Below are 72,089 nucleotides of genomic sequence, written 5' to 3' on the forward strand. Positions count from 1 at the left end.
ATACTGGACGCACATCTAATACCAGCATAGCTGTTATGGCATCAGTAATCCGCTGTGCAAGTGGGTGTTTGCCGTCAAACTTTTTCACCAAATCAAAGGATTGTGTGACAGTCAATTGTTTGGTTAAACTTTTTGAACTACTAAAAGTAGTCTTCTTCCTGGTCCCCTTCTAGGATGAAGATCCACTCATAGCAACAGCAGCAGCAGCGGCAGGCATAACACTCAAGGATCCTTCTGAGGAATAACTGATAGGAGAGAACTCAGTACTTATGATATTGTTGCAGGACTACTTCTGATCACGAATAAGGATGTTGATGATGATGCAGGTGTTGGTGGTGGATATTGCAGGCACTTGGATCCAGATAGAAGGGAGCAGCTTGGTGACACTGGACTGATTTTTGTTTGTTTTTTTGTCCCCAAAGTTTCAATACCCTTTCCAATTTGATGAATGCACTGCAAATGATGTAACAGGGAAGAGTTTCCAAGATGGTTAAGGTCCTTACCACTACTCACTGTTACATGGCAATGGTTACAAATGGCTTGGCAAAGGGTGTCCGCATTTGGGTGGAAATTATTCCACACATGAGATGGGGATTTTTGGTCCTTTGCCCAGGCAGGCCAACAATGGGATTTTTCCCACCATGTGCAACAACTGTTGCCTGATTGTGATTTACAGTTTTTGCACAAACATCCTTGGAATCAACATCCTCATCATCCTTGTTGTTGTTATTGCCAACTATATACATAAATATCCTCCTCATCCTCCTGATGCAATTCCATAGAAGCATCCTCAATTTCTACATCAGCATGTTGACTGGTGCTGCTCATCCCCACATTTGCAAAGGGCACAAAAGTGATTGAAGGAGAATTCTCTTCAAGTACAGTATTAGAAAGGTCAGGCTCACACATGGCAAACATGGATACACTTGTACTCTCCTCAGGGATCTGTGACTTTTTGGAGCACACAGTTGGTTCCGGTGTCTTACTCGTCTTAACAATTTAAAAAAAAATTTGTACCTCTCCTTATCCTTTCCTTGCCACTTTGTGTAGTGAATGACATATTGCCAATTTTTTTGTTTCACTAAAGCTAACTTAGCTTTAGATTTTTTTTTCTTTAACAGGGTAAAATACATTTTTTTTTTACATGGCCTGACTTTAGCCCTGGTGTATCGGCATTCATAGATGACGTTGATGGCCTTGCATCATCATCACTGTTGCCGACAGCTACAACACTGGTATGTGGATCCTGCTCTCCTGTCATGTGACTGTTTTTTAAAAAAATGTCACACTGGGGAGGGAACCACTTCTGAACGAGGCAACAGCTCCTTGATAAATGAGACACAGGTAGCACTGCACCCCTGCGTTTAACGATAATCGCTTAACGATAATTATTTGAAAAAATCGTTCACTTTCTGAGTCAAATGATGAACGATTATCGTTCATGCGCGTTCATGTTTGTAGTTTGTAGTTCAGTCAGACTTGTCAACTCAACGATTTTCAGTAAGGGTATATGCAAAAATCGTTTGTAGTTCTAAAAAATCGTTCATTACACTTTTAAAAATCTGACAGAAAATCGTTCATAAAAATCGTTGATAACAAAATCGTTGTGTGTGTATGCAGCTTTATGGTGCGTACACACTACACGATATGCTCCCTCAGTGATATCGTGTAGTGTGTCCCCGGCAGGCTGTGCTCAATGTCGTTCATGACATTGAGCACAGCCGCTGAACGATATCATTAATGATATCGTTCAGCGCCGGGCTCTCTCCCCCATTCCCCAACATGCAGCAACCTGACAATATCGTCAGGTCGGCCTGCATGTTAACCCGATGAACGATGATGACGAACGACCCACGGGAACGCGTGTCGTCATTATCGTTCATCGTTTTGGGGTTAAAAATGGACAATAAAGTGGACGACTGAACAATAACGATATCGTTATCGTTCAGTCGTCCACTTTAATCACCTAGTGTGTACCCACCATTAGTGTTAAACATATGCCTAATAAGTTGATTGACTTAATTGGCTGAATCCTAGTATCACAGTATATGCTGTAGCTGTAGTGTTGTCTTAATCCTAGCGACACAGTATAAACTGTAAAAGTACACGTGCAGTGCAAATTTAAGTGATTGTTCTCATGTACAAGCGTCCTTTTCCTGGAGCCACTAATCTATGTGTAATGTTAGATCACCTTGTCTCACGTATGTTCACTACTAGTTGTTAGAGTCTGTGTTTGTTGTGGACCCTGGGTGGTAACATGAGGAAACACCTGAACAGGTTTAAACTGAAAAGTAGATTGTTTAATGTGAAAGTTGGTAGACATGAACAATAAGATAACTAAAGTCCAGTAATAACAAACTAATAACTGTAGCAGGAAGAAACTGTAGTGAGTCGGAATAAACAAATGTCCAGCTCGGTGACAGAGATGAATAAGGTGAATCCAGATAGACTGTAAAGGTGAAATGGATATCCGGGTATGCAGAGAAATGGCTGAGAGGGATATCCAGAAATTCTGTGATGATGGCTGAAGGGAGAATCCGGAAATGCTGTGATGATGGCTTAAGGGAAAATCCTGAAATGCTGTGATGATGGCTGAAAGGAAACTCCTGTAATGCTGTGATGATGGCTAAGAGAAGAATCAAGTAATGCTGTGATGATAGCTGTACAGGAATGGGTTAACTGTGGAGACAGGTTCAGGCAGGAGTGGGTCTGGTGGAAGGTGCAGGGCGATCTCCAGCAGAGTGCAAGGCAAGGCAGAGCGGTGCAAGCTGCAGGTAGCCAAAGGCAGGTAAGGAGCTAGGGCAAGCACCAGAGCACAGGTCTCAGGTTAAGGAGAGCAGGAACTCTCCCTCACAGCTGACGCTGTAAAGCACATTGCACTGGCAACTACAGGCCATTCCAAACACCCTTAAGTACCCAGAAACAGAATGTGATAGGCCAGAGAGAGCAATGCCAATCTCCACACACCAGCTCCCCTGCCAGAAGGAACACGCCACAGCGCCCTCACCGGTAAGGACCGCAATCCCTCCATGCCCCAAAACGTGGGTTGTGACAGCACACCCCTCCTTTTGGGTGGCTTCAAGACACTTTCTAGTCTTTTCAGGATGATCCAAGTGAAATTTGCTGATGAGTTTGGGACGTCCTCAGCTCTAGTCCAACAGCACTCCTCTGAATCCAGAATCTGAGACACCTTAAATTCCACTCCCTTCTCAGTTTGGATCCTGTGGGGAACAGAGAGAACACTGAGGAATTTATTAAGAAGTAGTGGCTTGAGCAAATATATATGGAAGGAATTGGGAATATTTAAATAAAATGGGAGCTGAAGATAAGAGACTGGATTGATTGCCTCTGTAATGGAGTATGGACCAATAAACTGGGAAACGAACTTCATGGACCCTGAGGCGAAGATTGCGGGTAGAAAGCCATACTTGATCCCCGACCCGCATCTGAGGAACTTTTCTTTGCTTCCTATCTACCTGATCTTTGTACCTCAGGGAGGTTTTAACAAGAGCAGCCCGCACTTGAGACCAAAGTGAAGCAAAGTTCCATACAGTGACATCCACAGCTGGCACATAGACGGTGGGCAAACTACGGAACTCAGGGACCCTAGGATGAAGTAGAAAGGAGTTTGGTTAGTAGATGAATGAAAATATGTGTTGTGTGCAAATTCGGCTTAGGGAAGGGACTCAGGGCCTCATTCAGACCTGCTCGCAAGTGGGTCAATGTTGAGGCCCTGCGCATGCGCGAGAACAGGCCAGCTATGTGTGCTCCATCGCTACAGGTCTCACACCAAAGGGGGCGAGCTGTTGATGGTGATTGACAGCTCGCCCCGTTTCGTAGGCGGGCAGGGGGGGTGGCTGGCCAAACGGAGGCATTCCGGAAGGAACACCTGCCATTTGGGGGCGGCCCCACTGACATCACGAGTGATGTCAGTGGTGAGCTTCCGGCTCTATTAGAGCCAAAAGCTCACTGGGGCTTGCGGTAGATGAGACCCTAGCACAAGGGTCTCATCGCAAGCCCTGATGGTCGCGATGGTCTTGACCATCGTGACCATCAACCTGGCCGCTCGCTAAAGCTGTGGGTGTAGGAGGCCGTCTTTAAAAAAAAAAGGGATGCCGTGATTCAGAGCGAGTGCTCTGAAAGAGCGTCCGGCTCTGAATCAGGCCCTCAGACCAGCTGTCCTGGGATGAAGAAATAAAGATTCTCATAAAGGTCTCGAGATCCTGATTCAGCCTCTTGGTGGACCCATTACTTTGAAGGTGATAGGCCGTGGAGAAGTTAAGTTGCACTTGTAGAACAGAACAGAGAGCTCTCCAGAATTTTGCCATGAAATGGACACCCCAGTCTGAGACGATTTCTGAAGGAAGTCCATGAAGTCGGTGAACAAACAGATGAGCCAAATCAGGTGCCAAAGGTAACTTCTTTAACAGAATGTAGTGGACCATCTTAGAGAAATGGTCTACCACCACCCAGATGGTGGTATATCCATTAGAATTTGGCATGTCCGTCACAAAATCCATGGACAGATGTGTCCACAGACAAGATGGCACAGGAAGAGGCATCAATTCACCTGCTGGAGACTGTCATGGATATTTATTCTGAGCACACAGGGTACAGGACAAGATAAACTCGGTTATCTCAGTTTTCATCAATGGCCACCAATAGGATCTTTTCAGGAACTCCAAGGTCTTGTGAATTCCTGAGTGCCCGGGAAAACTAGATGAGTGTGCACATGTCAGCAACTATTTTCTCAACTCCGGGGCCACAAATGTCTTTCCAACAGGTTGTATAGTGGCAAAAACCTTTGACTCCAGCACAGGAGTACTCCGCAGTGTTTCTGGACCACTCTCCATGGACAGTGACCATGACAAAGCATTGGCCTTCAGGTTGAGAGCCCTAGAACGATACGTCAGGGTAAAATGAAAGTGAGCAAAAAATATTGCCCATCAAGCCAGACAAGCACTTACACTTTGGCTATTTTTTAGAAAAAGAAGACTCCTGTGGTCTGTGAAAACAGTGAAAGGGAACTTAGCACCTTCTAGGAGGTACCACCATTCCTCTAAAGCCAACTTGACAGCTATAAGCTCCTGTTTGCCTATGGCATAGTTTCTTTCAGCAGGGGAGAACTTCTTTGAAAAGAAACCACATGGATGAATCCGGTTATCTTCGAAGTGCTGAGACACGGACAGCTCCCACTGCTTCAGACGACGCATCCACCTCCAATAGAAATGGCCTATTGACATCTGGTTGTATCAAAACGGGAGCTGTGATAAAGGCTTGCTTGTGCTGTCTCCACCTCAGGGGGCCATAGAGCAGGATTGGCACCTTTACAAGTTAAGGCCGTGATGGGAGCCACCAAGGAGGAGAATCCCTTAATAAAACATTGATAATAATTGGAGAAACTGAGAAGTCTCTGGATGGCTTTCAAAGGCATGGGATGGGACTAATCCAAGATTGCTTGGACTTTCTTGGGGTCCATTTCCAACCTGATCCGGAAATTATATATCCAAGAAATGGGATACTTGGTACCCCGAACACACATTTCTCTAACTTGCAATACAGTTGGTACTTCCTCAGATGACACAAGACTTCTTTGACATGATTGTGGTGTTCCTCAGGAGAAGAAGAAAAAAATTAAAATGTCATCTAAATAGACAACAACTGAGACATACAGGAGATCCCTAAAAATCGAATTAACAAAACTTCGAAAAACAGCAGGAGCATTACACAGCCCGAATGGCATGACCACATTTTCAAAATGACCATCCCTTGTGTTGAAAGCTGTTTCCACTCATCACCAGCTTGCATACGGATGAGATTGTCTGCACCTCGGAGATCTAATTTATAGAATATAGTGGATCCCTTAACCCTGTCAAATAATTTGGTGATTAATGGTAATGGGTTATCTGTTCTTCACCATGATATCATTCAGACCTCTATAATCTACACACGGTCTCATGCCTCCATCCTTTTTCAAAACAAAGAAGAATCCTGCTCCAGCAGGTGAAGTAGATGGTCAGAGAAATCCCTTTTTTAAATTCTCTTGGATGTATACCAACATGGCGTTGGTTTCTGGTAAGGACAACAGATAGGTCCAAACACGGGGAGGCATCTTCCAAGGTAACAAGTCGATGAACAATCCCATTCCCTATGTGATGTTAAGATGTTAGCTTGTTTCTCGCAGAAAACATGGGTGAAAGATTGATATTCTTTAGGTATAGAAGGAATCTCTAACACCTGAATCTCTCTCACAGGTCGGATCTTCGAGAGGCAAGACCCTTGGCATTTGTCACTCCATGACTGAACCTGCATATTACCCCAATCAAATTGGGGGTTGTGCTTATGCAGCCAGGGTGTCCAAGTATAATCTCAGGGGAAGCCCTGGATATGATTAAGAATCTTATATGTTCAATATGAAGGACTCCAATACGACTACAACAGGTTGAATTCTTTTAGACACAGTCCCATTTGAAATATGTCTACCATCAATAGAGGTCAAGGAGATAGCATGATCCAAGGTGATGCAAGGGATTTGTAATCTATGTGCCAAATGAATTGACATAAAATTTTCTCCTGCCCCAGAATCCAGGAGGGCAGATATGAATACAGGACTAGACTTAATATCCAGAGCTATGGACAAGACAGAATCATTCTGCTTTGGGGATGGAAGTAATACGCCTGAGTGCCCCCGGGACTTGTTAGGAATGGGCGTTTCCCAGCTTGCGGGTACAGGAAGCCACCAGGTGACTCGTATCTCCTTAGTATAGACAAAGGTCCTTTTGAATGCATCTCTGCCGTTCTTCTTTAGAAAGACGGGTATGATTAACCTGCATGGTTCTTCATCTGTAAAGGAGGGTGGAGAAAGGGTAGGAGCAGGTAGAGGATGAGGCCTTAAAATGATCAGCTCTCTGCTTCTCAGCTTGGCGCTCTCTAAAGCGTGTATCCACTTTGTTGCAGAGAGAAATGAGATCATTAATTAATTATACAATCTGATAGTCCATGCCAGAAGGCCATTGTTAGGGCTTCTTCGTTCCATCTGAGCTCTGATGCCAACGTCTGGAACTGAATGATGTACTGACTGACAGGATGGATACCTTGTTTCAGATTCATAATACTAGAAGAAGCAGAAGTGGTTCTTCCGGGCTCATCAAAAATTCTCCTAAATGATGTTAAAAATTCTGGGTAATTATTCAGTAGCAGATCTGATCGCTCCCAGAGCAGAGAAACCCAATCTAAGGCTGAGCCAGACAATAAAGACACAATATAGGCCACTTTGGTTTTATCAGTAGGAATATTGGAGGGCTGTAATGTAAAATGTACATCATACTGGTTGAAAAATCCACAACACAGTTTAGGATTGCCATCAAACTTGCCAGGTGTAGGTAAATAAAAAGAAGGAGGAACTCCAGAGGCAGATACCACATAAGTGAAGGCAGGAGTAACTGCAGGCATACTTGGAGTAGTTAGTGTAGCTGGGAAGGTATTCTGATGGGAGTGCCATTTCTTTCACATACTTTGCTAATTGCTGTTGCATGGTTCCCAATCCTCCCAGGGCGAGAAGCCCTGCCATGAATTAGATCCGAATCCATTTGGCCAGTGCAAACTGTTAGGCCAGTTTCACATTTGCCGGTGGTTGGCCGGCCGGGTTTTTCCAGGCACTGAGTGCCTTTCACAAGCTGCGGCTTTGATTCGCTTTTAATATTTTTGTAAACCATTTCAGCAAGCGCAGCAGCAGCTGCTGCTGCACAAGCCCGGCAAGCACAAGCCCGTGTGTGTGAATGGAAACATTGTTTCCTTTACACCACTGCCATGCAGGGATGGCATGGGCACAGTACGGCAGCCGTCCTGCACAGTGGATACTCCCAGCTCATACACATCAACCGTGCCGTGCCCGTGCTCCCAAACACTGCTACACTTTACACCCAGCAAAAAATGTGAAACTGGCCTTAGAGTCTGTGTTTGTTGTGGACCCGGGGTGGTAATAGGAGTAAACAGCTGAACAGGTTTAAACTGAAAAATAGGTTGTTTAATGTGAATGTTGGTAGACATGAACAATAAGATAACTAAAGTCCAGTAATAACAAACTAATAGCTGTAGCAGGAGGAAACTGTAGTGAGTGGGAATAAACAAATGTCCATCACAGTGACAGAGATGAATAAGGTGAATCCAAATAGACTGTATAGGTGAAATGGATATCCAGTATGCAGAGTAATGGCTGAAAGGGATATCTGGAAATGCTGTGATGATGGCTGAAGGGAGAATAGGGAAATGCTGTGATGATGGCTTAAGGGAAAATCCTGAAATGTTGTGATGATGGCTAAGATGAGAATCAGGTAATGCTGTGATGATGGCTGTACAGGAATGGGTTAACTGTGGAGACAGGTTCAGGCAGGAGTGGGTCTGGTGGAAGGTGCAGGGCGATCTCCAGCAGAGTGCAAGACAAGGCAGAGCGGTGCAAGCTGCCGGGAGCCGAAGGCAGGTAAGGAGCTAGGGCAAGCACCGGAGCACAGGTCTCAGGTTAAGGAGCGCAGGAACTCTCTCTCACAGCTACGTTGTGAAACACATTACACTGGCAACTACAGGGTGCTCCAAACACCCTTAAGTACCCAGCAACAGAACGTGATAGGCCAGAGAGAGCAGGTGACCCACAGACGATTGGCCTGCTATGTCACATGGCCAAAAACAACAAGGTGACGCCCAGACAGCCATGATGTGGAGACGCCACTAGTCTTACCCCTGTCAGGACACCCCAATACTGGAAGATCTCTACGTACACGCAATTCCAATCTCCACACGCCAGCTCCCCTGCCAGAAGGACCATGCCACAGCACCCTTACCGGTAAGGACTGCAAACCTCCACACAGTGAAACCTGGGTCATGACACTAGTGAGTCACTAGTCCCCATTGGACACTGCAGTGTTACTTTGAATCAGTAGTAGCGTGACTGGATTGCAGTATGAGAGTAGATTATTTGTAGGGTAAATTATATGTAAGAATAAATTCAACAACTGTTCACTTGAAAATTGTTGCATTAACTATTTTGTTGCATTGTGATAGCCAGTGTATGAGTAATTCAATGCACCTATGGTGCAAGTTACATCGCCCTTAAGAATGAATATCCTTAATGGTTATCGCTCAATGTTCACACCATCTGGATTCATTTTTTTTTTAATATTTTCTTTTTTATATTTATATTTGTCACCTGACAGAATTGAGAAAAGGAGTGTAATATGTAAACACAACTTTGATAGCCATAAAATATTAAACCATAAGATTGAATGTGTACCTCAATATATTTTCCAGAACCTCTCGCAGTCCTGCCTTTTCTATCTCAAAAATATTTCTAAGATCAGACCCTATCTCACCCAGGATGCCACTAAAGCCCTCATACACTCGCGGGTCATCACCAGATTGGACTACTGTAACATCATCCTATCTGGCCTCCCCAAATCCCATCTCTCTCCTCTCCAGTCTGTCCTCAATGCTGCCGCTCAGCTCACCTTTCTCTCCAAATGCTCTACATCTGCCTCCCCTCTTCTATAAGCCTTCCACTGGCTCCCCATCCCTTTCAGAACCCAATTCAAGGTTCTCATTCTCTCTTTCAAAGCCCTCACCCAATCTTCTCCCATTTACATTTCTGATCTAATCTCCCTTTACTCTCCTGTCCGCCCTTTTCACTCAACTAATGCACTCTGCCTTTCATGCCAACTGATTAGTTCCTCCCACTCCCGCCTAAAAGATTTTACCTGTGCTGCTCCCCACCTATGGAACTCTATCCCTCTTGCCATCAACTCTCCACCTATCTACAATTATTTAAATGGGCTCTCAAGACCCACTAATTCATTAAAGCCTTCCAGCGCTCACTGCAACTTGCTGCTACATGTTCCTTCCTCCCCATCTGCGTCACACCTGTTTGTCTGCCCCCCCTTTTAGAATGTAAGCTCTCATGAGCAGGGCCCTCTACCCTCTTGTGCTTCTCTCTACTTTTCTTTCATCTACTTCTTACTTCCCACTAGGGCACATAACACTTTGTTGCTTAAGCTCTGCTGCTTATGTGGGTGTTATGGTTGGTTATGCAGCAATGGTCACCTATTTGTTTATGTACTTTGTAAGGCACTGTGGAACACTTGTGGAGCCATAAAAATAAATAATAATAATAATAATAATAATAATAATAATAATAATTATTATAATAATAAAACAGTTTGGCTGATGTAGAACCAAATTAGGGATCACTGTACTGTAGATTATAATGGTGTACCTGGAGTCACTGGCATTTTGGATACCTTCTGGAGGTCATCAGCTTGTGTGATAGGCAGCTCACAGGACAACAGCTTATAACACAGCTTGACAGTGGTCAACATAAGCAAGGGTGTAACTAGGTATTTGAAGGCCAATACCAAAAGCTCGGGGCCTCATAGGAACTGCTCCCCTTGCACCTATGCAAGTCTGAATTTCATCTCCAAGTTTAATAAATTGAGTAGCAGCAAGATAGATATTGATAATATGGCAATATAAGAAAAAGGTGCTTGTTTGGGCAATGAAGCAACACCAGTGGACTGCTGAAGACTGGAAGAAAACCTTATGGTTTGATTAATCAAAATGTGAAATCTTTGGTTCATCACATGGGGTAAATTTACTAAGCTCGAAGGAATTCGAATGCAGCAAAATTGGCCGAGAAATGGAATTTACTAAACGCTGAACTCTGCTGTCTCCATTCGATGTGTAAAACTCAGTCGACAAAAACCTGAAATCGGACGATAACATGTGTTTGGACAAATAGACCATCGATCCAACTCAGCATCATTTTTCCATAGACATCAATAGGACCTTCACACGCGTTTCTTCCTATTCATTGGAAGAAACGCGTTAGTCTGGTCTGCACGGGAGTCCATACTTCTAATTACTCCATGAATGGTTACAAAGGATAACCTATAATATAATTACATGTTTGGATACTTTTTATTTGAAGTTTCAAACTTGTCGCTGCCATCCAGGGGAACATTTACTACCATGCCGCCAGATAATTAAGGACTTTTCTTACCTCTTTAAATAAAGATCTAGCACCAGAGGGGTCAAGGTGTGCAACCACATCAGAGCTACATTCAGCAGGATGGAAGCCAGCTCTGCCGGTCCCTATAACATACTACTACAGTGTCTGGATACAAGTGGTGAGTGACTGCATTGGAGTGTACAGTGTGTCGCAAGCTGACTTCATTATCACATTGACTGTTTCATTTACTTCTGCATTTTTATATCTGTGGGGACAAACGTCTTAGGAGGAGCGGTGTAATCACTGGAGCCACAATTACAACCTATATAAAGGCTCAGTCGGTCCCTACTTATATGTGATTATATACAAAGTTACAATAACCTTCTTTTCAACCGGCCACAATCATATTGGCTGACCTGAACATTTTATGTATATATACATTGTATCCTATAACAGTGGGTTTGAATGATAACAACTGTTTTTCTTTGTTAGTAAATTCGGTAAATTCTGTGAATTAGCAGCTCCACCATTTTGTGAGTGACAGCAATCTCACTCTGTGAGACTGCTGAATCTGCAGTTAACCACAAGGTGTGATGGCATACCATATCTGTATTGTGCAAGGAACATGCCCATTAAGGCGTCAGCCTAAATTATAGGAATTTCATTGCTTTTTTCATTGCTTTTTTAAGTTTGAGTGTTAGAAATTCAGTAGGTTTTGTGAAATTTCAGATAATGTCTAATGAATCCTCAATAGGACATGTGAAACCGTAAGGTTTTTTGTCTATGGAATTTCATTGCTTTTTTTAAATTTATTGAACATATCAATCATGTGTGCTTCTATTATAATCCTAATTTACTCTAGTATAAACCACGTAGCTCACTCATGTACCCCAGTATAATCCCATATCATATCAATCATATGTGCCTCAGTTATAATACATAATTTACCACAGTATAGACCTCCTAGCTCACTCATGTATCCCCAGTATAATTCATGTATGAGCAGTCATGATGTTTATTTGATATAATGCTATGCTGGGCGGTGAATGTGGGTAGGAAGGGATTGCTAGGCGTGCATGCAAATTAATGTCTCGCAAAGAGGCTGTGTGGGCCTAATATCAACAGCAATGTATACACACCCAGCAATGTAAAGCTGCTCAATACACACAGAGAGTCTAATATAATGTATATACAATTGTTTTTCCATCCTTCTCCTGTCACCAAGTGTCCAAGAACAACACAGACACAATAAACAAATAAAGCTGAACAAACTCAGTACAGTTGAGTGTGCTGCATGCTAGGTCCTCTGGGAGTTGTAGTTTCTCGCATGCTGTTTAGTAATGGCTTCAACTGAGTAACACGTTCTTCGCGGAACTACATTACACAACTCACCCGAGACACTGACAGTGATAATCATCTCAGCGCCCTCGTCCCATCCTCTGTCGCCGTGCTGCTGGAGGAGGTGACAGGACAGGTATTGGATATATTAGGAGGTGTAGATGACATATACAGTCAGGTGCATAAATATTGGGACATTGACAGAATTTTCATATTTTGGCCTCTATTCACCACCACAATGGCTTTGAAATGAAACAAACAAGATGTGCTTTAACTGCAGACTTTCAGATTTAATTTGAGGGTAATTCCATCCAAATCAGGTGAACGGTGTAGGAATTACAACAGTTTCTATATGTGCCTCCCACTTTTTAAGGGGCCAAAAGTAATGGGACAAACTAAACAATCCTAAATCAAACTTTCACTTTTTAATACTTTGTTGCAAATCCTTTGCAGGCAATTACAGCCTGAAGTCTGGAACGCATAGACATCACCAGACGCTGGGTTTCATCCCTGGTGATGCTCTGCCAGGCCTCTACTGCAAATGTCTTCAGTTCCTGCTTGTTCTTGGGGCATTTTCCCTTCAGTTTTGTCTTCATCAAGCGAAATGCATGCTCAATCGGATTCAGGTCAGGGGATTGACTTGGCCATTGCATAACATTCCACTTTTTAGCCTTAAAAAACTTGTTTGTTTAATTTCAAAGCCATTGTGGTGGTGAATAGAGGCCAAAATATGAAAATTCTGTCTATGTCCCAATATTTATGCACCTGACTGTATATATGAGGTGACAGGACATGTATAGGATATATTAAGAGGTGTATATGACATATATATGAGGTGAGAGGACATGTATAGGATATATTAGGAGGTGTATATTATATGTATATGAGGTGATAGAACATGTATTGAATATATTAGGAGGTGTATATGAGATGTATATTTGGTGATAGAACATGTATTGGATATATTAGGATGTGTGGATGACATTACATGTATATATTAGTAGATGTATATATGACACACATATGTGAAGTGTTAGGACATGTACATGGTATATTATACATATATGACATAGTGGAAGGTGAGGAGGACACATGAGGTTGTCAGACGCCGCCATCTTCCCAGACCCGCCCTGACCATAGTTTCAGTTTTGGTCTGTCTAACACCTGGAGATCAGTCTCTGCCTGAGCTTGGGTGGCACAGCTGCTGTCGGGATAGCCGGGCATTTCCCCCTGCCCTCACAGCCTGTCTGAAACTATTATCTACATAGAACACCATGTTTCCCCTCCCAGTTCTGCAGGCTGCTCTGTACTGAGCTGCATGGTCTCCAGGAAGTGTGGGAAGGTTCCCTGGCTGGTGTACTGTACGGTACACAAGGGGGTCCAGCTGTGTGAAATATCTGGTAGATGGCAACAGAAATGTGCTCCAGGGAGGGAGCGCTAGCTGGCACTCACACACAGCCAGCCGGGAACATGCTCCCCTCAGCACAGTGGCATCACTCCGGGACACCAGCATAGAAGTTGTAAGATATGCAGCTTCCACTTCTGGCTGTCGCCTTATTGCACGCTTTCTGCTATCCCCTGCTGCAGTGTCTCATCGGAGCAGTCCACTGCTCCCAAAGCCCTGGAGGTGTAGTTTCAGTAATTTCCCCCTGCCCTCCGCTGTCATCTGCCCAGAGACACGATCCGGACCGGTCTCTACTTACTGATCCAGTGTGTGCTCTTGTGCAGGGGTAGTCAGTGTGACAGCGCTGGGGGTGTGTGGCCGGCCTGCTGTAGGGCCTTGTACTGTTATATATCACACACACAATATATACTGTATACACACACACACACACACTAATAGGCAGCCATGTTTGTTCACCCAAGTGAAGCCACTGTACAACCCCTGCAGGAGGCCGCCTACTGAGCTTCCCTATCTTTAAAAAGGGGCATATTTTGGCCAATGGTTAAAAAACTGTAGTTTTCTCAATTACTTGAACCACAAAAGGCCCTGCCCTGGAACAAGAGCTACCTAACAACACAAACCTCAGTTCTACCCGTCCATGCCAAATTTCAGCTGGGTACCTCCAATAACTTTTGAGTTGTAGCCCCTTAAACACCATGCCCCCCTCTCAATTTTTTTTAGATTCAGCATTAATATAAGGGCACGACTGGGCCTTTATAATATATATATATACATAATATATATATATACACACACACACACCAGTGGGGAGCTGGTACTAATACCCAGGCTTGTTGAAGCTGCCATGGTCCTCACCCTCCCTGGTACATTTCTTACCTGCTAGCAGCTGCAGCCTTTCTTCCCAGCCCAGTTGCGTGCTGGGCTGTGGGGGGTTCAGCAGGGAGTCTGCTGCCGCTGAATAGTAGCGGTCTGCCTATGCCTGCTGTGTGTATGGGTACACACACACAATTGCACTGATTAACCAAGTGCCCCCTCTCCAATCCACACGCATCTGCCCCTGGCTGAGGGACGCACTGCGGTATGTTTCTTTATTTTTTGTTCAGGACATAGCCACACAACCACAATTTAGCCACACTCTCTCCAGCCCTAGTTTTTTATGTTCTGCATAAGCTTCCTTTGTGTAAACTAGAGATGAGCGGGTTCGGATCTCAGAGATCCGAACCCACCCGAATTTTGAGATCCGGAGCGAGAACCATGCGTTTGGTTCCTCCGGCCCCGGATCTCAAACCAAGCTTCATGACCTTTTGTCTCTATATATAAGGGACCACGCGGTGGCTGCCATTTCACTCCGGCTGTGGAGACTGAACAGGGAGGGTGGGTAGTGTAGGGCTGGGGGGTACTTACCTGTGCTGGTGCTGTGCTGTCGCTGTGCTGTCTGTTGTGTCCTGGGCTGGTGCACTGCTGATCCATCTGGTGCTGTCATTGCTGTGTCCATCTGGCCTGGTGCTGTGCTGTCTGCTGCATCCATCTGGGCTGGTGCTGATCCATCTTGGCTGGTGCTGCGCTGTCTGCTGTCTCTATCTGAGCTGGTGCTGTTGCTGATCCATCTGGGCTGGTGCTGGGCTGGTGCTGATCCATCTGGACTGGTGCTGTGCTGTCTGCTGCATCCATCTGGGCCCAAGTTTTGGACCTGAAAAAAAAATGTAAAAAAATTATTTTTGTGTAACATTGATCTGTGTGTGCATGTTAGGCTTAGCTGCACAAGATACAGCAAGTCAGCAACGCAACCTAGTGCTGCCCGACTCCAGTCATCATCAATCTGTGCTCTGGGCCCAAGTTCTGGACGTGAAAAAAAAAAAAAATCTTTTTTGTCTAATATTTGTCTGTGTGTGTGCATGTTAGGCTTAGCCGCACAAGATACAGCAAGTCAGCAACGCAACCTAGTGGTGCCTGACTCCAGTCATCATCAATCGGTGCGCCGGGCCCAAGTTGTGGACTGGCAAGAAAAATAAAACAGTGTATTTTGTAACCGCACCTTGGCTACACTATTGGTGTTTGTGACACTACTTCAAGACCGCAGAAAATATGGAGGGCTGTCACATGACAGGAGAGTAAGGTCAAGAACCACATGTTGTAGCTGCCACCAGCTTCCACGTCCTTTATGAAGGCCCATGTTCCAGGGCTTAAGTCATGCCATCGATATGGTAAAGCTACTTTTACTGAAGTTACGAAAAAAAATTGAAAGGCAAGTTGCCTGTAGATAAACCAAAAATTGGCAATATACTATTCACTACACGAAGTGGCAAGGAAAGGATAAGGCCTTGGCCTTTATTTATGATGACTGCTTGTTCTGATTCTGATAATCCTTCTGCTTGTAGTAGTAATGGTGGTGGTACCATTAAAACATGAGTAAGCCAGCTCTGGAAAAAGCAACTGTGTGCACTGAGAAATCGAAATCACAAATCCCCGAGGAGAGTGCAAGTGTGTCCGTGGTTGCCATGTGTGAGCCAGACCTAAATACTAGTGTACTGGAGGACCCTCCAAGTTCCAACATTTGTGTGCACTCTGTAAATGTGGGCAAGGGCAGTCAACATCTTGCAGACATGGTCAGTAAGGATGCTTCTGTGGAATTGCACATGGTGGAGGAGGATGATGATATTTTGGTAGTTGAAGGTGCTAAGGATGGTGAGGATATTGATGATGAAGATGTTGGTGATGAGGATGTTGATGATGAAGATGATAGTGATGAGGATGTTGATGCAGATGATGTCCTTTGTGTAAGTAAGGCAACAGCTGTTGCCCATGGATTGAAAAAGCCAAAGCCCATTGTTGTCATGCTGGGGCAAAAGACAAAAAAATCCACTTCTCACGTGTGGAATTATTTCCACCCCAATCTGGACAACAGTTGTCAAGCCATACATTGCCAGGCAAGAGTGAGTAGATGGAGGGACCTAAACCACCTAGGAACCTCCTCCTTGTTATGTCACTTGGAGCACATTCTTCAAATATCAAAGTGTATGTCGCCAAGTTCCAAAACTCAAAATGTAACAAGTCCAGTGTCACCTACCTGCTCCCTGTCCAATCGCATTTAATCTCCAACACCACACCTGCATCATCAACATCCTCATTCGTCATCGGGAGTAGTCCTGCTGCATCCAATGTTGTTATTCGAAGCATTATTGACTCCTCTTCTATACGTGATTCCTCAAAAGGATCCTTGATGACTACGCCTGTTGCTGCTGCTGTTGCTGTGAGTGGATCTTCATCCGAGAAGGGGACCAGGATGAAGACTACTTGTAGTGTATCCTCCAAAAAACAATTAACTGTCAAACAATCATTTGCAAGGGCAAACAGCAATCACCCATTTCCACAGCGGATTACTGAAGCCATAACAGCTATGCTGGTATTAGATGTGTGTCCAGTATCCGCCATTACTGCAGTGGGTTTTTCAACAGTTAATTGAGGTCTTGTGTCCTCGCTTCCAGATCCCTTCTAGATCCCACTTTGCTAGAACAGCAATTCCAAATCTGTACAAGGACATTAAAAAAACCCTTATTAATGTCCTTAGAAATGCTGTTGTACCCACAGTCCACTTGACCACTGATATGTGGACAAGTGGGACAGGGCAAGCTAAGGATTACATGACTGTGACAGCCCACTGGGTAGGTGTATTGCCTACAACAGCAACAGCAGCAGCAGCAACATCTACCAAAAGACAGCTGATAAAGAGGCAGGCTACTCTTTGTATAACTGGTTTCACTAAGAGGCATACAGCTGAGAACCACTTAGAAAAGCTCACAGAAGTCATTGCTAAATGGCTTACCCCACTTGGACTCTCCTCGGCATTTGTGATTATGGACAATGCCACCAACATTGTGAGAGCATTACATGTGGGCGAATTCCAACACGTCCCATGTTTTGCTCACACAATTAATTTGGTGGTGCAATATTTTGAAAAAAATTACAGGGGCGTGCAGGAGATGCTCTCGGTGGCCCGCAAAATATCCGGACATTTTAGACATTCGGCAAACGCTTGTCGAAGATTGCATGACCAGCAGATACTGTTAAATTTACCCTTCCATCAGCTGAAGCAAGAGGTAGTAACTCGGTGGAATTCTACCCTCTATATGCTTCAGCGGATGGAGGAACAGAAAAAGGCCATCCAACAGCCTATGACATAGGCCGTGGAGGGGGAAAGCACCTTACTCAAGTGCAGTGGAGAATAATTTCCGTGTTGTGCAAGGTTCTCAAACCCTTTGAACTTGCCACACGTGAAGTTAGTTCAGACACTGCCAGCTCGAGTCAGGTCATTCTCTTCATCAGACTTTTGCAAAAACAACTGGAGAAACTGAAGGAGGAACTGAAATGGAGCGATTGCGCAAGGTATGTCGGACTGGTGGATCCTAGATTTAAGTCCTACCTTGTGAGTTTTTTTCCAACAGACCGAAATCTGAAACTGTGCAAAGAGCTGTTGGTAAAAAAATTGTCAGCTGCAGCCGAACGTGAAATGCCATAATCTCCTCCTTCAGTTCTGCAGCTGCCAGGAAAAAACTAAATTTTCCTTACAGAATGCCCGCTGGTCATGCAGATCATTCAACAAAAAATTAGATCTGGTCGGGCCTCAGAGAACTGCCTACTAGTGACATGTCTACCGTGACTATGTGTGATATGGTCTCCATTCACAGAATGGCGGAGGACTATTTCAGAGATAACATCTGTGATGTCTTGGGGTTAGTTAGCTCAGCAGAGGGTGAAGGGGTGCAGTGTTTAGGTGCTTAATGAGGGTCCACACACAGCTTTCAGGAGAAAATAAGTGAGGTGATGCTCTACTTCCAGCATAAGAAATCAGGAAACAGAAAATAACAAACAAACCTAGCCCTTGTTTAGGGCACTAGCTCACTTCTTTAACCCTATCTATAAGGGAGCAGGTAGTCTGCCAACATAGTCTCTGAGATGGTGGTCCTTCCTGCCACATGCAGGACTGGACCTGGCCTCCTGGCCTGGTAAAGCTTCCTCAGCTTACAAACACAGTCTCTGTGCCTTCCCTGTATCCCTGTATACAGAGGCCCTGGCTTCCTCAGCCTGCAGCTTAACTGCCTCAATGTCACTCAGTCTGAGAGTTTGTGGTCCCCCCCATTGCCTCCTGCAAGGTCCAGACACCGGCCTCCTTGCCCACAATGGCTCTCTCAGGTTCACTGGGCTCTGTACTGCCACAATCCCACATGGACTATTTCCCACAGCAGCGTGACTGGTCTGCCTTCACATCAGCCCACACCTGAGCTCTATCCACAAGGCAGCAATTAGGAATCTTCCCACAATGCTTTTCTAGTCTGTGTGAGTGGATCTCCACTGCCCCACACAGAATCTGCTGCTCACCAGTGCCACCTCTGGTGATACTGCCACATATCCCCCTCCCCAGCTTGAAACCCCTGGGTTGAGCTACATAGGGTGAGGAATTCATATTGCGAAGTCCCTCTTCACTCTCCTCATGAGGGAAATCCACTGCATCCATGGTCCTACAGACTCTTGCAATCTCTGGGGGTCGCATCCTCCAAGTTCCAAAGGTAATTTTTCTCCTTACTTTTTTCCTAACTTTATGGTACAAATGGTGGTACTTGCTTTCTTTATGCAGTACTTGAGGCTCACCTTTGGGTACTGCAACAGGCATTAAGGACTTGAAGTAACTTTTTCTAAAGTGACATACTTCATCTTTACTCTTGCCACTTAAAACTATTAAAGGCACATCTTTAACCTTCAGCCTTAAAGCCCTGTATTGGCTACTGGCATATTTCACAGATGGCCCCTTGGAAGAAAAGGGTCTAACATTATCCTGAGAGTCACCTGCATCACAACTTCTGGACCTTGGCTTTATGTCAACTGACAACATACTGGCACAGTCACCCTCAGATTTCGGACTCCCGTGTCCACATAGGATACTTGAATATTTACTCCATTGATCCACATAATTTATCTCAAGGCTTTGATGGCTATCTGCCACTTCATTAAGGCATAGATCTCTTGAATTTTCTTGTGCTCCCAATTTTTGAGCGTTTAAAATCTAATGAACAATTTCAACATGTTCCACCAGCACAGGTTGAAGTTCACTCTCCACAGAGGTCTTTATTTTCCAATTCACTTTAGCTGGACTACTTGCTTCAACCTTTATCACGTCAGACCACTCCACTTCCTCATAGACAAATCCAGCAGCATTGCAAAGTCCATCCTGCTTGCATGAAGGCATTGTTTCACATACAGACAGAAAGCCCAGGTGCTGAAGAGTATTATTCTTCACAAGATTCTCAGAATTACCTTTCTCCAAGGTCCTGCTTTGCCCTGCAAAACTGTGTGATTGAGTCACATTCTCATCACTCTGAACACTCGACAACAAGAGAGTCTCATCCTTTGAAGCCATCACTATCTCCATAGACTTCTGTACATCCTCTACCTTTGCTTCACAGGTCATGCGATCACCATCTGTATACGTCAGTTCTTTATTATCAACTTTGGACACAGTTTTGCCACCTGGACCTGTGTCTCTTTGGGAGGACTTCACATGTTCAGTTATTAGTGTAAGCCGAAAGTCACTGCAAGGATTCTCATCCACTTTTCCAAGATGGACCTTTAAGGACTTTCCCAACTCAGATACTTCTGTCCCTTCTTGTACACCAGTAACATTAACGAGGACATCTCTATGATCACATTGCTGCTGAAAGATATAATTCTGGAACATCTTACTTATTTCTCACAATTCACTGTTTGTCCACTGCTCATCACACAAGACACTCGGCACGGTAGCATATCACTCTGCGTGCCAGCCTTTTCAGGATCAACTTGAACCAATTGCTGCTTGTGGTTATGTACTTCTGCCACACTGGGTTCAGCAAAGATGCCATTTTGGTTCCTGAATCCAACTTCAGAATGTTATTTAACTTCTTTTCCTCATCTGATTTTCCCACTACCACGTGGAACTTTTCCTGAGCCATAGACAGCTGCTCTTCCAGCTGGGCAATTTTCGCCATGGCACTTTCCAACTTGCTCTCAGATTGTAGCAGATTGTGCTCCATGACTTCAAACTCAGAAACTCTCAACTTTTGTACAATTATCTCAGACTCTGCCATGTTTAATTCGCATTGCAACTCCATTTCTTTGGTATTCCTCTCCACTTGGAATCTTTGCAACTGGTCCTGTGTACTTAGCAGACACTTCTCAAGGTTCTGACTCTGTTCTTGCAACTTCCAAGCCCTGCCATGGGCAAGGTTAAGCTCTCTCTCCAAATATTCACTTTGCTTGGCGGCTTTATGCAGACTTTCCTCCAGGAACACATTTCTTTCCGTCAGAGATTCTGATACTGCTCTAGCTGCAGCTAAATTTGATTGGAGAGTTTGTACTTGCTCCTTAAAACTGACTTTAAGACGGACCATCTCCATCTCTTTTGTTCACGGTCAGTTTCCCACTGAGTGCGAGTCTGCAGCATCTGGAGATGCTTCTCTTTCACTTCACAAAACTCTAAACCCAAAAGAACTTTTCTCCAATTCACAAGTCTTAAGCTTTACTTGTGTGCACACAATCAAATAGTCGTTCTCCCTCAACAGCAGAGCCAGACCTGCCACTTTCACTTGCGCGCGCTCCGCATCTCATCGATGTTTCTGGACACCTCATTTTAATTCTTCCACTTCCTGCTCTAATACATCATTCTCATGCTTTGTAACACATTGGAACATTTTAGCTTCCTCAAGGTGTTCAGACATAGCTGCGAATTTAAGGGCTGTCTCTTTAAGAACTTCACGTTTTTTTATTTCTTGCTGCTCAAATGCCATTTCCAAAGTGGACAATTCACTCCGTAATTTATTTTCAGCTTGTTAATGTACATTTCTCTCATCAACCAATTGTTCCATTAAGTCATGAACCTTCCCAGCATAATACGAATTGCCTTCATTCAAAGCTTTATACATTCTTTCAAATTTGTCCAGGCTGATATAGCCCTCTTCGGATGGACCTTGCACCATACACTGACCACACACACTGACATCTTTATTCTGCTTTGTAAATGTCTCTTTCAACGGAATAACACTGTTTACCCCATCAGCTTGAAAGGATTCACCACAGAGGATTTCAAACAGCTTTAAATCCCTGTCATGTAACCAACATTCTTCACATTCAGACTGTAAACTCCAGCCCAGGTTTTCCATCTCTCTAGATTGAGAATGAAACTTTTTAGAATATTTATTTTTGTTTCCCATGATTCTTGGCATAAAAAAAACACAGAAACAACTTGTTTTTGTTTTCACTGTATCACACTTTGTCTTCACAAGTATTTTTAACACAGCAAAACATTTTTTTCTTTATGTGGCACTACAATTACCAGCATGTATCAAGCAGTCTCAATAGCCTTTCAATAGGAACTTCTGCTCTCTTTACAGACACTGTATATACTTGCACTTTTCACTTGTACAGCATAATATAACACAGCACATGCTTTCTTTTCTGTGGAACTACAATGTCCAGAAATCAACACAGCACTTGCTCTGTTCTTTGCAAAATAAATGTCCAGACCAGATAATTAGACACACCTTGTCTTAATGAGCTTGAGGATTTCAACAGAACTTTAAACTACACAACTTATTTTAACCCCTCCAATGCTGAGGAAAAGTGCACATTTCATTTAACAGACAATATACATGCAGCAATAGTGCACATTTGCAGACAATTTTTGTTTAAACAAAACTTCACTCACCACCCTGATGAGCTTTGCACAGTTGAGTCCACTATGCAGGTGCAGTGAGCCTCAGTGCAACAAGCATCCATACTTCCAATTGTATTCCACATTTTCTGCATAACAGATCTTTTGCGTAGAATCATTTAGCCCGCATTCTCCACCATATTGTGATGTCTTGGGGTTAATTAGCTCGGTAGAGGGTGAAGGGGTGTAGTGTTTAGGTGCTTAATGAGGGTCCACACACAGCTTTCTGGTGAAAATAAACAAGATGATGCTTTACTTCCAGCCTAACAAATCAGGAAACAGAAAAAAAAAAACAAACCTAGCCCTTGTTTAGGGCACTAGCTCACTTCAACCCTCTCTATAAGGGAGCAGCTAGTCTGCCAACATAGTCTCTGAGATGGTGGTCCTTCCTGCCACATGCAGGACTGGACCTGGCCTGGTATAGCTTCCTCAGCTTACAAACACAGTCTCTGTGCCTTCCCTGTATCCTCCAGGTATACAGAGGCTCTGGCTTCCTCAGCCTGCAGCTTAGCTGCCTCAATGTCACTCAGTCTGAGAGTTTATGGTCCCCCTTGCCTCCTGCAAGGTCCAGACACCAGCCTCCTGGCCCCCAATGGCTCGCTCAGCTTCACTGGGTTCTCTGCCGCCACAATCCCACATGGACTGTTTCCCACAGCAGCCTGACTGGTCTGCCTTCACATCAGCCCACACCTGAGCTCTATCCACAAGGCAGCAATTAGGCATCTTCCCACAATGCTTTTCTAGTCTGTTTGGATCTCCCCTGCCCCACACAGAATCTGCTGCTCATCAGTGCCACCTCTGGTGATACTGCCACACATCCTTATAGGCATATCAGACAGTCCCTTTCAGTACTGGCAGGAAAAAGAGGCAATTTGGAGGCCCATACACAAACTGGCTTTGCATTACTTACATTGCCCACCCTCCAGTATGTACTCCGAAAGAGTTTTCAGTGCAGCTGGCAACCTTGTCAGTGATCGGCGTAGGAGGTTACTTCCTCAAAATGTGGAAAAGACGATGTTCATTAAAATTAATTACAAATTCCACGAGGAAGACCTCTACCAACAATTACATAAAAAAATTACAGAGGCGCCTATGGTGGATTCCAGCGGGGACAAATTAATATTGTGTGAAGAAGAGGATGTACACACTGATGGGAATGATGAGGACGACAACTTGTAATGTAAAGCCAGTTTGTGTATGGGATCATTTTCATTTCCATGTCCAGTGTACATTGGCAGCTTGTTTGATGGGGGTCCAAACAAACCAATCATTTCAGCCACAATTGGCAGTCCTTGTCGCTGAAATGAATGGTTTGTTAAACTGTTATTGTCCTGTTTTGTATACAACATAAGGGTGGGTGGGAGGGCCCAAGGACTATTCCATCTTGCACCTTTTTCCTTTCCATTATTTGCTGGTTGGGGCATTGCTGCCTGACATTTTAAATGAATGTTATGGTTGGTTTAGGAACCAATGATTTGTTTTTAAATTAATGCATTATCAATTTTACAGCCAGGGGCTGCACCAATGAATTTGTGTATATTAATTATTCAGCCAGGGGCTGCACCCAATGAATTATTTTTTACTTTTTTAATTAAATTATAATTAATTATTAATCCCAGGGCTGCACCAATTAATTGTCTTTTCATGTATTTATTATTAATGTTACAGGCAGGGGTTGCACCAATGAATTGTTTTTTAATTAATTTATTATAAATTTTTACAGCCAGGGGCTGCACCAACTATCAACTATCGATACTTTAATCCTCAAGGGTGTCCCAACCATCATCTTTGCACAGTCCTCAACTCTATTAATAATTATATAAATCAGTTTTGAACCAGCAAGCTGGATGCAAACGTTTGGCCCTTTAACTAGATGAAAAAAATAAATATTGTGAGCTGTGAGGTGGTCAAAATTGACTGGAAATGAGTGAAAATACATTTTATTGAGGTTATTAATACTGTAGGAACAAAAAAATGCCAATTTTATATGATTTTAGCAGTTTTTTTTATTTTTTAAGAAAAAATCCAGATCCAAAACCAAAACATGAAAACAAAACACCGAGGTGAGGTTTTGGCAAAACCAATCCTGATCTAAAACCAGGGGAGATCCACATCCAAAACACGGGGGTCGGTGCACATCTCTTTTGTAAACACGTCCGTACTCTGGTCGCAATCACACACCCCTTCCCGCCCCTATCTCCCCTCTCCAGATGCCAGCAGGAAGAAGTGTCAGAGTTGTGTAAGTCTGCATTGGGGCAGGTGTGCACATTATCCCTATTTATGTGCCCATTAAGGACTTTCTCACTTCACACTCATGGAACTGGCCATAAAATTCAACTCATCAAGAAGCCCAAACTTTCTTAGGAGCCAATTTATTATGAAATATTTGCAGCATATATGCCTGAAAACACCCATTTTCGAGAGGAAACCTGCAAATATTTAGTATCCCTCAGATGTATTATGGAGTGATCGCTGCAGATGTTGGAGATATCTGCTGCGGACCCTCCATTTCCGACAGTGGCCACAACCACCATAGGTTTCTATGGGGGATGCGATACTGTCAGATTTATCAAGCTCTGGAATGCGAAGCGAGTGTGGTCGGGGCAGCTTCCGCCATCTGAAGATGCCACTGTGCTGCTGTAGCCTATGGGCTACACCTCATAAATTTTACCAGGAGGAAATGGCAGCCGGGCATACGTGGTCTGAAGGCTGCGTATGCACAGGAGTCCGGACACTGGTTACGCGTAAGGAGATGCAGTCACCATGCTGACACTCAAAATGTTGACAACCGTAATGTCAACACCACAGTGTCAACAGATGTGAATGTCTACATTCTGCTGAATGATGACATTAGGGTTAGGTTGTGAGAGGGGAGGGATAGGCTGAGGTTTAGAAGGATCAACGGACCGCCGGACGGCGAAGACACTGCTGCATGGCCGGAGCCGTTACCAGGTGAGTCATTGCAGTGTCAGGACACAAGGCCCCCATACACCTACGCGATTTCTGGATGATTACACGATTTTCACACAATCATAAGATGGATCTTGTGAAAATCGTGTGTTTTTTTAGTAACTTACGATCCGATGCGCGCTCCCGCTGTTCGTACCATCGTGTCTTCTCATCATATGTGCAGCACATCTTGCCAATCGTATCCGTATGAGGATCGTGCCATTTTTTTTGTTCATGCAATCCATCATGTGGCATTTCAAGTCATTTCAATGACTGTTTCCCTGATGAGCCTGTGAGACAAAGGATCGATCTTACGACTGATCCTGTGCTAGAAAAACCACAAACATGCTGCAGGGACTGCCAGGGAGCTCCGGGAGAATCGTAGGGAAAACTTAAGATTGATCTGATCATATGCTGGTCATGTAGGTGTATTATTATTATTATTAACAGTTTCTTATATAGCGCAGCATATTCCGTTGCGCTTTACAATTGGGAACATTGATAGAACAAAACAGGGTAATAACAGACAGACATAGAGGTAAGAAGGCCCTGCTTGCAAGCTTACAATCTATAGGGAAACAGGCATTGATACACAAGGATAGGTGCTATATATATTGCAATTTGGTCTGGCCAGAATGCAGAGTTTCTTGGTGGGCTGCTTGATCCAGTCACACAGGAATGTCGGCAAAATGTCAGGACTATGTGAAAGAAAGACAATATGTGAGGTAATGTGTGGACTGTGAGAGGGGATGTGATAAGACATGGAAGCTATGAAGGTTATGTGGTCGGTTCTGGAATCTGATAAGCTTGTCTGAAGAGGTGAGTTTTCAGGGAATGCTTGAAGGATTGAAGAGTAGAGGTAAGTCTTATTGTGTGTGGTAAGGCATTCCATAGAGTGGGTGCAGCCTGAAGAAAGTCCTGTAACCGTAAATGGGAGCAAGTAATGCGCGGGGATGAGAGACGCAGTTCTTGCGCTGAGCGGAGAGGTCGGGTTGGGAGATATTTTGAGATGAGTGAAGAGATGTATGTTGGTGTAATTCGGTTAATGGCCTTATGTGTAAGTAACAGTATTTTGTATTGAATACGGTAGAAAACCAGCAACCAATGGAGGGACTGACAGAGCGGGGCAGCAGACGATGAACGTTTGGCAAGGAAGATAAGCCTCGCAGCTGCATTCATAATGGATTGTAATGGCGATAGCCTGTTTTTGGGAAGACCAGTAAGGAGACTATTGCAATAGTCAATGCGGGAAATAATGAGTGCATGGATTACAGTTTTTGCAGTGTCTTGTGTGAGATATGGTCGAATTTTGTATATGTTTTTTAGATGTATGTAACATGATTTTGAGACAGATTGAATGTGGGGAACAAAGGACAATTCAGAATCAAGGATGACACCAAGGCAACGAGCTTGTGGGGTGGGGTGGATTGTTGAGTTATCAACAGTGATAAAGAGATCAGATTGGTAACTGTTATTGGCCGGTGGAAATATAATTAATTCTGTTTTAGAAATATTAAGTTTCAGGTAGCGAGATGACATCCAAGATGCAATGGCAGAAATACATTCAGTGACACGGACCAATACAGATGGTGATAAATCTGGAGAGGATAGGTAGATTTGAGTATCATCCGCATACAGATGGTACTGAAATCCAAAAGAGCGGATTAGTTTGCCAAGAGAGGTGGTATAGATTGAGAATAGCAAAGGACCTAAGACAGAGCCTTGCGGTACTCCAACTGATAGAGGTAGCGAAGAGGAGGCAGAATCAGAAAAACGAACAGAAAAAGAGCAATCAGATAGGTAGGAAGAGAACCAAGAAAGGGCTGTGTCCTTAAGACCTAGGGATTGTAATGTTTGTACGAGAAGAGAGTGGTCAACAGTGTCAAAAGCAGCAGAGAGATCTAGAAGAATTAGAAGTGTATGGACCCTAATACAGTTTTGTCAACATTCTAAACATGTCGACATTTCATCAGTGTCGACAGGGTGAATGTCAAAATGGTCAAAGCAGACATGACAAGCATGCCGACATTACGACTATGTCAACATGATGAGTGTCGACAGAAACATCCCCAACCCCCATGCAAGACATGTATTATATACTACATACAGTATACACTTGACATACATACAGATACACAATGGAAATAAAATCTGTTAAGTATATTTATTTTATTATACTGTATATACAATATGTGCTTTTGCTGTGAATTCTATATATGTGAACATACCCTGACCTGATGATAAAAGTGTTTGTTTCAGTCTGTCACTTTCAGGAAAACAAAACTTAGAAGAACCCCCACCCCCTGATTCAGCCCAACCCAGCCCAGATCCTATGACTACTACACACACAGTCCCTCAGGCACACTCACTGCTAACAGCAGAGACAGAGAGAATATTGTGAAGCATCAGCCCTTGTAAAGGAAACGTGGTAATGACATCAGGTCAGTATTACAGGAGATGATTCTCAGATGCTGGGTGTCTCTCAGTTACATTGTTATCATGTTGTGTTGTTACATTGAGGAGTCGGGCAGTCAGATTAGTACACTACATTAGGCAGCGGTGGGAAGTTGCTCAAAATATCAATGAGGAAGGGATCAAGGCAGCAAAATTGGGAACATTGTGGGCAGAGGCGTATCTATAATGGTTGCAGGGTGTGGGTCCAGGGGGGCCCGCACCGCACACCCTGCACTCATATTATATTTACCTCTCCGGAGTCTCACGTCGGCTCCGGTGTCTGCGCCTGTGAAAAAGGCGGCAACCATTTTCCCGTTGTTTGTGCATGTGCAGTATAGAGAAAATGGGCGCTGCAGCCATTTTCCCGGTGACCTGCGCTATAGACTCTGGGCATACTCTAGTGCCCAGAGTCTATAAGTACGGCACTGGCTGTGCACCGCTTAGTGTACTGCTGACAGCCGGATGGAGAGGAGGGGGCCCATGACAGAGACTGTACACAGAACCCTCCTCTCTAAAAATGGCCCTGATTGTGGAGTCAATCCTATTATGTGCGAAGGGTGTGGGTTGCCATTACAATGCCAGCAATGGACCAGCCCCTCGCTCCCTTCGATACCTACTCCGAGCCCAAATTAACTGAATTTTGCTTGGAACCCTATGGGGCTGTAAGCAAAATTCTGTGAATCCAGGCTGCAGTAAAGTACGGCCATTGCAGCGACTTTCTCGCTGGTGCTAATTGGATTGACCCTCTGTGTGTCTGCATAGCAGGACAGTTATTTACCCACAGGAGGTCATTGTATTGTGCCCCGGTACAGACTAGGAAAACTGCATCACAGAATACTGGTGGCAGATAATGGACAAGTCTCAGCATAAAACATCCTCAGGGGTAAATTTACTAAAGTGACAGTTTTTGGAAGTGGAGATGTTTCCCATAGCAATCATTCAGATTCTACTTAACATTTAACTAGCACCTTCAAGAAGATAAAAGTTCAAATCTGATGGATGCATTGGGTGTATACTAGGGTGGTGTTTCAGGAGGGGTAGGCAGGACTTTCAGGAGGGGTTAAATAGGCAGCAGCATTTATGCTCTGTGGCTAGTTTGGTTAGGTTTATACCTGCTGAATGCTGTTGCATTACTAATTTGCCACAAGGAAAAAGAAAAAGAGGTAGTATATCGGTGCACAAGTCGATTGGTTACAAATTACTTAAAACATAACTTTTATTAGATATGTATTATAATATATATCACCCCTCTAGGGAAATAAAGCAGCAAAGTATTAAAATATATAGAGAAAGAAGAAATTACAATTAAAATTAAACTGAGGGTCTTCTCTTTAATGGGTTTATTAATCAATATCCTCTAGTGAGGAGATCAAATATCTCATCTGTGATCGGATATAGTTTAAATTATACGTCTGTTATTGATCCATATCTTGGATCTCCTATGTGATCTCCCACAGTATATAATTTGTATAATCTATAAAATTTGTAGATTATACTCCAAATGTTGCAGATTCAGCTGCTTCTATAATATCGGCACCTTCATATCAATTAACATTTACAAATTGTATTCAAAACATCGATGTTATGCCGATTAAATCATTGGTCCAATTATCGCTATACTAATGTTTGGGTTGCCTCTATAAATAGGCAAATAGATCCCTGATGTTGCGCAACGCTTGTACGTCGATTAATACCTGCAGATTATATAACTGCAGTAAAAAAAAAAAAAAAAAACACTACAGCCACTTTATCATAAATCTCAATGAATAACAGTATTCAATTTGAATCTCAATATTATAGATTCAGTTGTTGAAATATCAGCAGCTTTGTATCTTATATAGTATCAGCCGTTTACTATCAATTATCATTTGAGAGTTGTATCGCTGGAATCAAAAAATCGATGTTATACCCATTAAATCATTGGTCCAATCATCACTTTATTGGTATTAAGATTACCTTTATGTATAGGCGAATACGTCCCTGATATTTAAATATCTTTATAGAGCTGCTTCTATACTATCTGCAACTTTAACATTTACAGGTTATATTGCCAGATTCAAAACATCGATGTTATACCGAATATATCAATGAACCACTCATCACTATACTGATATTAAGGTTGCCTCTGTATGTAGGCAAATAGATCCCTAAAAATGAGCAACATTGATACATCGATTCATCTCTGCAGATTATGTTGCTGCAGTTAAAAAAAAAAAAAAAAAGACTACAGCCACTTTGTCATAAGTCACGACAATTGGCAGTGTTTGGTTTGGATCCAATTGTAGCAGATTCAGTTGCTTTTAAAGTATCAGCAACTTTGTATCTTCTATAATATCTGCAACTGAAAAAACGATGTTGTGCCCATTAAATCATTAATCCAAATGTTGCTTTGTTGGTATTTAAGTTGTCTTTGTATATAGTTGAATGTGTCTCTGATATTTAGATATCTTTTTAAATAAAGTTTTTACATCGATCAATACCTGCAAATTATCTTGCTGTGGTCAAAAACATCGATGTCACACACCAGGTACTGACAGCAGTCTAATAAGCTATCATGTTAGGTTACCTGCATATTAAAGCAGAAATCCATCAATATGTTACTTCTATGTAGCAATATTGAATTTCCTTTGTGTGTCAATGGAATCAATTATCTTACTGTGGTCAAAAACAATGTCGTCACACCAGGTATTGATAGCAGTCCAATAAGCTATCATTTTAGATTACCTGCACGTTTAAGCGGAAATCCATCAGTATGTTATTTCTATGTAGCGATATTGAGTTGCCTTTATGTCTCAGTGTATATTCATTATTATCTTTATCATATATTAACGCAAACAGACAATACAAGTATTAATGTCCCTTAATGTCTCATACATATGAAATCTCCGATCACAGATGGAGTTAATTGCAGTCACATTCGCTGCTTTAATGCATCTGTTGTACTAACAATGAATGCTATATTGATTGCAATACATAAGCCTACGATCACAGATAGGGTTAATTGCAGTCACATTCGCTGCTTTAATGCATCTGTTGTACTGACAATGAATGCTATATTGATTGCAATACATAGAAAGTCTACGATCACAGATAGGGTTAATTGCAGTCAAATTCGCTGCTATGCATCTGTTGTACTGACAATGAATGCTATATTGTTGCAATACATAGAAAGTATACGATCACAGATGGGGTTAATTGCAGTCACATTCGCTGCTATAATGCATCTGTTGTACTGACATTGAATGCTATATTAATTGCAATACATAGAGAATCTGTGATCACAGATGGAGTTAGTTGCAGTCACATTCACTGCTATAATGCATCTGTTGTACTGACAATGAATGCTATATTGATTGCAATTGTTTGGTTGGTCATTTGTTGAACATATTAAGATATAACCCAGCGTGCATCTAATAGTGAAGCCATAATAGGCATAATATCTTTGCATGCACAGAGAGACCCTCAGAGAGGTCCTATGCGCATTTCACTAGTGGCTTTTTCAAAGGATCAACCCGATGGGTATGTCTCTGGGGTTTAAATACCCTTACCTATTCCTTTCCGGCCAATCGGTGCTCCGCAAAAATGGAGATTGTGAGGCAGGAATAAACATTGCTTGCCAATTCATTCATCAGGCCAAAGCAATAGAGTGTGGAAGTGATGATTCTATTAAGATGAGCCTATGGATTTAATACCGCTCATCCATCCATTGTATGAAATAAGGAATTTATATGATGTTATTATAGAATTAGCAATCCATTATGCCAGACAATATAGTATTAGTGAAGATATTGTTCCCAATATGAACTAATCATATTACACTCATTACCCAAAGAATAACCTCCTACAATTATGCCTAATATTTATTCATTTATTGGTTTGTACTCATAAGTGTGTGTGTATATGTGTAAACATACTTATCTTAGGTGCCTAATGTGTGTTAAGAAAAAAAAAAAAAAACCTGTGAAAGTGCAAAGATTATATTAAGAGAGACAATAAAAGAAATAACGTATGACTCTCATAGTGGTGACAAATGATACATACATATACTAATTAAAAATCATAAAGTGAAACTCCTAATTAAATATATACCAAATAAATTAATGGGTGATTTATTTATCTATACAATTATGAATAAAAAAATAAATAAATAAATAAATAAATAATAATAAAAAAAAAAGAATAAATAGAAAAATACCAATAGGAATAAAAATATTAACCCCTAGTGCATAGTGAGATAGATATAAATGTGATACCCTCATTAGGATAATATTTAATTTGACAAGGCATTACTGATATTGTCACGGGATACCCTTTCTTTTTTAAAACCAAGATTATATATCCAGAGTTGATTATCCAAAATTAATTCACAGGAAGGCAGAATAATTGTTCCTCTCATTCAAACCCCAGGGATGAACACTTCCAATCAAAAATATGAGCCGTGCTTCTCTTTTGAGAAGTTGTTTAGTCATCTCTCCTCCCCTATTGTCAGTTTTAATTTTTTCCATTATAAATGCCTTCAATAGACGAGGATTACTTTGATGGTAAAGTAAAAAATGCTTGGCTACTGTGGTTAATGTTTTAAACTTTTTTTGATCTGCATCTGCATTACGAATATTACCTGCATGTTCTAACAGTCTTTGTTTAAAAGGTCTGCTAGTCATGCCGATATATCGGAGATTACAAGGACACATCAAACAATATATGACGTTCCTTGAGTTACAGTTGAGAAACTCTTTAATTTGCCACATGTGATTATACTTATCTGAAAATTGTTTTGTGTTGACCATATGCTGACATGCCTTACAGTGTCCGCAACTAAAAAAAACCCTTTGTTTTTATTCCAGTGGTTTGTTCTGATCTAAAATGGCTGTGTACCAAAGAGTCTCTCAAATTTCTGGATCTTCTCCAGCAAATTTGTACTCTGTCTCCAATGAAGGTGGCTAGATCAGAATCTGCCTTCAAAACATGCCAATGACGTTGAATAATCTCTCTGATTTGTTGGTTCTCCTGACAAAATGTGCCAATAAATCTTATTGGTTGTTGTTCCTGTTTCCTTGTCCTTGAATTGGACTTAGGATGAATTAACACCTCTCTTTTTTGCGCTTGGGCTAAGTGTAAGGCTTTTTGTGTGGATCTTTTGCTATATCCTCTTGCCCTTAGCCTCTTGTCTAGTTCTTTAGCTCTCAATTTGAAGGTTTCTTCCTCACCACAATTCCTATGAGTTCTTAAGAATTCCTCTTTTGGTATACCCATAATAACTGATCTTGGGTGGGAACTTGTAGCATGTAGGATACTGTTTGTGGCTGTTGGTTTTCTATACATGTCAGTGATAAGATGACCATCTTCTTTGACAGATATGGATAGATCCAAAAAATTCACTGTCCTTTGGCTAATTTCCATCGTCAGTCTTAAATTCAAGGTATTCAAGTTAAGGATGGATATATACTCCTCAAATTTTTCTTTTTCTCCATCCCATATAATGAAGAGGTCATCTATATAGCATAGCCAAAGAAGGACATGCTGGGTATGATGTTCGTTAATTTCCGTGAAGACGTGTTCCATTTCCCACCAACCCATGTATAAATTAGCATAGGTCGGTACGCACGCTGTCCCCATAGCAGTCCCTCTCTCCTAACTTTTTTTGATCTGCATCTGCATTACGAATATTACCTGCATGTTCTAACAGTATTAGGCTCATATTTTTGATGGGAAGTGTTCATCCTTGGGGTTTGAAAGAGAGGAACAATTATTCTGCCTTCCTGTGAATTAATTTTGGATAATCAACTCTGGATCTATAATCTTGGTTTTAAACAAGAAAGGGTATCCCGTGACAATATCAGTAATGCCTTGTCAAATTAAATATTATCCTAATGAGGGTATCACATTTATATCTATCTCACTATGCACTAGGGGTTAATATTTTTATTCCTATTGGTATTTTTCTATTTATTCTTTTTTTTTTTTTTTATTTATCTTTATTCATAATTGTATAGATAAATAAAACACCCATTAATTGATTTGGTATATATTTAATTAGGAGTTTCACTTTATGATTTTTAATTAGTATATTTATGTATCATTTGTCACCACTATGAGTCATACGTTATTTCTTTTATTCTCTCTCTTAATATAATCCTTGCACTTTCACAGGTTTTTTTTTTTTTTTCTTAACACACATTAGGCACCTAAGATAAGTATGTTTACACATATACACACACACTTATGAGTACAAACCAATAAATGAATAAATATTAGGCATTAATTGTAGGAGGTTATTCTTTGGGTAATGAGTGTAATATGATTAGTTCATATTGGGAACAATATCTTCACTAATACTATATTGTCTGGCATAATGGATTGCTAATTCTATAATAACATCATATAAATTCCTTATTTCATACAATGGATGGATGAGCGGTGTTAAATCCATAGGCTCATCTTAATAGAATCATGACTCACACACTCTATTGCTTAGGCCTGATGAATGAATCGGCAAGCAATGTTTATTCCTGCCTCACAATCTCCGTTTTTGCAGAGCGCCGATTGGCCGGAAAGGAATAGGTAAGGGTATTTAAACCCCTGAGACATGCCCATCTCGTTGATCCTTTGAAAAAGCCACTAGCGAAATGCGCATCGGACCTCTCTGAGGGTCTCTCTGTGCGTGCAAAGATATTATGCCTATTATGGCTTCACTATTAGATGCACGCTGGGTTATATCTTAATATGTTCAACAAATGACCAACCAAACAATTGCAATCAATATAGCATTCATTGTCAGTACAACAGATGCATTATAGCAGCGAATGTGACTGCAGCTAATTCCATCTGTGATCGCAGATTCTCTATGTATTGCAATTAATATAGCATTCAATGTCAGTACAACAGATGCATTAAAGCAGCGAATGTGACTGCAATTAACCCCATCTGTGATCGTAGACTTTCTATGTATTGCAATCAATATAGCATTCATTGTCAGTACAACAGATGCATTATAGCAGCGAATGTGACTGCAATTAACTCCATCTGTGATCGGAGATTTCCTATGTATATGAGACATTAAGGGACATTAATACTTGTATTGTCTGTTTGTGTTAATATATGACAAAGATAATAATGAATATACACTGAGACATAAAGGCAACTCAATATCGCTACATAGAAATAACATACTGATGGATTTCCGCTTAAACGTGCAGGTAATCTAAAATGATAGCTTATTGGACTGCTATCAATACCATCAATGTTTTTGACCATGCAAAGATATTATGCCTATTATGGCTTCACTATTAGATGCACGCTGGGTTATATCTTAATATGTTCAACAAATGACCAACCAAACAATTGCAATCAATATAGCATTCATTGTTAGTACAACAGATGCATTATAGCAGTGAATGTGACTGCAACTAACTCCATCTGTGATCACAGATTCTCTATGTATTGCAATTAATATAGCATTCAATGTCAGTACAACAGATGCATTATAGCAGCGAATGTGACTGCAATTAACCCCATCTGTGATCGTATACTTTCTATGTATTGCAACAATATAGCATTCATTGTCAGTACAACAGATGCATAGCAGCGAATTTGACTGCAATTAACCCTATCTGTGATCGTAGACTTTCTATGTATTGCAATCAATATAGCATTCATTGTCAGTACAACAGATGCATTAAAGCAGCGAATGTGACTGCAATTAACCCTATCTGTGATCGTAGGCTTATGTATTGCAATCAATATAGCATTCATTGTTAGTACAACAGATGCATTAAAGCAGCGAATGTGACTGCAATTAACTCCATCTGTGATCGGAGATTTCATATGTATGAGACATTAAGGGACATTAATACTTGTATTGTCTGTTTGTGTTAATATATGATAAAGATAATAATGAATATACACTGAGACATAAAGGCAACTCAATATCGCTACATAGAAATAACATACTGATGGATTTCCGCTTAAACGTGCAGGTAATCTAAAATGATAGCTTATTGGACTGCTATCAATACCTGGTGTGACATCAATGTTTTTGACCACAGTAAGATAATTGATTCCATTGACACACAAAGGAAATTCAATATTGCTACATAGAAGTAACATATTGATGGATTTCTGCTTTAATATGCAGGTAATCTAACATGATAGCTTATTAGACTGCTATCAGTACCTGGTGTGTGACATCGATGTTTTTGACCACAGTAAGATAATTTGCAGGTATTGATCGATGTAAAAACTTTATTTAAAAAGATATCTAAATATCAGAGACACATTCATCTATATACAAAGACAACTTAAATAAAAACAAAGCAACATTTGGATTAATGATTTAATGGGCACAACATCGTTTTCTCAGTTGCGGATATTATAGAAGATACAAAGTTGCTGATACTTTAAAAGCAACTGAATCTGCTACAATTGGATCCAAACCAAACACTGCCAATTGTCGTGACTTATGACAAAGTGGCTGTAGTCTTTTTTTTTTTTTTTTTAACTGCAGCAACATAATCTGCAGAGATGAATCGATGTATCAATGTTGCTCATTTTTAGGGATCTATTTGCCTACATACAGAGGCAACCATAATATCAGTATAGTGATGAGTGGTTCATTGATATATTCGGTATAACATTGATGTTTTGAATCTGGCAATATAACCTGTAAATGTTAAAGTTGCAGATAGTATAGAAGCAGCTCTATAAAGATATTTAAATATCAGGGACGTATTCGCCTATACATAAAGGTAATCTTAATACCAATAAAGTGATGATTGGACCAATGATTTAATGGGTATAACATCGATTTTTTGATTCCAGCGATACAACTCTCAAATGATAATTGATAGTAAACGGCTGATACTATATAAGATACAAAGCTGCTGATATTTCAACAACTGAATCTGTAATATTGAGATTCAAATTGAATACTGTTATTCATCAAAATTTATGATAAAGTGGCTGTAGTGTTTTTTTTTACTGCAGTAATATAATCTGCAGGTATTAATCGACGCACAAGCGTTGCGCAACATCAGGGATCTATTTGCCTATTTATAGAGGCAACCCAAACATTAGTATAGCGATAATTGGACCAATGATTTAATCGGCATAACATCGATGTTTTGAATACAATTTGTAAATGTTAATTGATGTGAAGGTGCCGATATTATAGAAGCAGCTGAATCTGCAACATTTGGAGTATAATCTACAAATTTTATAGATTATACAAATTATATACTGTGGGAGTTAACATAGGAGATCCTAGATATGGATCAATAACAGACGTATAATTTTAAACTATATCCGATCACAGATGAGATATTTGATCTCCTCACTAGAGGATATTGATTAATAAACCCATTAAAGAGAAGACCCTCAGTTTAATTTTAATTCTAATTTCTTCTTTCTCTATATATTTTAATACTTTGCTGCTTTATTTCCCTAGAGGGGTGATATATATTATAATACATATCTAATAAAAGTTATGTTTTAAGTAATTTGTAACCAATCGACTTGTGCACCAATATACTACCTCTTTTTCTTTTTCCTTTTTGTATCTATGTATAACGGTAGTTGGTAGCACACCACCCATATATACATTTCTGGATAATAAATAATGATAGTATGTTTATAGGGTGGTTGTCGAATAGAATTTGTGCGGTGTTCTACATTTTTTATATGTACATTACTAATTTGCTCTGGTTTGTTCTTGGCTTGCCTTAAGTTTCTCTTGTGATAAATCCCTTTCACTATTGAGTGATGCATACAGTATGCTGGAGTTGTGTGATGTTAGCTGATAGGGAGAGGTCCCAGAATCAGAGCAGGGTTCGCTCATGTTGGACAAAGGAGTGGCTGCTGTGGAATGATTCTCTCTCTCTCTTTCACATGCCACTGCTTATGGAGATTAGGGAGAACAAATCGGATAACTACTGGAATTTTTTGCGGATGGGTGACATCACCTTCAGGAATTGGAAGGTGATGCCTTACATCCGGAGGCAGGATACCAATGTCACAACCCTGGCTAGTTTTTACCTTTGCTTTGAGACTTACCTCTGCCAGCTGCTCCATGGATCTGTGTTTGTAATTCACCTGGGAGATCTGCTCTGAATCATGCTGGTGGTAACATTTCTGTGTGTGCAGACTGCTCTCCTTCCCACAGTGATTAGCCACCAGGACTCTCCTCTGTCTGTGAGCATTGCTAGTCTTAATTGGAATCACAGGTTTGGTCCTGATTCTCAAGGGCTGCAGAGATGATTACTCCCTCTGCATGTTATGCCTTCCACCACTCAGAATACTACTGCCAGACCACCTGTCCGTATCCTCCAATTGCTGCCAGACCCAGGGTATATATATCCTCCCCTGATAGCATTCTGAGCCTGAACATCTCATTATGTTCTGTGGTGTACAGCTTATGCTATAGCTGTACCTCTGAGTACAAGAGTATCCCAGGCTTCTGCTGGTTCCTAGACCAGTTCTATCTGAAAACCTGCTGTGTCCAGCAATCCTGCTACCGCCATCTCCATTCGGCTTCCCAAGCCGCAACCAGTAGCTTCCATGCTACCATCTATCAACTACAGCTCCCTAGCCGCAAAAAGTAGCTTCCATGCTACCATCTATCATCCACGGCTCCCAAGCCGCCACCAGTAGCTTCCACGCTACCATCTATCAACTACGGCTCCCAAGCCACAACAAGTAGCTTCCATGCTACCATCTATCATCTACGGCTCCCAAGCTGGAACCAGTAGCTTTCACACTATCATCTATCATCTACGGCTCCCAAGCCACAACAAGTAGCTTCCTTGCTACCACCAACCACCTACAGCTCCTTAGCCACAAAAAGTAGCTGCCTCGCTACCACAATCATCTACGGCTCCCTAGCCACTCCAAGTAGCTACCGAGCTACCATCAGTCTCCTTACGGCTACCCAGCTGCACCTAGTAGCTCCCGTGCTACCACCGTTCACCTCACGGCTCACTAGCCGCACTAAGTAGCTCCTGAGCTACCACCACTCACCTTAAAACTTCCTAGCCATTCCACGTAGCTCCCGTGCTACCATCAGTCTCTACATGGCTTCCCAGCTGCACCAAGTAGCTTCCATGCTACCATCTGTCTGCAAGCCTATCTACTGGTACCCTCTCCAGCTCAGAAAGCCTTCCTGCCGGTCCCAGTCCGGTTCCTCCAAGTTCCTTCTGGTCCCACTCCAACGTTTCAAGTTTCCAGTTCCAGTCATTCATCATCAAAGGCAGTTCTCACTGCTATCCAAATTTTATGTTAAAAGAGCTATTCACATTACCCATGGTTCCAGTCAAGTCGGTCTCCGCTGAATCCGGTTCATCACCAGAGTCAGGTAAATCACAAACACCAATTTTGACAGTATGTTGAGGCCTAACGATGGTGGCGGATCAAGCACCTAATCCTGGATCAAGTACTTTCCATAACCTGATCACTCGCTTGGATTCACAGGAGGCGGTACAGCATCAAGTACTACAGCTTCTGCAAATTCTGACTAACCAGCTAGATGATACCCCAATCTTACCTGAACCCCTAACTATCTTCCATCAACTGCTGGAACAGCTACAGGCTGTACTCAGCAAAATTTGTCAGGTCATTCCTGAATTTCTTAGAGCTACCTCTTTCTTAACTAGAACCTCTGTCTTGGATTCTCTAAGAACCAAAGATTCTTCCATGCCAAGTAAAGTGAGAAATCGAAGCTACCCGCACCCAAAATCTCTGTGGCTGAACACCAGCGGCGTAATGATTTACATCTCTGTCTCTATTGTGGAGCTTCTGACCACTTTATCAAAGACTGTTCCCTTTGCAATTCCAGCAGTAATACCATGTATCAATGTTCTGGTCCCATCCTGGATTCTGCCTGTTCCGGTCCCATCCCAGATTCTGCCTGTTCCGGTCCCAGCCTGGATTCTGCCTGTTCCGGTCCCAGCCCGGATTCTGCCTGTTCCGGTCAAAGCCAGGATTCTGCCTGTTCCGGTCCCAGCCCGGATTCTGCCTGTTCCGGTCCCGTCCCAGATTCTGCATGTTCCGGTCCCGTCCCAGATTCTGCCTGTTCTGGTCCTGTCCCGGATTCTGCCTGTTCCGGTCCCATCCCGGATTCCTGCCTTTTCCAGTCTCAGCCTGGATTCTGTTTGTCCCAGTAGGGGACTCCAGTTGGCATCCCCAGGAGGGGTCTCCAGAGTCTCAACCCCAGGAGGGCCCTCAAGTCTCATAACCCAAGAAGATTCAAAAAAATAAAATTTAAGAGAAGAACAGTAAAAAAAACAAAAAAAACAAAACAGATTGGAATTGCAGGTCTGAAATACAAGAAACGTTAGCACACAATAGATTGTGGAAGACTGTTTGCAAACCCAACCCTAATAAAGTGACCATGTAGCACCCAATGTTTGACCATGTAGCACCCAATGGTTTGAGTCACTCACCCCAGGAGGAAGTCTCTGTCCTCGCATCCCAAAAGGGTGGTTCATGTTCCATACCCCAAAAGGAAAAGTTGAGTCAGCTTCCCCAGAAGGGGATTTTGGGTCCTATAATGCAATATGGAGTGTCAAGTTCTGTACTCCAGGAGAGGGCCTTAAGTCTCTCACCCCAGGAGAGGGTTACAAGAGTTATGCCCCAGGAAGGGGCCTCAAGTCTCATACCCCAGGATGGGGTTTCTAGTGCTATTCCACAGGAGGGGAATTCAAGTGCCTCACTCCAGAAGGGGATCTCAAGTCTTGCACCCCAGCAAGGGGTCTCAAGACTCATGCCCCAGGAGGGGGTTCCAAGTCTCATACCCCAGGAGCGGGTTACAGGTTCCAGTTCCCAGGGAGAAGTGTCATGTACTACTAATCCTGATCATGGCTCCTGTTCAGCATTTCCTGAAAATATCGTTCCAGGGGATGACAGTTTCTGTAGTCTGTTCTCAGCCTCGATTGTTGAAGCTGCTGTCACTGGCTCCTCAGGACTCCTTCCAGTTCCTTTAGTTGGTCCAAGTACCAAACAGCTGTCAACTTCAGTTGTTTTGACTCCTCATCAATCGGAGCATCCTCAAGTCTCTTCCAGCCCTGTACTTGAATGTGCTCCACAATCCTCGAACACACAAACTTCATCGGATACTCCAGGATGCATATATTTTGATGGGGACTTATAGCAATACTTTGCATTACTGGAGCAATGTGCTGCAATCGTGGAAGCAGATCCAGCTTGTGGTATCACTCCTACCAACTTTACTAAGTACCTTTTCTCTTCCTTTAGAGGTAAGGCGTAGGACTGGGCCAATCCTTTCATCGAATCTAAAGATCCTATGCTTCTAAAAATAAAGACTTTCAGTGAAGCTGTTATTAAAGAATTTGGTCTTAAACCTGTCAAACAAAATTCTAGTCTAGTTCTCAGTTCTGAAAATTGGTCCAAGCAGTCTGTTGGTTCTACTAAGGAATCATCCTCTGCTGAGTCCTCCACTTCCCTGAAATCTGAAAAAGGTCAAGTTTTCAAGGGCCAACGTGCTGAATTCGAAGCATCCAAGGAAAGTGGCACTATAGAATTGGCATCTCTGAACATGAGATGTGCGCCCACCTCCTTGTCCTTTTCATACTGCAGTACCTCCCAAAACACCATCAAAATTGGTCATGTTTCGCTTAGTTCCTCCCAGGAGTCCTATCAATGTTCAAGTCCTACTAAACCTTCCATTTTACCTTTAAATACTGACTCGGAGTCTGAACTCGATCCTGCATATGATAATTCTATATTCCCTGAAAACCATCTACCATTTGACCCTGTCCTTTCCAGTCGTGTATTTCCACAGGAGTTACCAGAGATCCCATGTCTGTTGGTTGGCACAAAACATTCTTCCAGCAGAAAGAAGAATTGACGAAGGTCTTGAACCATCTCCTTTGCAGAATTTCCACTCCTGGTATCCCAATAAATGTAAGAATTAAGAAGATGTCTAAAGAGATGTTTCAAGAGTGATTGTGTCCCTATGTTTGAAGCTCCTGCAATGTCATGTTTGGAAGAAAGTTTTTTCAGTTTTCTGGGTGTCTCATTTTTTTCATGTTCTCCTATGTATTTATTTGGGTGTTCAGAGTCCACCCATGAAGAGGGGGGTACTGTCACAACCCTGGCTAGTTTTTACCTTTGCTTTGAGACTTAACTCTGCCAGCTGCTCCATGGATCTGTGTTTGTAATTCACCAGAGAGATCTGCTCTGAATCATGCTGGTTGTAACATTTCTGTGTGTGCAGACTGCTCTCCTTCCCACAATGATTAGCCACCTGGACTCTCCTCTGTCTGTGAGCATTGCTAGTCTTAATTGGAATCACAGGTGTGGTCCTGATTCTCAAGGGCTGCAGAGATGATTACTCCCTGTGCATGTTGTGCCTTCCACCACTCAGAATACTACTGCCAGACCACCTGTCCGTATCCTCCAATTGCTGCCAGACCCAGGGTATATCCTCCCCTGATAGCATTCTGAGCCTGAACATCTCATTACGTTCCATGGTGTACAGCTTATGCTATAGCTGTACCTCTGAGTACAAGTGTATCCCAGGTTCCTGCTGGTTCCTAGACCTGTTCTATCTGAAAACCTGCTGTGTCCAGCAATCCTGCTACTGCCATCTCCATTCAGCTTCCCAAGCCGCAACCAGTAGCTTCCATGCTACCATCTATCAACTACAGCTTCCAAGCCGCAACAAGTAGCTATCACGCTACCACCAACCACCTACGGCTCCCTAGCCGTGACAAGTAGCTTTTTCGCTACCATCAACCATCTATGGCTCCCTAGCCGCACCAAGTAGCTCCCGTGCTACTATCGCTCACCTCACGGCTCACTCGAAACACCTCATAGCTCCCGTGCTACCATCAGTCTCTACACGGCTTCCCTGCCGCACCAAGTAGCTCCCGTGCTACCACCGTTCACCTCACGGCTCACTAGCCACACCAAGTAGCTCCCGAGCTACCACCGCTCACCTTACAACTCCCTAGCCACTCCATGTAGCTCCCGTGCTACCATCAGTCTCTACACGGCTTCTCAGCCGCAACAAGTAGCTTCCATGCTACCATCCATCTGCAAGCCCATCTACTAGTACCCCGTCCAGCTCAGAAAGCCTTCCTGCCGGTCCCTGTCCGGTTCCTCCAAATTCCTTCTGGTCCCACTCCAACGTTTCAAGTTTCCAGTTCCAGTTATTCATCATCAAAGGTAGTTCTCACTGCTATCCAATTCTTATGTTAAAAGAGCTATTCATGTTACCCCTTCTTCCAGTCAAGTCGGTCTCCGCTGAATCCGGTTCATCACCAGAGTCAGGTAAATCACAAACACCAATTGTGACAACCAAGCTGCGGAGGGCCATTCCTCACATGGAGAGGTATTAGAACCATTAGTGTAAAAGTTAAATGTGCAAAGTGGTGCAATAATGCAATGATACAGTACTGTAGGTATAATATGTGCATACAATTACATACAGTACGTACAGTAAATACAATTTAAGGTGCGGAATATTACAGTACTGTGTACAGTATATCAGCCTAAAATATGCCATAATATACTGTATGAATATAAAAAAATTATAATTTCATTCAGAATATACAGTACAGTACAATAGACCTGACCCTCACACATACTGTACTGTGTAGGGCAGTACATAAAAGACAAATAAAAAATGATACCGGTATATTATTTAATATTCCGCACCTTACATTGTATTTACTGTACGTACTGTATACAGTATAATTGTATGCACATACAGTACAGTATTATACTGTACTGTACCTCATTGCATTATTGCACTTCTTTGCATATTTACTTTAACTTTTACACTAATGCTTCTAATGGTATAGTACACACTAAGGGCCTAATTCAGACCCGCTCGCAAGCGCTGAGCGCTTGCAAGCGGGTCGATGTTAACCCAGTGCGCATGCGCACGACGGAGGCGGCTCCGTCATGTGCATGCGCAAGACCCGGGTCTCGCTACAAAGGGGGCGTGCTGTCAATGGTGAGTGACAGCACACCCCCCTTTGGTTTGTGTGCCAGGGGTGTGGCTGGCCAGACGGAGGCTTTCTCATGGGAACGCCTACCGTCTGGGGCCGGCCCCACTGACATCACAAGTGATGTCAGTGGGAGTGCTCTTGGCTCTGATAGAGCCAAAAGCACTCCAGGGCTTGCTGCAGACAAGACCCTACCACAAGGGTCTCATCGCAAGCCTGATCTTTTTCGCCACTCGCTATAGCTGTGGGTGGTCACCCACAGCAATGCGAGCGGCCAGGAGGCCGCTAAAAAAAAACAGGGACGGCCCTGATTCAGAGCGAGCGCTCTGTCAGAGCGTCCGGCTTTGAATCAGGGCCAAAGTTTAAATTTATGTTATACAAATAGCACATTTGGCGCTCTATATCAGTTCCGCATATATACAGTATACAGTACTGTACTTTATATCAGGCATATGGTACTGTCATGACCAGGGCTAAACATACTGTACAGTAACGGCTAAAAAGTATTACACATTAAATTTCCTCACATTTACATCAGCAGATACAGTACTGTAATATGAAATGTGGCCTGCTGATGGAAACTAAGGGGCATATTTTGCAGGCTGTGTTTAATAAATTATAATTTTGAGCTTATTGGTGATATATATTTCCCAATTTTATCTCACATCAAGCTTTGATACATACAGTACAATATGTCCCTTAATACACAAAGATGCGTCTATGAAGGAGACAAACAGGACATTACACACAGCAGTATTACAACTGAAACTAAGATGACTGCTGCGGAAACACAAGATGGCCTCGAGGACAAGGGCTGAAAGGGGCAGTGGGAGACTAGGAAATGATCAGCGGTAAACGGTGTGTGATAGAAACTCGATACGCAAATCAGCATCTACGGGGACGGGGCACACTGAGGCAGCGGGATATTAAACACAGCAATATTGCGACTGAAACTAAGATGGCCGCTGAGCAAAACAAGATGGCGGCGGGGACAGGATGGTCACTCACGGGAGACTAAAAGGGGCAGCGGGCGGCTAGGAATCGATCAAAGGTATACGGTGTAGGGGACAGGGCATACTGAGGCAGCTGGATATTAAACACAGCAATATTGCAACTGAAACTAAGATGGCCGCTGAGCAAAACAAGATGGCAGCGGGGACAGGACAGTCACTCACGGGAGACTAATCCATCGGAGATGGCTGACAGCCACCATATCGCCAACCGTGTAATACAGAGAGCTCTCTCTCATACAGATCACACTACTTACTGGACATGAGAAATCACTATAGTGAGCAAGGTTGGAACAGCATCGACATTGTTGCAAGTTTGCGATGTAACACTATTTTGCACTCAAACGCAGTCAGTCAGTAACACAGAGAGCCTTCTCATAGACAGAGGCCACTCTCAGTTACTGCTCAAAAGACGTCACTATAGTGTGCAAGGCTGACTCCGCATCTACATTGTCGCAAGTTTGCGGTGTAGCGCTATTTTGCTCTTTAAATGCATAGTCAGTTTGTAATACAGAGACCTCTCTCTCATACTGTACAGAGTCCACTCACTACCAGTTTCTGCAGTTATGAAATCACTATTGTGTGGTGCAAAGTTCAACCGCACTGTCAATTTTTAAAATATAGTACAGACACATTCATAGCGGCACACTAGTTATCCTAGCAGATGGGGGATGGTGTCCTTGGCAGTGGTCACTATTCGTAGCCTTTTCAGGACACAAGGGCAGAGCTGACTACTTACAGTAAATGGATTAACAAAGCATCCTTTATTATGGTAATGACAGGCTCTTGTTTGCTTTGGGGGAAGGGACCTGATGCACTGTGTATGACTCTCGGCCCACTGGGCATGCACCAGAAATCCCATCGTAACCCTCCTACTGGGCATGCGCCCACCAGAGATGCCATTTCTAATTCATCGGAGATGGCTGACAGCCACCATAGTGCCAACTGTGTAATACAGAGAGCTCTCTCTCATACAGATCCCACTACTACTTACTGGACATGAGAAATCACTATAGTGAGTAAGGTTGGAACAGCATCGACATTGTCACTAGTTTGCGATGTAATGCAGAGCACTCTCTCATAGACATAGACCACTCAGTTACTGCTCAAGAGACGTCGCTATAGTGTGCAAGGCTGACACCGCATCTACATTGTCGCAAGTTTGCGGCGTAGCACTATTTTGCGCTTTAAATGCACAGTCAGTTTGTAATACAGAAATCACTATTGTGTCCAAGTCTAGGACAGCGTAGAGAGTGGTGCAAAATTCATATTTTAAATGCACAGTCAGTTTGTAATTTAGAGGCTTCCCTCTCAAATGGAGCGCACTACTGTAGCAGTTTCTTAAGTCATGAAATGAATATTGTGTACAAGTCTTGGACAGCGCAGAGTGGCGCAAGGGTGAAAATTCAACAGCATACCGTACAGTACTGTAGTAATTCAGACAACTGCGCAGTGATGATCTTCCATATGCCATGGCATAGCGCTACATGGCATGTGGCTTGGCACCACATATCCCATTGTAACCCCTCCACTGGGCATGCACAAGAAATCCCATTGCAATCTCTTGGAGCTGACAGCCACCACAGCGCAGACATTGACGAAAGTTTTGCACTATTTAAACGCACAATCAGTTTGTAATGTCTTACTTTTAAGCAGCCTTTTAAACAACAACAATACAGTATTACAGTACAACACTACTACAGTAGTTTCACTATAGTGTCCAGAGCAGACAGTGCCAAAAAATAAAAAAATATTGTTTTCCAGGGATCGAACCCGGGACCATAATTCTTCCAAAGTGATCACCTAACCTCTAGCCCACCCGTCAGCTACAGTGAACCGCACAGAGCGGCCTCATCCTTGTGCACTCCTCCCGCTGCTGTTTTTAATTATAAAAAAAATTGTCATACTGTAATTCATCCCTTCTCAGTGAAAGCTGTGCGTGCATCTCATTAATCTACAGTATCAGTTATACTGTGATAACAACTCGGGCAACTTCTCTACTGTTCAGTTATGTACAATACTGTATGTGCACTGATTTGCATCCTGTTATAAGATCTTACTGTATATAAATTATGTGACATTAAAAATATTGGTTGTGCGAACATGCAAATGCTGTGAATGTGATATCCATCCAATTTAAGTTTAACAGTATGGCATTCAGTACAAGGCATTCTGTACAAATTACAACAGTGGAGCACTCACCACCCAGCGATTAAATGCTGTATTACATGCCGTAGAGTATCCTTCGTTGAAGAATACCACGGTACACCACAAGTCCATGGTGTGACTCAGAGGCCTGCACGCCACGCCATGAGCAACAAAATAGCTGGGCAAACCTGTATCTGTACATTTAGGGTTTGATGCAGAGTTTGTCGCAAAATCTGTGTAAATTACTACAAATAAAATGTATCGGCAGCATGTTCCTCTGATTAATGCCATGTCAACATCAGCATGCATAAGCACCTATCCTGTAGCAGATGAAAAGATATGTCTCATAGTAGGTGTACGTATATGTCTGTTTCTTCCAGAGTCACCGGGAGGGCAGGGGGCTGTGAGCAAATACTAAATACCCGGGCCCAGGCTTGTTGGGGCAGCCCTGGTTCACCTAGTTGGCCAACCATAAACACTTCCCAGCCCAGCTGTGTACTGGGCTGCAGAGGGTCCAGCAAGGGGGCTGCTGCCTCTGAATAGCAGCAGTTTCTCTCTGCCTGCTGGGCAGGGCTGGGGACACACTAGATCACACTGATTAACCAAGTGCTCTTCCCCCCCAATCCACCCACATCTGACCCTGGTTGAAGGACGCACTGGGATGTGAACAAAAATGAGCAGGATTATCCTGCCCAGATAATGAACCTAGTGTTAGTGTTATAGACTAGCAGCTAATTACATTGACCCCTTGGTATCACATAGAAATTGTACAGTAATTATGATTTTGTTTTCTTTGCAGAATTTCCGCATACCTAAAAATGGAACCAGAATTTAAATTAAAAAATTCCCAGTCAGGTAATAATAACAAGATGAGAAATTCAATGATATTGTTGTTTTACTTAAACTTCACTAGTCACCTATGAACAACTGTGCATTAGTCAGACAGCGGGGTACTAAATGATTCAGAGTACAACCTGATATAAATAGTTCCTCCAATGCAGCTCTCCGGTATTTACCTCTCTATGTGCCAGTATGAGCTAGCCAAGTTCTGGGTAAGTATAAATATTCAGGAGTATTAATGGTTGCATCGAGAGTGAGCATACATGTACCGAATGTGTTAAAACACCCCTGGCCAAAGCCTCCTATCTATGTGATATTCCTTTATCATCCATCAGGGGGATGCCATTATTTCTTGGTTATGCATAGTGAGGTATGGAGTCGGACACCAGCTTAATTGAAACTGGCTCCCACCCCCTATATAACCCCACCTCTTCCACCCTATGCTCAGTCTTGTTTTTAGAGCCTTTTATTATTATTATTATTATTATTATTATTATTATTTTCATCCTTTATTTATATGGTGCCACAAGTGTTCCGTAGTGCCTTACATAGTACATAGAACTAATAAGTGAACAAGAAACAAGCAACTTACAGTACACTACAGTGCAGGACAAGGACACAATTTATATACATTGCTGCAATAGCAGTTAGACACTCACAATAATCAGCTGGGAGTTGGCAGTCATGTATTAGGTGCCCTTATGGGGAGTAAAGAGTAGAAGAAAAAGTAAAGAGAAGCACATGAGGGAAGAGGTCCCTGCTCGTGAGAACTTACATTCTAAAGGGGAGGGGCAGACAGACAGGCATGACACATAAGGAGAATATATTGGGGAAAGAGCATGAGGTGGGTTAGGATGAGTGCTGGAAGGCCATGATTAAGTAGTGGGTCTTGATAGCCCGTTGGAAGATTTGTAGAGAGGTGGAAAGTCTAATAGGGAGAGGGAGAGCATTCCAAAGGTAGGGAGCAGCACGGGCAAAATCTTGGATGCGGGAGTGGGAGGAAGTAATCAGTTGGCTTGAGAGGTGGCATGCATTTGTTGAGCGAAGCGGACAGGCAGGATTGTGAAGGGAGAGGTCAGAAACGTATGTGGGAGAGGATTTGGTGAGGGCTTGGTAGGCAAGTGTAAGAACCTTGAATTGGCATCTGAAGGGGAAGGGGAGCCAGTGTAGGGCTTGAAGGAGAGGGGAAGTAGATGTAGAACGTCAAGAAATGAAGATGAGCCGAGCAGCAGCATTGAGAACTGATTGTAGTGGAGAGAGGTGAGAGACTGGGAGACCAGCCAGGGGAAGGTTACAGTAGTCCAATCTGGAGATGACCAGTGAGTGGATGAGGGATTTAGTGGTATCCTGGGTGAGGAAGGGTCTAATCCTGGAGATATTTTTTAGGTGGAAATGACAGGACTGCAAGAGGTGCTGAATGTGTGATTTAAAGGAGAGGTAAGAGTCTAGGATAACTCCAAGACAGTGCACTTTGGGGCTAGAGGAGATAGTTGTGCCATCAATAGATAATGAAATTGTGGGAAGTGATGTAGTGGAAGAGGGTGGGAAGATGATCAGCTCAGTCTTAGACATGTTAAGTTTAAGAAAGCGCTGGGACATCCATGAAGAGACAGCAGAGAGACAGTTGGAGATACGGGTAAGGAGCGAGGGAGAGAGCTCAGGGGTGGAATGGTAAATTTGAGTATCATCAGCATAGAGATGATATTGGAGATCAAAGGAGTTAATGAATTCACCTAAAGAGGACGTATATAGGAAGAAAAGGAGAGGTCCAAGAGCAGAACCTTGAGGAACTCCTACTGTTAGTGGAAGTGGGGGGGAAGAGGAGTCAAGAGAGGACACAGAGAAGGAATGATCAGAGAGGTAGGAGGAAAGCCATGAGAGGGCAGTGCCACATAAACCAAGAGAGTAAAGGATTTGCAGGAGGATAGAGTGGTCAACAGTGTCAAATGCAGTAGAGAGGTCAAGGAGAATGAGCAGAGAGTAGTGGCCCTTGGATTTGGTAGCAAGGAGGTCGTTGCTGACTTTCGTGAGGTCAATTTCACTGGAGTGGAGAGAACGGAAGCCAGATTGAAATTTGTCAAGGAGGGAGTGGGAGGAAAGTAAGGTGGTAAGGCCAGTGCCTTTGGAGTAAGGCACTGGCTTAGAGTCCTATATTTTTAGTTAGGTTTGTGATTCCAATCAGGCAATGCCACAGCAGTTGCTTACAGTTTCTGGATGCCAGCTATTTCAGCAGTTTACATTGCAAGGGTGGACAACTGGGAGGTGGACTTCTTAAGTCACCAGAGTGTGCACCCATGGGAATGGGAATTACACCAGGAGGTGTTTGCATAAATAGTTGCCAGATGGGGATCTCCAGACATAGATCTAATGGCTTCTCAACAACAAACTTCCAAGGTACAGATCTCGGTCCTGGGATTCTCAGGCATCTCTAGTGGATGCCATGACAACACCTTGGGTGTTCCAGCTGGGTTACATTTTTCCTCTGGTAATGTTGTCAAAGCTAATTCAACAGATTTGATTAGTGGCACAGACGGTCATTCTGGTGGCTCCAGACCGGCCGCACCATTCATGGTACGCAGTACTTCGGAACATGTTGGCAGACGTTCCATATTGTCTGCCCCTGACTCCAGATATGTTACTTCAGGGTCAGTGCAGTCACCCTGATTTGCTTCACTTGGCTTTGATGCCATGGTTCTTGGATACAATATTTTGAGAGCCAGAGGATTTTCAGAGTCTGTGGTAAAAACCATGATACAGGCTCGCAAATGAGTTACTTCCCAGATTTATCATCAGACTTGGGAGATACAGTATATATTTCTTAGTGATATATACTGTATTTCTTAGTGTGAACAAAACATGTTCAAACCTGATATGCTCTGAGTGTCTCGCCTCTGGTCTTTTCTACAAGAAGGGTTGGTTAAAGGTCGTAGATTGTCCTCTCTTAAGGGACTAATTTTGGCCCTATCGATCCTGTTTCAAAGGAAATTGGTCCCCATTCCAGAAGTTTAGATTCTTCACATACAGCCTCCTTATGTCCCACCAGTTCCTCCTTGTTTCAGGCTTTGGAATCTGTAGAATTGCGATATCTCACTTTGAAGGTTTTTTTCCTTTTTGCCTCAGCCAGAAGAGTATCTGAGTTAGTGGCTCTTTCTTGTAAAGCTTTGCTTATTTTTTATGAGGATAAGGTAGTGTTACGCACTAAACCTTCCTTTCTGCCAAAGATGGTATCGGCTTTCCACATTAACCAAGATATTGTCCTTCAAGTTTTTCGCCAGAATTCAGTGACTAGTGAAGCTTCTTCCTTGGCACCGTTGGATGCTGTTCATGCATTATGCATTTACTTGGACTGTACTGCGTCTTTAATCAACTGTTGGTGTTGACCAATGTACCAAAAAGAGGCTGGTCTGCCTCAATAGGATCCATCGCTGGATAGGTCACTTCTGCCACTACGCAGGCATATTTGTCCTTGAATGTGATGGTTCCGGTCTCAATTCGGGCTCACTTGACTCGTGCTGTCAGAGCCTCTTGGGCTGTATGGCATGGTGCCTCAGTTGAGCAGCTCTGCATAGCAGCTACAGTACCTGGTCATCCATACACACTTTTACAAAATTTTACAATTTCCATACAATTGGCGCAAGGGATGCCAGTGTTGGGCAGAAAATTCTTAGAGCAGTCGGTTCTGACACTCCCCCCCTTAATTGGCTTGCTTGGCTATGTCCCAGAAGTAATGGCATCCCCCAGATGGATGATAAAGGAAATACGATTTTTACTCACTGTAAACTCTCTTCCTTGCAGTCCATCTGAGACATGCAGCAATCCCTCCCCGTTTGATTTCATACTAAGATACCAGTTGGTTTCTGGTTTCTCAGTTCTTTCCGTGGTTCTTCTCCGGCTTTGTTAAACATAGACTGAGCTTAGGGGGGAAGGGGAGGGTTTATATAGGGGGTGAGAGCCAGTTTCAATTAAGCTAGTGTCTGACTCCACACCTCACTACGCATAACTCAGAAGTAATGGCATCCCCCAGATGGACTCCATGGAAGAGATTTTACGGTGAGTAAAAATTATATTTATATCACTGGTTACGCATGGGAGCACTTGCCAATTTTTTTTCTAAGTGGCCCATAAATGTCTTGTTACACCCCAGGTATGTATATTTGCTTCAGTTAAGGTTCCATCAGAGTCAATATGTGTATGGCAATCTAGTGGGTACTTATACAAGGTTAACTTTCCTAAGTTTTTGTTTGCTCCTTGAAGGGGTGTGAACTAAAAATAAGCAGGGCATATTTTCGACAGAAGCCTATAGGCTTCTATAGGGTAACGCCATCTTCCAGATGTCGTTACACACCGCAAAAAAGCCCCGGAGTTCATTACATTCCGGGGCTTGGTACATATGAGAAAAGCGGTCAAAGCAGCATTTTCGGGATTTGACCGCATTTCAACCCTTGCTGCATCCCACCCAAAATGTAATATAAAAAAGGTACAATTATGTGTAAAAATACGCAAATCGTACAGCCCACATACTTAGTAGTGACATGTACGGTCACTACTACCCGAATGCCCGCTAGCTGGGAGAATCTCCCATTGGAAACAATGGGGAGAGCATTCATTGGCTGAGAGAGCTGGGGGCTGGGCTCTCTTAGCCAATGAACACTCTCTCCATTGTTTACAAAGAGAGATTCTTCCAGCTAACGGATGTTAAGGTAATAGTGACCATACAGGTCACTGCTATGTCTGCTAAGCTGGAGGAAAACTGAAGGAAAAAAAACTCAAAACCAGAACACTTTCTGAACAACATCAAGCAACATACTTATGTAAATTACTGAAGTCACCAACAGCTGCTGTATTCAGGAAACTCCTTACTGCACTCGCTGCTTGGATATTGCAAGTACTCCCCTATCTGTGTGCTGCTCTTACTGATTGCTGTTGTTGTTCAAAACACCTCTGACTGGATTGGCTCTGTACATTGTAATTTTTGCCTTCATACTACAGAAATTCTTGTTTGTACTGTCTTTTTCCATTGCATCACATCTATCCACTTTATTCATTCTTCTAATAACTAATTCCTTCTCCCACTACTCACATACTTCTCTTTATATATTACTTTTGGAGCTGCACTCATACATTAGCAGCACTGTTCTTTTACCTGTAATCTTGACCACTTAACTACATTATCCACACTGTCTCTACTGTATATCACAAAGCCTCCACTACAGTTTTCATCTCACTTATTACCTCGTCCACAGCATTAACACCCTTTCTTCAAGCACCCCCCATATTCAGTGTCCACATAATCCTCTACTTTATCCATCCCTTACCTCCCCCTCTTGTCTCCTCCACTTGATATTTCCCCTTTTATCTCTCATCAGTCTCCTTTCCAACCCTCTGCTTCTTTCCCCCGCCTTTCCCGTTCCTCCGCTCTCAATCACCTCCCTCCCTCCATGGCCTTGCTACCCCGCCACTAAGCCCCATTCCCTCCTGGTTCTGTCCGTCACCTCCAGGGCTGCCAAAAGAAATTCTGGGACCGGGTAGAGCAACATCCCATGGGACCACAGCATGTTGGGCATGGCTGCACCCATTTGTGGGTGGGTCTAGCATGTGAGATGCACCCAATCACAGGAGCATGGCATAGCACCCAGCAGCTGGGACTAAAGTATTCACTACTTTGATGGACAGTCCCATAATAGCTGCATTTTTAGCGGGATGTATTTAGATGCTAAAATGTAACACACACAAATTAAAGTGCTACAACTTTATTTTGTTCCTCTCAAGTAAATAACACATAAAAATAATCTATTTTTTGTCATAGAGATAGATGAATGAAGGACTAAACTTTGACATTACATCAGGTCATCTTATACACACACATTCCGCAGCACATGATTTACTTTTTTTTTTCTAAGAAGACCTTAGATGCCTACTTGGATTGAAGAGGACACGACACAAGTGGTAGGTGAGTGTGGAATTTTTTATTACAGTGATCGTGGATGCTACTGGACAAGAGGACAGAATGGCTACAGGGAGTGAAGGTAAGTATTGTTGTGAGTGTGTGTGTGAATGTGTAATAAGCTAATGCAATATTCAGTGTGTCCTGTCTTTTTTTGTCTATTTCTTTTAGAGGTGGTCTGCAGGCCCATAATGCCCTGCATGCTGTTACTTGTGGTTCTCCAAGTACCAGCAAACATGGGAGGCTTGCTGGGGCCTGTAGCCCCCCTGTAAGAGACAATAGTATTTTTTCTAACTTTACCAAGCATGGGATGTGGTCAATATCCTGACATGGGGGATTCCGGTGCTCAGAAAGCCGACATAATCCCGACACTTCTCAGAATCCCGGCGCCAGCATCCTGACCACCAGAATCCTGTATGTAAGTAGCGGGGTCAGTGGGAGGGCTAGCATTTGGAGCACTGGCGTCACAAGGGGGAGGCGGGGGGTGCGGGCCACAGCTAAGTGTCACCAGCTGAGGGGTGACACCAAAGTAATGACTCCTCTCAGTGACAGGAGCCAGGTGCTGAATTACGTGCATCACTCGGCTCCTAGCACAGTGAGGGAGCCGGCACTTCACACAGGTTGGTCCCCAGGGGCAGCCTGCACCTCTGGCACCCCAGTCTGACTGAAAATGGGGGTTCGGGCCACGAGGCAATGCCCCCACCCGCGGGGCCAATACCTCTTATTTGCAGGCGCACAGTACAAGTGCCACACCACTGCTTAGGAGTTAGGGGTAGGCTCTAGGGGGAGGGTTAGGGTTAAGTACTAAGGGGAGAGGGTCAGAATTAGAGTGCGGGGAGAGGGAGGATTATGTTCAGACACCGGGGAGGGAGGGTTAGGGGTAGGGGGATGGTTAGGATACTGACTGACAAGTGTCGGTATCCTAACCCTGTCAAGGTGCCGGCATCGGGATTCTAGCCTGCTCCTGGGCTGTCTCCGGGATTTTTCCCTCTTATTTTGCACAACCAGGACCGGCTCAGGAGCACGGTGCTGGTTGTATAAAATATGGGGGACCCCTACATCTTTTCCCCCCATATTTTATGCAACCCAAACTGGCTCAACAATGCCTGGTGCTGGTTTAGCATCTCAGGGGGGAACCCGCTCGTATTTTTTCTTGTGTGTTTTTATTTTTATCTTTTATTTACATTTCTCTCATACAACTAGCGGCCACGAACAGGCTGATGGTTTGCTGACAATGGCTCTCACTCTGCCAGCACTACCCCATAGACTTCAATGGGCTCATTGAAGTCTATGGGGATGCATTGACTGGCTGAGAGAGAGCCATTCTCTGCCAATCAATAGTGCCTGCTGGTTGGATCCAATGGTGGGCCTGATTCAGACCCGCTCGTGAGCGCTAAGCGCTCACAAGCGGGTTGATGGTGGCCCAGTGCGCATGCGCATGATGGAGCCGGCTTCGTCGTGCTCATGCACGAGACCCAGATAGCGACGGGCAAGCCATCTCTCTGGGTCTCGTACCAAAGTGGGCGTGCTGTCATTGTTGAGTGACAGCACGCCCCCCTTGGTGGGTGGGCCTGGGGCGTGGCTGCCCAGACAAAGGCGTTCCCGTGGGAACGCCTACCGTCTGGGGCCGGCCCCACTGACATCACAAGTGATGTCAGTGGGAGTGCTTTTGGCTCTGCTAGAGCCAAAAGCACTCTGGTGCTTGCGCAATGAGACCCTACAGCAAGGGTCTCATCGCAAACACGATGGTCGCGATAGTCAAGACCATCGCGACCATCATCATGGCTGCTCGCATAAGCTGTGGGTGGTAACCCACAGCTATATGAGCGGCCAAGAGGCCGCAACATAAAAAAAACACCGCTCTGATTCAGAGCGGGCGCTTGTTCAGAGTGTCCGGCTCTGAATCAGGCCCAGTCTGCACTCCGGATCCAATAAACTGGAGATCCAACACTGCACAGATGTTGCTTTGCCACGTTTGCAGACCTGGAGCGGACGAGAAGATCCAACCCGGGACCCGGAACTACTCGGAACAGATAAGTTCGGGCGGGCTCGGTATCCAGGAAACGACCCGCTCATCTCTAGTAATAGAGTAAGCAGTAAGCCACAAACTGAGATTTAGATTGTGGAATTAGCAGGATATAAATGTAGACAGGACACTTAAAAACAAAAGATAGTCATTCTCAGCCAATCAGCGGCCTGTTACCATGGTAGTGCCTGCTGGTTGGATCAGACATTCTGCACTCCAGATCCAAAAAACAGGAGATCCAGCACTCCAAAGATGGTGCTTTGCCCCGTTTTCAGATCCAGAGCGGGCGAGAAGATCCAAGCCGGGACCCTGATCTACTCGGAACAGGTAAGTTTGGGTGGGTTCGGTTTCCAGAAAACTGTACCCACTCTCATCTCTGGTCTTAGGGATATTTCACACACAACGGTTTTGTCCGTCTGGCAAAAAAATTGAGTTTTTTACCATTGTTCAACTTTAGTGGATGTTAAAAATAGATTAGGGCTTCCACACTGCTCAAAACTGCATGAACACGGCACGCTCGCTGTATTACAGCTGTTTTAGTCACTTACTAGAACGGTTGCCGTCCACGGTTTTAGTGTTGTAGATTGAAAAGATATTTTTAACACACTGCAAAAACATCACACACTGCACAAAACTGTTGTTTGTGTAAGGGACCGATCCTCAGGAAAATAACGGTCAGGTTTTTTCTGCACTGAGAAATCCATTGTGTGTAAAACAAGCCTAAGAATAAAGCTGCATACACACACAACGATTTAGTTAATGAACGATTTTAGTAAACGATTTTTTCCCTTGAAAAAATGTACTAAAATCGTTTACTAAAGTTGTTCATTTACTAAATGTCATGAACGATTTTTATGAACTACAAATGATTTTTACATATTCCCTTAATGAAAATCGTTGAGTTGACAAGTCTGACTGAACTACAAACTACAAACGACAAACTACAAACGTGAACACGCATGAACGATAATCGTTCATCGTTTGACTCAGAAAGTGAACGATTTTTACAAACGATTATCGTTAAACAATATCGTTTAACGATAATTGATCAAAAAATCGTTGTGTGTGTAGGCACCTTAAGTAGTAAGCCACAAATTGAGATTTAGATTGTGGAATGAACAGCACAGATTACCAGTATAAATTTAGAGCAGACACTTCAAAAATACCTGCCTTGCAAGAGTAATACCTGTACATTTAGAGTTTGATGCAGAGTTTGTTGCAAAATCTGAGTAAATTACTACAAATAAAATGTATCGGCAGCATGTTTCTCTGATTAATGCCATGTCAACATCAGCATGCATACTGTAAGCACCTATCCTGTAGCAGATGAAAAGTTATGTCTCCTATAAAGATGTACATATATGTCTGTTTCTTCCAGGGACAACGGGAGGTCAGGGGACGGGGAGCTGGTACTAATTACCCGGGCCCAGGCATGTTGGAGCAGCCCTGGTTCACCTAGTCCGCCAACCATAAACACTTCTCACCTGTCAGCGGCTGTAGCCTCTCTTCCCAGCCCAGCTCTACATGATGCCCAAACTTATTTCTGGAAAACACCCGTTTTTGGGGGATACCCAAAACTATTTAGTATCCCTCAGATGTACTATGGAGGGACCACAGCAGATCTTTGTTACCAGCTGCACTGCCTCCATTTCCGAAAGCAGCCACAACTCCCATAGGTTTCTATGGGGGATGCGATGCAAAGCATTCAGGAGTTTGGTCCCCGCAGCTTACACCATCTGAAGACGGCATTGTGCTGCTGTAGTCTATGGGCTACACTTCGTAAACTTTACCAGGAGAGGGTTTCGGAAAGAAGTGGGTGCCGGGCATGCGTGGTCTGTAGACCATGCAAGAGTCCGGTCACAGGAGTAAAGAGACCGGTGACGTAGTCTCTTCACTCTGAGCACATCGCTGTGTCAGGCTCCTTTTGGAGGCCCCTGTCCCTGAATGTGCAAGTTCATACATCCTGGCGTTATCATTGTCTCCAGCAATACAATCATCATAATACCGTGCCCAGATCACATTGCAAATGTGAGTATTGGTAAATTGGCCCCTTACTCCCAGTATGCATATGTAACTATTATACAATGGAAATCAAAGTTGTTGTGTATTTCATTTATTTTATATACAATAGATGCTTCTTTGGTAAATTCCATGGGTTATATGTGAATGTATGCTAGAAGAATAATCTGTTTCGTCCCAATGACTGCGCTCATATTTTATTATTTGGCTTACCATCAATGGCTTCTGTCTGACATTTTAAAACCAACAACCATTGATGGTGGAGCCATCAAGGGTCAACACTATCCCACCCTGTGCTCAGCCCACCCCCTGAACCTGTGACATCATGATGTCACATCTAGGGGGGAGAGGCACCGAAGATCAGGGATGCTCCTGGCAGCTATGGTGGTGACTGGAGTCTCCAGCAGTTTTCTAGGCTGCAGGGTGCACTTCCAGGCGCCACTACAAGCCAAATGCTGGTTCCATGGGTGACCGGCAGTGTCGCCCTCTAGGCCCTGCACCCGGGGTAACAGCACCGCTCGTCCACCCCCAGTTAAGGCCCTGGAACACACCCACCTTTTTATAAAATATCTCCTAACCTGACTGTATGAAAGAAGAAGAGATCTGCTTGACTGGTATAACACCTGGACATTTAGAGATTGATGCAGAGTTAATCGCAAAATAGGCATATATTACTCAAAAACAAAGAAACGTGCATGCAAAAATAGCAGGGCCGGATTAAGGGCCACATGGAAATGATGAAGGGCCTAATGTGAAGAGTGGAGGAATGACCAGTACTGTGTGGGTGTACCCAGTGGAATAGGGGCATGTACACCACCTACACTATCAGCTTACAATGTCTCCCTTAATTATTGCATAGTTTTGTGAGCATTATAAAATATACAGTATTAATACTTATGTTTTATAGCAGATTGTGTTTATCAGCTGGGGAGCTGGTCATCACCCTGCTGTCATGATGATGTCCATATTATTATGTAGAGGCCTAAAACCTTGTTAATCTGGCTCTGCATGTGACCAATTATGTCAGTTAGGCACCAATTTTAAATTTGCTGAGCTGTATAAAAGCTCCCATGTCCCATACATACAGGAAGTTGCAAGAGAATATTTTACTTCCCTGGTTGCCACCAAACCTTCACCAGACTCCTGGAGTGTCCGATTTCCAGCATTATGAACCAGCATGTCCTGATCCCTTTTTTACCTTTTGTAGTTGTGTCATAAACTATGACCTATTAGTTCTAACCTAGCTTACTCCATTACAGGCAGGATTAGGAAAGGGACTTAATGGGGGGAAGGAGAAAGAGAGACAGTGCAGGTGAGGATGACACCTAGCCATCGGCCTTGGGAAACAGATGAAAGTGATGTATTGTTAATAGCGAGGTAAAGGGGTCCTTGTCTGGGAAAAAAACAATAACTTCAGTTTTACAGAGGTTGAGCTTCAAGAGGAAGTTGAACATTCAAGAGGAGACGGAAGAGTAGCAGCAGGAAATACAGAAGAGAACAGATCAGGGAAGGAGCAGTAACAAATGATATTGAAGGCTGAATGAGCTGATGAGCTCACTGGAGGAATAACTACAGGCAGTAGATGATACGGTCAATTATGGAGCCTTGGGAATTACAGAATGGAGATGGGATTATAGGGGGAGCTGGAGGTTGGTGTGGAGACAGTAAACAAGTAACTGGGCTGGAAGGGAATCATGAAAGCAGTGAAACAGAGACCAATAACTTGAAGGATTTGAACAAGGACAGACAGATCAGTTGTGTCAAATGCTGCCCTGAGGTCATGATCCATCAGTATAGAGTACTGACCTTTCAATTTGACAAAGTGGGGGTAGTCAGTGACTTTGGTGAGGACAGTCCCAGTTGATTGGAGAGTTATACAAGTAATTGGAAAGTTCATGGAGGGAGTGAGTGGAGAGAAAGGAGGAGAGTAAGTTGAAAATACCCTGTTTACTGTGCCTCTGTCATGCCCCACACCAGAGACCTCAGACGTAGACCCCACTGCTTACCTATCTGGGGGCTGGCTGTTCTCCTCTGCGGCTCACCCGGGGGGTGCCAACGGAGGCTTCCCTGGCTGCAGTCCCTGCTGCAGGCACCTTCACTCCAGGCCCCCCAACAGCTGTGAGTGGCTCCTCTTCACTGAAGAACTTACTGGGGAGCTAACAGCCTGCCAGTGGAATAAGTCTCAGAGATCTCCGTGTGATTGTTTCTGTGCTCCTCAGAGTGATCCTAGTGGATCTCTGTTCCTGCCATTGACATTAGCATTCCAGCTATACTTGCTTCAGTCTACATCCCTCCAGTACCAGCCCTGAGTTAAGCCAACAATCCAATAGTACCAGCCCGGAGTTCAGAAGACATCCCTCCAGTACCAGCCCTGAGTTCAGCCGACAATCTTCCGGTACCAGCCTGGAGTTCAGAAGACATCCCACCGGGACCAGCCCTGAGTTCAGCCGCTGAAAAAGGGGCGTGGCCTCATGGACAGGGGGCGTGGTCACTTTGGAAAGGGGTATGGCCTTGCCGCCCAAACCCCAGTGGTTCGGTGTAGTGGGGGGTGCCAGGAGTACGGGTGAGCACTGTGCAGTGCCGGCTCCCTCACACTGTCAGGGGCCGAGTGCTGCACTTAATGCTACAATGGAGCACCCGGCTCCTGTCACCTTGGTGTCATCCCTCTGCAGGATTTTTGGGCCCCAGTCAGTTTGAAAGTCTTTTCTTACCTATATGGTGGTTTCTCTGCAACGGGGAACCTCTGAGGAATATGAGCCTCACTGGGCAGCGTCTTCAGCCGGTATTCAATATTCATGTAGGAGATCACATTGTATGGAAGATGCCTGTTTACGTAGAAATATAACCCCTGTCACCATCATAACCAGATAATATATACTGTAGTAACAGAAGTTTTTGCGCAGGAAAAATATGAATATCCCTGATCAAACTTCTATGTCTCTCCACACTCCCCTCTATAACTCCAGACAGCTCAATCTCTCCATCCCCAGGCCCCCCTGTGGTTCTCCAGGCTCTCTGTCTCTTTATCTCCAGGCCTCCTTGTCTCTCCCCAGAACCCCCTGGGCATCTCCATCCCCAGGACCCCCTGGGCCTCTCCATCCCCATGACCCATTTCCATCCTTAGGCCCACCTGTGGCTCACAGGCTCATTCCCCCAGCCCCGATGTGCATCTCTCAGCCCCATTCTCCCTGCCCCAGTGTGTGTCTCTCTGCCCCATTCCCCCGGTCCCAGTGTGCGTCTCTCAGCCCCATTCCCCTAGCCCCAGTGTGTGTCTCTCAGCCCCATTCTCCCGGCCCCTGTGTGTGTCTCTCTGCCCCATTCCCCCAGTCCCAGTGTGCGTCACTCAGTCCCATTCCCCCTGCCCCAGTGTGCGTCTCTCTGCCCCATTCCCCTGGCCCCAGTGTGCATCTCTCAGTCCCATTCCCCTGGCCCCAGTGTGCATCTCTCTGCCCCATTCCCCAGCCCCAGTGTGTGTCTCTCTGCACCATTCCCCCAGCCCCAGTGTGCGTCTCTCAGCCCCATTCCCCCGGTCCCAGTGTGTGTCTCTCAGTCCCATTCCCCTGGCCCTAATGTTCATCTCTCTGCCCCATTCCCCAGCCCCAGTGTGCATCTCTCTGCCCCAATGCTGACGCCCCCGGCCCCAGTGTGCATCTCTCAGCTCCAATCCCTGAGCCCCAGTGTGCATCAGCGTCATTCCCCCCAGCCCCCTTTGCAGTCAGATCCAACACCCCCAGACCCCCTCTTTCTCACATCACTGAGCCCTCTCAGCACAGACCCCTCTCACATCACTGACCCCTCACCTCTAAACACAGATCCCCTCTTTCTCACATCACTGACCCCTCTCACCTCTCAGAATAGACCCCCTCACAGCACATATCCCCTCTTTCTCACATCACTGACCCCTCTCACCTCTTAGAACAGACCCCCTCACAGCACAGATCCCCTCTTTCTCACAACACTGACCCCTCACATTACTGACCCCCTTTCTCACATTACTAACCCCTCTCACCACTCAGCACAGACCCCCTCCTCACAGCACAAACCCCCCTCACAGCACAGATCCCCCCTCACAGCACAGACCCCCCCTCACAGCACAGACCCCCCCCTCACAGCACAGACACCCCCCTCTGCACAGACTCCCCCTCACTGCACAGACCCCCCTCACAGCACAGACCCCTCCTCACAGCACAGACCCTTCCTCACAGCACAGACCTCCCCCTCACAGCAGACATCCCCCTCACAGCACAGATCCCCCCTCACAGCACAGATCCCCCCCTCACTGCACAGACCCTACTCGGAACAGATAAGTTCGGCCGGGCTCGGTATCCAGGAAACGACCCGCTCATCTCTAGTAATAGAGTAAGCAGTAAGCCACAAACTGAGATTTAGATTGTGGATTAGCAGGATATAAATGTAGACAGGACACTTAAAAACAAAAGATAGTCATTCTCAGCCAATCAGCGGCCTGTTACCATGGTAGTGCCTGCTGGTTGGATCAGACATTCTGCACTCCAGATCCAAAAAACAGGAGATCCAGCACTCCAAAGATGGTGCTTTGCCCCGTTTTCAGATCCAGAGCAGGCGAGAAGATCCAAGCCGGGACCCAGATCTACTCGGAACAGGTAAGTTTGGGTGGGTTCGGTTTCCAGAAAACTGTACCCACTCATCTCTGGTCTTAGGGATATTTCACACACAACGGTTTTGTCCGTCTGGCAAAAAAATGGAGTTTTTTACCATTGTTCAACTTTAGTGGATGTTAAAAATAGATTAGGGCTTCCACACTGCTCAAAAACTGCATGAACACGGCACGCACGCTGTATTACAGCTGTTTTAGTCACTTACTAGAACGGTTGCCGTCCACGGTTTTAGTGTTGTAGATTGAAAAGATATTTTTAACACACTGCAAAAACATCACACACTGCACAAAACTGTTGTTTGTGTAAGGGACCGATCCTCAGGAAAATAACGGTCAGGTTTTTTCTGCACTGAGAAATCCATTGTGTGTAAAACTAGCCTAAGAATAAAGCTGCATACACACACAACGATTTAGTTAATGAACGATTTTAGTAAACGATTTTTTCCCTTGAAAAAATGTACTAAAATCGTTTACTAAAGTTGTTCATTTACTAAATGTCATGAACGATTTTTATGAACTACAAATGATTTTTACATATTCCCTTAATGAAAATCGTTGAGTTGACAAGTCTGACTGAACTACAAACGACAAACTACAAACGTGAACACGCATGAACGATAATCGTTCATCGTTTGACTCAGAAAGTGAACGATTTTTACAAACGATTATCGTTAAACAATATCGTTTAACGATAATTGATCAAAAAATCGTTGTGTGTGTAGGCACCTTAAGTAGTAAGCCACAAATTGAGATTTAGATTGTGGAATGAACAGCACAGATTACCAGTATAAATTTAGAGCAGACACTTCAAAAATACCTGCCTTGCTAGAGTAATACCTGTACATTTAGAGTTTGATGCAGAGTTTGTTGCAAAATCTGAGTAAATTACTACAAATAAAATGTATCGGCAGCATGTTTCTCTGATTAATGCCATGTCAACATCAGCATGCATACTGTAAGCACCTATCCTGTAGCAGATGAAAGTTATGTCTCCTATAAAGATGTACATATATGTCTGTTTCTTCCAGGGACAACGGGAGGTCAGGGGACTGGGAGCTGGTACTAATTACCCGGGCCCAGGCATGTTGGAGCAGCCCTGGTTCACCTAGTCCGCCAACCATAAACACTTCTCACCTGTCAGCGGCTGTAGCCTCTCTTCCCAGCCCAGCTCTACATGATGCCCAAACTTTCTTAGGGGCCTATTTATCATTAAATATTTGCAACATATTTCTGGAAAACACCCGTTTTTGGGGGATACCCAAAACTATTTAGTATCCCTCAGATGTACTATGGAGGGACCACAGCAGATCTTTGTTACCAGCTGCACTGCCTCCATTTCCGAAAGCAGCCACAACTCCCATAGGTTTCTATGGGGGATGCGATGCAAAGCATTCAGGAGTTTGGTCCCCGCAGCTTACACCATCTGAAGACGGAATTGTGCTGCTGTAGTCTATGGGCTACACTTTGTAAACTTTACCAGGAGAGGGTTTCGGAAAGAAGTGGGTGCCGGGCATGCGTGGTCTGTAGACCATGCAAGAGTCCGGTCACAGGAGTAAAGAGACCGGTGACGTAGTCTCTTCACTCTGAGCACATTGCTGTGTCAGGCTCCTTTTGGAGGCCCCTGTCCCTGAATGTGCAAGTTCATACATCCTGGCGTTATCATTGTCTCCAGCAATACAATCATCATAATACCGTGCCCAGATCACATTGCAAATGTGAGTATTGGTAAATTGGCCCCTTACTCCCAGTATGCATATGTAACTATTATACAATGGAAATCAAAGTTGTTGTGTATTTCATTTATTTTATATACAATAGATGCTTCTTTGGTAAATTCCATGGGTTATATGTGAATGTATGCTAGAAGAATAATCTGTTTCGTCCCAATGACTGCGCTCATATTTTATTATTTGGCTTACCATCAATGGCTTCTGTCTGACATTTTAAAACCAACAACCATTGATGGTGGAGCCATCAAGGGTCAACACTATCCCACCCTGTGCTCAGCCCACCCCCTGAACCTGTGACATCATGATGTCACATCTAGGGGGGAGAGGCACCGAAGATCAGGGATGCTCCTGGCAGCTATGGTGGTGACTGGAGTCTCCAGCAGTTTTCTAGGCTGCAGGGTGCACTTCCAGGCGCCACTACAAGCCAAATGCTGGTTCCATGGGTGACCGGCAGTGTCGCCCTCTAGGCCCTGCACCCGGGGTAACAGCACCGCTCGTCCACCCCCAGTTAAGGCCCTGGAACACACCCACCTTTTTATAAAATATCTCCTAACCTGACTGTATGAAAGAAGAAGAGATCTGCTTGACTGGTATAACACCTGGACATTTAGAGATTGATGCAGAGTTAATCGCAAAATAGGCATATATTACTCAAAAACAAAGAAACGTGCATGCAAAAATAGCAGGGCCGGATTAAGGGCCACATGGAAATGATGAAGGGCCTAATGTGAAGAGTGGAGGAATGACCAGTACTGTGTGGGTGTGCCCAGTGGAATAGGGGCATGTACACCACCTACACTATCAGCTTACAATGTCTCCCTTAATTATTGCATAGTTTTGTGAGCATTATAAAATATACAGTATTAATACTTATGTTTTATAGCAGATTGTGTTTATCAGCTGGGGAGCTGGTCATCACCCTGCTGTCATGATGATGTCCATATTTTTATGTAGAGGCCTAAAACCTTGTTAATCTGGCTCTGCATGTGACCAATTATGTCAGTTAGGCACCAATTTTAAATTTGCTGAGCTGTATAAAAGCTCCCATGTCCCATACATACAGGAAGTTGCAAGAGAATATTTTACTTCCCTGGTTGCCACCAAACCTTCACCAGACTCCTGGAGTGTCCGATTTCCAGCATTATGAACCAGCATGTCCTGATCCCTTTTTTACCTTTTGTAGTTGTGTCATAAACTATGACCTATTAGTTCTAACCTAGCTTACTCCATTACAGGCAGGATTAGGAAAGGGACTTAATGGGGGGAAGGAGAAAGAGAGACAGTGCAGGTGAGGATGACACCTAGCCATCGGCCTTGGGAAACAGATGAAAGTGATGTATTGTTAATAGCGAGGTAAAGGGGTCCTTGTCTGGGAAAAAAACAATAACTTCAGTTTTACAGAGGTTGAGCTTCAAGAGGAAGTTGAACATTCAAGAGGAGATGGAAGAGTAGCAGCAGGAAATACAGAAGAGAACAGATCAGGGAAGGAGCAGTAACAAATGATATTGAAGGCTGAATGAGCTGATGAGCTCACTGGAGGAATAACTACAGGCAGTAGATGATACGGTCAATTATGGAGCCTTGGGAATTACAGAATGGAGATGGGATTATAGGGGGAGCTGGAGGTTGGTGTGGAGACAGTAAACAAGTAACTGGGCTGGAAGGGAATCATGAAAGCAGTGAAACAGAGACCAATAACTTGAAGGATTTGAACAAGGACAGACAGATCAGTTGTGTCAAATGCTGCCCTGAGGTCATGATCCATCAGTATAGAGTACTGACCTTTCAATTTGACAAAGTGGGGGTAGTCAGTGACTTTGGTGAGGACAGTCCCAGTTGATTGGAGAGTTATACAAGTAATTGGAAAGTTCATGGAGGGAGTGAGTGGAGAGAAAGGAGGAGAGTAAGTTGAAAATACCCTGTTTACTGTGCCTCTGTCATGCCCCACACCAGAGACCTCAGACGTAGACCCCACTGCTTACCTATCTGGGGGCTGGCTGTTCTCCTCTGCGGCTCACCCGGGGGGTGTCAACGGAGGCTTCCCTGGCTGCAGTCCCTGCTGCAGGCACCTTCACTCCAGGCCCCCCAACAGCTGTGAGTGGCTACTCTTCACTGAAGAACTTACTGGGGAGCTAACAGCCTGCCAGTGGAATAAGTCTCAGAGATCTCCGTGTGATTGTTTCTGTGCTCCTCAGAGTGATCCTAGTGGATCTCTGTTCCTGCCATTGACATTAGCATTCCAGCTATACTTGCTTCAGTCTACATCCCTCCAGTACCAGCCCTGAGTTAAGCCAACAATCCAATAGTACCAGCCCGGAGTTCAGAAGACATCCCTCCAGTACCAGCCCTGAGTTCAGCCGACAATCTTCCGGTACCATCCCGGAGTTCAGAAGACATCCCACCGGTACCAGCCCTGAGTTCAGCCGCTGAAAAAGGGGCGTGGCCTCATGGACAGGGGGCGTGGTCACTTTGGAAAGGGGTATGGCCTTGCCGCCCAAACCCCAGTGGTTCGGTGTAGTGGGGGGTGCCAGGAGTACGGGTGAGCACTGTGCAGTGCCGGCTCCCTCACACTGTCAGGGGCCGAGTGCTGCACTTAATGCTACAATGGAGCACCCGGCTCCTGTCACCTTGGTGTCATCCTTCTGCAGGATTTTTGGGCCCCAGTCAGTTTGAAAGTCTTTTCTTACCTATATGGTGGTTTCTCTGCAACGGGGAACCTCTGAGGAATATGAGCCTCACTGGGCAGCATCTTCAGCCGGTATTCAATATTCATGTAGGAGATCACATTGTATGGAAGATGCCTGTTTACGTAGAAATATAACCCCTGTCACCATCATAACCTGATAATATATACTGTAGTAACAGAAGTTTTTGTGCAGGAAAAATATGAATATCCCTGATCAAACTTCTATGTCTCTCCACACTCCCCTCTATAACTCCAGACAGCTCAATCTCTCCATCCCCAGGCCCCCCTGTGGTTCTCCAGGCTCTCTGTCTCTTTATCTCCAGGCCTCCTTGTCTCTCCCCAGAACCCCCTGGGCATCTCCATCCCCAGGACCCCCTGGGCCTCTCCATCCCAATGACCCATTTCCATCCTTAGGCCCACCTGTGGCTCACAGGCTCATTCCCCCAGCCCCGATGTGCATCTCTCAGCCCCATTCTCCCTGCCCCAGTGTGTGTCTCTCTGCCCCATTCCCCCGGTCCCAGTGTGCGTCTCTCAGCCCCATTCCCTAACCCCAGTGTGTGTCTCTCAGCCCCATTCTCCCGGCCCCTGTGTGTGTCTCTCTGCCCCATTCCCCCAGTCCCAGTGTGCGTCACTCAGTCCCATTCCCCCTGCCCCAGTGTGCGTCTCTCTGCCCCATTCCCCTGGCCCCAGTGTGCATCTCTCAGTCCCATTCCCCTGGTCCCAGTGTGCATCTCTCTGCCCCATTCCCCAGCCCCATTGTGCGTCTCTCTGCACCATTCCCCCAGCCCCAGTGTGCGTCTCTCAGCCCCATTCCCCCGGTCCCAGTGTGTGTCTCTCAGTCCCATTCCCCTGGCCCTAATGTGCATCTCTCTGCCCCATTCCCCAGCCCCAGTGTGCATCTCTCTGCCCCATTCCCCAGCCCCATTGTGCGTCTCTCTGCACCATTCCCCCAGCCCCAGTGTGCGTCTCTCAGCCCCATTCCCCCGGTCCCAGTGTGTGTCTCTCAGTCCCATTCCCCTGGCCCTAATGTGCATCTCTCTGCCCCATTCCCCAGCCCCAGTGTGCATCTCTCTGCCCCAATGCTGACGCCCCCGGCCCCAGTGTGCATCTCTCAGCTCCAATCCCTGAGCCCCAGTGTGCATCAGCGTCATTCCCCCCAGCCCCCTTTGCAGTCAGATCCAACACCCCCAGACCCCCTCTTTCTCACATCACTGAGCCCTCTCAGCACAGACCCCTCTCACATCACTGACCCCTCACCTCTAAACACAGATCCCCTCTTTCTCACATCACTGACCCCTCTCACCTCTCAGAATAGACCCCCTCACAGCACATATCCCCTCTTTCTCACATCACTGACCCCTCTCACCTCTTAGAACAGACCCCCTCACAGCACAGATCCCCTCTTTCTCACAACACTGACCCCTCACATTACTGACCCCCTTTCTCACATTACTATCCCCTCTCACCACTCAGCACAGACCCCCTCCTCACAGCACAAACCCCCCTCACAGCACAGATCCCCCCTCACAGCACAGACCCCCCCTCACAGCACAGACCCCCCCCCTCACAGCACAGACACCCCCCTCTGCACAGACTCCCCCTCACTGCACAGACCCCCCTCACAGCACAGAACCCTCCTCACAGCACAGACCCTTCCTCACAGCACAGACCTCCCCCTCACAGCAGACATCCCCCTCACAGCACAGATCCCCCCTCACAGCACAGATCCCCCCTCACTGCACAGACCCTACTCGGAACAGATAAGTTCGGCCGGGCTCGGTATCCAGGAAACGACCCGCTCATCTCTAGTAATAGAGTAAGCAGTAAGCCACAAACTGAGATTTAGATTGTGGAATTAGCAGGATATAAATGTAGACAGGACACTTAAAAACAAAAGATAGTCATTCTCAGCCAATCAGCGGCCTGTTACCATGGTAGTGCCTGCTGGTTGGATCAGACATTCTGCACTCCAGATCCAAAAAACAGGAGATCCAGCACTCCAAAGATGGTGCTTTGCCCCGTTTTCAGATCCAGAGCGGGCGAGAAGATCCAAGCCGGGACCCAGATCTACTCGGAACAGGTAAGTTTGGGTGGGTTCGGTTTCCAGAAAACTGTACCCACTCATCTCTGGTCTTAGGGATATTTCACACACAACGGTTTTGTCCGTCTGGCAAAAAAATGGAGTTTTTTACCATTGTTCAACTTTAGTGGATGTTAAAAATAGATTAGGGCTTCCACACTGCTCAAAAACTGCATGAACACGGCACGCACGCTGTATTACAGCTGTTTTAGTCACTTACTAGAACGGTTGCCATCCACGGTTTTAGTGTTGTAGATTGAAAATATATTTTTAACACACTGCAAAAACATCACACACTGCACAAAACTGTTGTTTGTGTAAGGGACCGATCCTCAGGAAAATAACGGTCAGGTTTTTTCTGCACTGAGAAATCCATTGTGTGTAAAACTAGCCTAAGAATAAAGCTGCATACACACACAACGATTTAGTTAATGAACGATTTTAGTAAACGATTTTTTCCCTTGAAAAAATGTACTAAAATCGTTTACTAAAGTTGTTCATTTACTAAATGTCATGAACGATTTTTATGAACTACAAATGATTTTTACATATTCCCTTAATGAAAATCGTTGAGTTGACAAGTCTGACTGAACTACAAACTACAAACGACAAACTACAAACGTGAACACGCATGAACGATAATCGTTCATCGTTTGACTCAGAAAGTGAACGATTTTTACAAACGATTATCGTTAAACAATATCGTTTAACGATAATTGATCAAAAAATCGTTGTGTGTGTAGGCACCTTAAGTAGTAAGCCACAAATTGAGATTTAGATTGTGGAATGAACAGCACAGATTACCAGTATAAATTTAGAGCAGACACTTCAAAAATACCTGCCTTGCTAGAGTAATACCTGTACATTTAGAGTTTGATGCAGAGTTTGTTGCAAAATCTGAGTAAATTACTACAAATAAAATGTATCGGCAGCATGTTTCTCTGATTAATGCCATGTCAACATCAGCATGCATACTGTAAGCACCTATCCTGTAGCAGATGAAAGTTATGTCTCCTATAAAGATGTACATATATGTCTGTTTCTTCCAGGGACAACGGGAGGTCAGGGGACTGGGAGCTGGTACTAATTACCCGGGCCCAGGCATGTTGGAGCAGCCCTGGTTCACCTAGTCCGCCAACCATAAACACTTCTCACCTGTCAGCGGCTGTAGCCTCTCTTCCCAGCCCAGCTCTACATGATGCCCAAACTTTCTTAGGGGCCTATTTATCATTAAATATTTGCAACATATTTCTGGAAAACACCCGTTTTTGGGGGATACCCAAAACTATTTAGTATCCCTCAGATGTACTATGGAGGGACCACAGCAGATCTTTGTTACCAGCTGCACTGCCTCCATTTCCGAAAGCAGCCACAACTCCCATAGGTTTCTATGGGGGATGCGATGCAAAGCATTCAGGAGTTTGGTCCCCGCAGCTTACACCATCTGAAGACGGAATTGTGCTGCTGTAGTCTATGGGCTACACTTTGTAAACTTTACCAGGAGAGGGTTTCGGAAAGAAGTGGGTGCCGGGCATGCGTGGTCTGTAGACCATGCAAGAGTCCGGTCACAGGAGTAAAGAGACCGGTGACGTAGTCTCTTCACTCTGAGCACATTGCTGTGTCAGGCTCCTTTTGGAGGCCCCTGTCCCTGAATGTGCAAGTTCATACATCCTGGCGTTATCATTGTCTCCAGCAATACAATCATCATAATACCGTGCCCAGATCACATTGCAAATGTGAGTATTGGTAAATTGGCCCCTTACTCACTGTATGCATATGTAACTATTATACAATGGAAATCAAAGTTGTTGTGTATTTCATTTATTTTATATACAATAGATGCTTCTTTGGTAAATTCCATGGGTTATATGTGAATGTATGCTAGAAGAATAATCTGTTTCGTCCCAATGACTGCGCTCAAATTTTATTATTTGGCTTACCATCAATGGCTTCTGTCTGACATTTTAAAACCAACAACCGTTGATGGTGGAGCCATCAAGGGTCAACACTATCCCACCCTGTGCTCAGCCCACCCCCTGAACCTGTGACATCATGATGTCACATCTAGGGGGGAGAGGCACCGAAGATCAGGGATGCTCCTGGCAGCTATGGTGGTGACTGGAGTCTCCAGCAGTTTTCTAGGCTGCAGGGTGCACTTCCAGGCGCCACTACAAGCCAAATGCTGGTTCCATGGGTGACCGGCAGTGTCGCCCTCTAGGCCCTGCACCCGGGGTAACAGCACCGCTCGTCCACCCCCCGTTAAGGCCCTGGAACACACCCACCTTTTTATAAAATATCTCCTAACCTGACTGTATATAAGAAGAAGAGATCTGCTTGACTGGTATAACACCTGGACATTTAGAGATTGATGCAGAGTTAATCGCAAAATAGGCATATATTACTCAAAAACAAAGAAACGTGCATGCAAAAATAGCAGTGCCGGATTAAGGGCCACATGGAAATGATGAAGGGCCTAATGTGAAGAGTGGAGGAATGACCAGTACTGTGTGGGTGTGCCCAGTGGAATAGGGGCATGTACACCACCTACACTATCAGCTTACAATGTCTCCCTTAATTATTGCATAATTTTGTGAGTATTATAAAATATACAGTATTAATACTTATGGTTTATAGCAGATTGTGTTTATCAGCTGGGGAGCTGGTCATAACCCTGCTGTCATGATGATGTCCATATTTTTATGTAGAGGCCTAAAACCTTGTTATTCTGGCTCTGCATGTGACCAATTATGTCAGTTAGGCACCAATTTTAAATTTGCTGAGCTTTATAAAAGCTCCCATGTCCCATACATACAGGAAGTTGCAAGAGAATATTTTACTTCCCTGGTTGCCACCAAACCTTCACCAGACTCCTGGAGTGTCCGATTTCCAGCATTATGAACCAGCATGTCCTGATCCCTTTTTTGCCTTTTGTAGTTGTGTCATAAACTATGACCTATTAGTTCTAACCTATCTTACTCCATTACAGGCAGGATTAGGAAAGGGACTTAATGGGGGGAAGGAGAAAGAGAGACAGTGCAGGTGAGGATGACACCTAGCCATCGGCCTTGGGAAACAGATGAAAGTGATGTATTGTTAATAGCGAGGTAAAGGGGTCCTTGTCTGGGAAAA

General features: G+C 44.1%; 1 long non-coding RNA gene across 1 annotated transcript; it reads left to right on the plus strand.

Annotated features, from left to right (window-relative positions):
• Positions 1-27,783: 27,783 nt before the first annotated feature.
• Positions 27,784-57,905, plus strand: LOC148514819 (uncharacterized). Its single transcript, XR_015879455.1, has 3 exons — positions 27,784-27,866; positions 47,799-47,854; positions 57,188-57,905. It is a non-coding gene; the product is annotated as an uncharacterized LOC148514819 (long non-coding RNA).
• Positions 57,906-72,089: the final 14,184 nt, after the last annotated feature.

The sequence above is a fragment of the Taudactylus pleione genome, unplaced genomic scaffold (assembly GCF_031769625.1).
Source record: "Taudactylus pleione unplaced genomic scaffold, aTauple2 ptg000258l, whole genome shotgun sequence".
In the NCBI taxonomy this organism is placed as follows: Eukaryota; Metazoa; Chordata; class Amphibia; order Anura; family Myobatrachidae; genus Taudactylus; species Taudactylus pleione.